Raw genomic sequence first — 52,600 nt, forward strand, 5'->3', positions numbered from 1 at the left:
AAACGCAATAATATCCGCATAATAGGGATACCAGAAGGAGAAGAAGAGGAGCAAGTGATAGAGAACCTCTTTGAAAAGTTAATGATGGCAAATTTCCTGAATTTGAGGAGAGAAAAGGTCTCATGGATTCAGGAAGCACAGAGGGCCACATTCAAGAGGGATCCAAGGAGATCCACTCCAAGACACATCATCATTAAAATGGCAGCTATCAAAGACAAAGAGAGAATCCTAAAGGCATCAAGGGAGAAACGGGGTAACATACAAGGGAGCCCCGATACGGCTCGGTGCTGACTTCTCAACAGAAACACTACAAGCCAGAAAGCAATGGCAACAAATATTCCAAGTAATGAAAAACGAGGGCCTACAACCAAGGCTGCTCTACCCAGCAAGGCTCTCAATGAAAAAGGAAGGTGAAATAAGGAGTTTCCCAGACAAAGAAAGGCTAAAAGAATACGTCTCCACCAAACCACCACTACAAGATATGCTAAAGGGACTGGCTTAACAAGAAAAAGAGTGAGAAGAAAAACACAGGTACAAAGAGAAGAAAAGAATAGCTTTCTATCAGTACGAATTCTCAATGTACATAGACTAAATGCCCCAATCAAAAGACACAGGATACCTGAATAGATAAGAAAACATGACCCACACATATGCTGCCTACAAGAGACCCACCTCAGAGCAAAAGACATACACAGATTGAAAGCAAAGGGATGGAAAAAAAAATTCCAAGCAAATGGGCAAGAGAAGAAAGGAGGGGTACCAATACTTATATAAGACAAAAATAGATTTCAAAACAAAGGCCATAAAAAGAGACCCAGAGGGACACTTTATAATACTTAAGGGAAGAATCTATCAATAAGACATAAAGTTGTAAACTTATAGGCACCCAACATGGGAGCACACAAACATATAAGGAAAATCTTGGATGACTTCAAAAAGATATAGACAGCAACACACTGATACTAGGAGATTTTAACACCCCATTGTAAAAATTGGACAGATCTTCCAAACAAAACATCAACAAGAATATTGTGGAGCTGAATGATGCACTGAATCAAATGGACTTAACTGGCATATATAGATCCTTACATCCCAAAGAGGCAAAACACATAGTTTTCAAATGCGCATGGAAATTTTTCAAAGATAGACCACATGATAGGACACAAAGCAAGCCTCAGCAAATTCAGGAAAATTTAAATAATACCAAGGTTTGTCTCAGAGCAGAAGGGCTTGAAGCTGGAAATCAACCGCAAAGAGAAAACTCAAAACTTGCAAACTCATGGAGACTGAACAGTACACTATTAAACAATGAATGGGTCAATATGAGATACAAGAGGAAATAAAAAAATGTCTGGAAACAAATGAAAATGAACATACAACAGTCCAAAACCTATGGGACACAGCAAAGGCGGTCCTGAGAGGGAACTTCATAGCAATACAGGCTTACCTAAAAAAGATAGAAACATTTCAAATAAAAGACCTAACACTACAACTTTGAGAACTGCAGAAACAACAAGAAATAAATCCCAGAGCAAGAAGAAGGAAGGAAATAATTAAGATCAGAGCATGACTGAATGACATAGAGACGAAAAGAGCAATTCAAAGGATCAACCAATCCAAGAACTGGTTCTTTAAAAAGACAAATAAAATCAACAAGCCTTTAAGCAGTCTCATCAAGAAAAAAAGGGAGAGGACCCAAATAAATAATATCAGAAATGAAAGAGGAGAAACAACTGATACCACAGAAATACAAAGTATGTAAGAAACTACTATGAACAATTATTTGCCAAGAAATTTCAAAACCTCGATGAAATGGACAAATTTCTAGAAAAGTATAATATTCCAGCACTGAAGGAGGAAGAAACAGAAAGCTTGAACAGACCAATAACAGCAGAGGAAATTGAAGCAGTCATCAAGAAACTCCCGGCACACAAAAGCCCTGGGCAGGTTGGTTTCACAGGAGAGTTTTACAAAACATTTAAGGAAGAGCTAACCCCTGTCCTTCTCAGACTATTCCAAAAAATTCAAGAGGAGGGAAGACTCCCAGACTCTTTTTAGGAGGCTAGCATTACCCTAATCCCAAAACCAGATAAAGACCCTACAAAGAAAGAAAACTACAGGCCAATTTCACTGATGAACATAGACGCTAAAATCCTCAACAAAATCCAGCACTACATTAAAGAGATTATCCACCATGATCAAGTGGGATTCATCCCAGGGATGCAGGGATGGTTCAGTAAACGCAAGTCAATAAATGTAATAAATCACATAAACAAAAGAAAAGACAAAGACCACATGATCATCTCGATAGACGCAGAAAAAGCATTCCATAAGGTACAGCACCCATTTATGATCAAAACACTCAGCAAAATGGGAATAAATGGGGCATTCCTCAACGTAAAAAAGGCCATATATGAAAAACCTACAGCCAACATCATACTCAACGGGCAAAAACTAAAAGCTTTCCCACTAAGATCAGAACACAACAAGGATGTCCGCTTTTACCACTTCTTTTCAACATGGTATTGGAAGTCCTAGCCACAGTGGTCAGACAAGGAAAAGAAATAAAAGGAATCCAAATTGAAAAGGAGGAAGTAAAACTATCACTGTGTGCAGATGACATGAGGGGGTACATAGAAAACCCTGTAGACTCTACCAAAAAACTACTCAGCCTAATATGTGAATTTGGGAAGACAGCAGGATACAAAGTCAATATTCAGAAATCAAAGGCATTTTTGTACACCAGCAATGAAATAGAAGAAGAAGAAATCAGAAAAAAAATACCATTGGATATAGAAACAAAGAAAAATAAAGTGTCTAGGAATAAACTTAACCAAGGAGGGAAAAGAATTGTATGCAGAAAACTATACAAGATTGAAGAAAGAAATTAAGGAAGACACAAATCAATGGAAGGATATACTGTGCTCATGGATTGGAAGAATTAATATCCTCAAAATGTCCATACTACCCAAAGCAATTTATAGATTCAACGCAATCCCTATTAAGATACCAATGACATATTTCACAGAAATAGAACAGACATTTCAAAAATTTATATGGAACCATAAACAACCACGAATAGCCGCAGCAATTGTGAGAAAGAAAAACAAAGTAGGAGGGACCACAATACTGGACATCAAAGTATATTACAAAGCCATTATACACAAAACAATATGGTACTGGCACAAAAACAGACCCATAGACCAATGGAACAGAAAAGAAAGCCCAGAAATAAGCCCAGGTTTATATGGGCACCTAATATTTGACAAAGGGGGCAGAAGCATAAAATGGAGTAACAATAGCCTCTTTAACCAGTAGTGTTGGGACAGCTGGACAGCTACAGGCAAAAAACTGAAATTGGATCATCAGCTGACTCCACACAGAAAAATAAAGTCAAGATGGATAAAAGACTTAAATATAAGTCGCAACACCATGAAAGTCCTAGAGGAGAACATTGGCAGGAAACTCTCAGATATCCCATGCAGCAATTTTTTCACCGATATGTCCCCTAAAGCAAGGGACATAAAGGAAAGAGTAAACAAGTGGGACCTTATCAAAATAAGAAGCTTCTGCTTGGCTAAAGAAAACATCAGCAAAATGAAAATGGAGCCAACCCTATGGTAAAATATATTTGCTAATGGTACATCAGATAGAGGTTTGATCTCCAAAATATATAAACTCACTCGACTTTACTCCAAGAAGACAATGATCCAATCATAAAAAGGACAAAGGACCTGGGCAGACACTTTTCCAAGGAAGAGATACAGAGAGACCAGAGAGATTTGGGAGGATGCTTGGCATCACTAGCCATCATAGAATAGCAGATGAAAACCACAATGAGATTCCATCTCACACTGGTCAGAATGGCCATCATAAACAGATCAACAAACAGCAGGTGGTGGTGAGGTTGTGGAGGAAAGGGAACCCTAGTACACTGTTGGTGGGAATGCAGACTGGTGCAGCCACTGTGGAAAGCAGTGTGGAATTTCCTTAAAAAGCTGAAAATGGAACTGCCTTTTGATCCAGTGATTCCCCTGCTGGGACTATACCCTAAGAATGCCAAAACGCCAATTCAAAAGTACCTATGCACCCCTATGTTCATAGCAGCTTAATTTACAATAGCCAAGTGTTGGAAGTAGCCTAAATGCCCATCAGTAGATGATTGGATCAAAAAATTAAGGTACATTTACACAATGGATTATTACACAGCAGAAAGAAAAAAGAATTACTAAACTTCACGACAGCAGGGATGGAACTCGAGAGCATTACGCTAAGCGAAGTAAGCCAGGCGGCGAAAGACAAATACCATATGATCTCACTTATATGTGGAACCTAACCAACAAAACAAAGATGCAAGGAAAATAAGACCAGCAATACTGAAAGGAAAAGAAAACAACAGAAACATGAGGGAAGGAGGGAGGGGTGGGTGGGGGAAAAGGAAGGGAAGGGGCAAGTCAAGGAACATATGGTAAGGACTCATGGACAAAACCAAAGTGGGGAAGGATTAAGGGAGGGAGAGGTCAGAGGGGGAAGGGGAAAGTGGTCGGGGGAAGGCAGAGAGAAATGTATTTTGAAAAATAAATAAATTAATTTAAAAAAAGAAAAGAAATATAATACCATAAAAGTCATCATTTTATGACCAACAGTTTATATTTAATATGATACATTCAGATTTTATTTTCCAAATACAAAATAAAGTACTGAAAATTTAAAAAAATATTAACCAAAAACACATTTTTTAATATTTAAAAAATGTGTAAATAACAATTTCTGATTTCCATGAAATTTATACATTATATTAATATTTCAGTTAAAATTTTAGTTGTCATAAACTTTAACCTACTAACAGTTCCAAAATTTAACAAATCTTTCCCTGTTTTTGCTACTATAAACAATGCTACTATGAAAGAACTTATACCTACATTCTATGTATTTGTTTGTATTTTTCCATGCAATAACTCCCATAAGTAGATAATTTTGATCAAAATATGAATATTTTCAATTTTAAAAAACTTTTATAAGTGGCAAATATATATATAGGGTGGGACAAAATTGATTTACAGTTATTCATATAGAAAAATAATATAATAAATAAATAATAATACAAAGTGTGTTTCACATCCTCACAACTGTACACCTGTGTGTGCCCCACTCTGTATATATATTTGCATGCTAATCAAGAGTGAATGAAGGAGTCTATTTCTTCATTAGTTTACAACAATTTACATAGTTCACATGCTGATAAAAAATTGTCCTTTTTGAATTTATTTTTGGAAAAACATTATCTCTAATGAATATATATGTTCATAAAATACAGTAGGATATAGTGGAATGGGGATACAGATCTATAGTCAGTGGAGTAACAAATACGAAAGTAGTTGCAGGTTGGAAGAATACTGATGACCTCAGAAGCAAGAGCGAACAGTCAAGCATGAGAGGATAAGGTGATAATGTGCACTGGCAATACAGTAAAGTGAAAAACATCTGAAGCACTGGATCTGTTCTGGCCAGACATGTCAACCTGGAATACTTCATGAAAAGCATATTATATGTGTTTTCCTTTTCCTGTTACATTGTTTTCTAAACATTAGAGAGAAGACACAGTGCAGAAGATAACAATAATTAGGACTATGCTTAAACTAAGCATTAGAAAATAAATTTGGAATTTTTCTTCCAGCAATGAGACTGGCCAAGTTGAACTAGCCAAACTTGCTACTGAGAACAGCCGGAAAAGTGTGAAAATTTAACACACTTCTCCAAGGAGGACATACAGAGGGCCCAGAGACATATGAAAGGATCCTCAGCATTACTAGCCATCAGAGAGATGCAAATTAAAACCACAATGAGATACCACTTCACACCAGTCAGAATGGCCATCATAAACAAATCAACACACAAGTGCTGGCAAGGATGTGGAGGAAAGGGAACCCTAGTCCACTGTTGGTGGAAATGCAGACTGGTGTAGCCACTGTGGAAAACAGTGTGGAACTTCCTCAAAAAACTAAAAACGGAACTGTCATTTGACCCAAAAATTCCACTGCTAGGATTATACCCTCAGAATCCCAAAACACCAATTCAAAAGAACCTATGCACCCCAATGTTCATAGCAGCTTTATTTACAATAGCGAAGTACTGGAATCAGCCTAAGTGCCCACCAGTAAATGGGTGGATCAAAAAAAATTGTGGTACATTTGCACAGTGGAATATTATGCAGCAGAAAGAAAGAAGGAACTCCTACCCTTGAACTCCTACCCTTAATGACAGCAAGGATGGAACTTGAGAGTATTATGCTAAATGAAATAAGTCAGGTGGTGAAAGAAGAGTACCATATGATCTCACCTATAAGTGGAGCCTAATCAACAAAGCAAGCGAGCGAACAAAATAGAACCAGAAACATGGAAATAAAGAACAAACTGACAGTGACCAGACGGGAGGGGAGAAGGGGGATAATGGAGGAAAGAAGGGAATGGCTCATGTCAAGGAACTTGTATAAAGGACCCATGGAGAAAGACAATGGGGGTGGGGAGAGGATTTAATGTGGACGGTGGAGGGTGGATAGGGCAGGGGAGAGTAATGGGGGGAAATGGGGACAACCATAATTGAACAACAATAAAAAATAAAATAAAATAAAAAATTGTTAAAGGCATCAAAGAGCTATCAATGCTAGAAGATGCTATGGAGCAAAGATCAGGGGATAAAGGAAACCCAAAAGGTAATCCCAATGTTTGGGGCTACTTTCTTTTTTTTAACAGCAGCAGTTGATGATTCCTAAGGAGGAATGCATGATACTGAAATGCTTCAAATTTGTCCCAAATTTTCTACAGGGTCATGGGGCTAAGTTCATAAAAACTGAAGTTGTACCTGTGATGGAAGAGAGCTATGTAAAGCAAATAAAGGTAAATTCAAAGTAGACCAGCCCAACAATAAAATGGCAAAAATGCATACCTATCAACAATTGAATCTAAAAAACAAACTAAGCAAACAAGGAGAAGAGAGACAGAATCATGGATACAGAGAGATACAGAAAGTGTTTTGATGGTTGCCAGATGGGAGAGTTGTGTGGGGGAACGGGTGAAGAAATGACGGGATTACGGAGTACAAATAGGGCCCTGGCTAGTGTGGGTCAGTGGATAGAGTGCCAGCCTGCAAATCAAAGGGTTGCCAGTTCGATTCCCAGTTTAGGGCACATGCCTTGGTGGTGGGCCATGTCTCCAGTATGGGGCATGCAAGAAGCAACCACACATTATTTCTCTCCCTCCCTTTCCCTCTCCAGAAATAAATAAATAAAATCTTAAGAAGTACAAATAGGTAGTTACAGAATAGCCATGGGGATGTAAAGTATAGTATAGGAAATGGAGTAGCCAAAGAACTTATATGCTTGACCCATGGACATGGACAATGGTGGAGGAATTGCCTGAGTGAGTGGGGGATGCTGGGTGGAGGGGGGTAAAATCAGGACAACTGTAATAGCATAATCAATAAAATATGATTAAAAAAACTAAAAAAATATACACCAGCCCTGAAAGACTGAAGTATAGATTAATCATTTCGATCACCAATAGTATTAAAGGGATTTGGGATTGTTGCTTTCTGTAAGGTTACTAGGCAAAAAAAAAAAAAAAAGAAAAAAGAAAAAAAAAGGAAATAAACATTTCTTAGAAGGAGTAACTTCATCTTAGGACTGAAGTAAATAAATTTACAATTTAGTATATATAGTTCTTTGAAATTTTTTAAAAAATAACTAGGTGAAAAAGGAAATAAGACAATGTGATTTAAAAACCAAGAAATCAAAGAAAAAGGCAGTTAAAACTATGCACATGAAATCAAGATAATGGCATTATTACATATAAACTTTACAATAACTATGCTTATAATTGTCAAGAAAATAAAAGATTGAAAACTTCACCTAAGAACTTAAAAATATAAAAATGAGCAGAACTTCTAGAACTCAAAAATGCAATACTTGGAATTAAGAACAGTTATATGAGATTAGCAGCATATTAGACACACTGAAGGGAGAATTAGAAAAATGAATGAAATACCTGAAGAAAATATTCAGAATGAAGTGTGAAGAAACAAGTTGATGAATGATACAGAAAGAGGTAGGGCAAAGTTAAAGGGGGTACAGTAAATAAGTCAAATATATGTTTAATAGGAGTCCTATAAAGAAGACAAGAGAATAGTGCAGAAATAGTATTTCAAGAGGTAATGTTTGTGAAGTAACAAAAGACATCATGTAACAGATGTAAGAAGCAGTATATAAGCCAAGCATAGTGGGGTATGAGAAAAACCAAACTCAGGCCTATCATAGAGAAGCTGCTGAAACCCAAATAACAAAACTACATAGACAACAGTGTGGTGATTGTAGGGGAGAAGGTGATATAAGAGGGTTAAATGGTAATGGAAAAAAATACAATAAAATTTTTTAGAAAACAGAGAAAAATATTATCTTCAAAGGAGTGAAAATAAGACTGACATGTAATTGGAAGCAGAAATAATGGTAGTTTGAAGAAAGTGAAATTATATCTTTATAGTGCTAAAGTAAAATAACTGCATACTCAGAATTTTGTGTCTACAACAAACTTGTCTAATAACTGGGTTGTACATCTGAAACTAATATAATGTATGTCAACTGTAATTGAAAAAAGTATTTAAAGTGAAAAAATAACTACTAAAAACATCTTTTGAATATGAAAGTTAAATAAACATATTAATGCAAACAAAAGTCAGGCAAATTTGTCACCATCTAACTCAAACTAAAGATTCATCCTCAGGCCAAAAATATGAGCTGAGATGCAGATATAGAGATACAAGAATGAAGAATATGCTATTGGAAAATATGGAGGAAACTTAAGTATACTCTCTTGAGGAAATGGACAGAGTGGTCCCTGACACACCATTCTGGTTTCACATGGAAACCCCCCCCTCTTGTGCACATGACAGAGCTGAGATGTCCCCCTTGATTGAGGGGAAACGTCTGAGTCATTTGTTCCTTTCTGGTCCTGGATTTGGTGAGTGAGGCGGGTTACTAGGGGAAGGGAGTATTGGAAATATAAGGAGTATAGTAATACTTTCTTTGACAAATATGTATATATAATTAAAATTCATGACAATAAATCATGGGGTGCATTAATGGAGTTAAGTGTTGGAAGGTACTTGTATTAACAAAGGAGATGTAAAAGAACTAATTAACATAAAGCTGTGATAAGGCAAAAATATATGTTGTAATTTGAAGGATGAATATGACAAAAACAGCAAAAGAATGTTTAACTACCAAATTAAATGAGGCAAAAAATTGAATAATTAAAAAAATGACATTAAACGTTACAAAAAAGAGGAAAAAAATTAGAATGGTAAGATAAATATAAGGTACACAGAATAATTTAAACCAAATTATATGTGGAATTACATTACATGCAAATCAACTGAGGATTTCCAATGAAAAAGCAAATATGATTAAGTCTAGATAAAAGCATTCATTCAATCAAATGCTCCTAAAAGGGGACATATATAAAGATATAGAAAATTTGAAAAATAAACAAAAGATAGAAAAAGCTATACCATTTAAACACTGACTGACTAACCATTCAAAGGAGAAAAATATATACACCTTAAATGAAAACATTACTAGAGAAAAAAGGAGATTTAATTATGACTAAAGGTTCAGTTCAACATGAAAATATTAGTAAAATAATTTTAAATTTGTATGCACCTTTTAATGCAGAACCAAAATATACACAGCAAAAAATGAGTGAAGTAAAAGAAATGAACAAATCTATAGACCCAGCAGGAAATTTTAATATAGCTCACTGAGTTACAGATAAAACAACTAAACAAAAAATGAGTTAGATGAAAATTTGAATAACATGAGTAACAAAATTTACTTAATATACATAGGACACTGCACATGACAACCCATGCAACATTGCAGAATAGATCATATGCTGGGCTATAAAGCAAGCCTAGAGTAATTTTTATGGGGATAATTCAATATATGTTGAATGGTTAGTTAAAAAATAAAAAATAATGCTGGGTTCTCTGCCCCTCCCCTACCTCTAGTATGCATCCAAAGAGTCTTAATTTCTAATACTCCCTTGCCCAAGTGATCCATCCCACTCACCAAATCCAGGACCAGAAAGGAACAAATGACTCAGACGTTTCCCCTCAATCAAGGGGGACATCTCAGCTCTGTCATGTGCACAAGAGGGTTTTCCATGTGAAACCAGAATGGTGTGTCAGGGACCACTCTGTCCATTTCCTCAAAAGAGTAGAAAATAGTGTGGGCGCTTGCCAACCCTTCCATATCTAAAGGAGGGTTGGCCGGATGTCACATGGGTTGGGATGAGGAGAAGACCCATAGGCCCTCCAGCCCAAAGAAGATCTGAGGCAAAGGCCTCATGCCGACTAACTCACCCGTGGTATGGCCTGAAGGCAGTGATCTGTCACCAATGTCCTCACAGGGTATTTGTGAGGAGAATATGTGGCGTCTGGAGCTGGGGAGTTGTGGCAGGTCTGAGGAGAGCCCTAAAGTTTAATGAAATCCACACAAGATAGAGTCTTTACAGGAAGTCCCTTCCCCAAGGTCATAGAGAAGAGAGTCTCGGCAGCCAGAGGATACTTTACTTCCTGTTCTCACTGCCCCCTAGGTTCGCTACTAGCCTAACATCTAGCAAATTGTTTCCAACCAAGCCACCTCCACATAGGCTTTAAGTAGATTTAAGAGGACTGGTTCCCAGGTACTAGTATGGTGGGCGGGGTCTCTGGAGCCCAGAGATTGGGTGGCCTCGGGTTTCACCCTTTGAATATCCTCCCTCTGAGCTGCTCTTTCTTCCCCAGTGGACCTGCACTCGGGTTATCCGGCATCTGCCAGGGGTGAGTCAAACAGTCTTGAGGGTGGTGCTCACACCCTGTAGGAGGTTGGGGCGGGCACTTCCTCTTATTTGCATGGCCGTGCGGGCTAAATTCGCTGGGGAGCTGGGCTCTAGTTTCCCGTAAAGCAGCCATATAGTCCAGCACATGCGCATGTGCCTCCCAGACAGACGCCTTCCCGGGAGACAGTCGTAAAACCCACCTCTCATGGCACACTGACACGTCTGTGCTACCTAACCAAACAGAAGGGGATCAAAAAAAATCAGGCCAGCTTAGCACTCCAATCTCTCGGTGTGCGGCCAGTGATAGCAGGGTTGAGCTAAAACTCCCAGCTCTGCCTGGGTTCTGAATGGACCAAATGCCCCCATGCTGTCTAACCAAGCAGGGCAGTGCCAAATTTCCAGCCAAGAGCAGTACCTCTTTGCCACAGAAGACGGCAGGATGAGGCCACCTGAGCAGGTGGGGGTAGGGATACGCCTGTTCTCTCTAGGTGGGCAAGACCAGTCCTCTTCCTCAAGCCACACAGTATAGACTTTGGCCAGCTCTCTGCCCAAAGTCCTTGAAGAGAATAGAGGGTCCCTCAAAGTCTTTGATGCACTGAGCAGACGTTTCTCTGGCTCTGAACTGCTGCATGGCCCCTCCGTCAGTCATCCATTGCAACAAACATCCTAAACTGGTGTTGTAACAATAGGGTCATTCCATCCCTGTGATGGTGCGCTCACAGTCTTCCAGGTGAGCCGAGTCCCCACTGATTCCCACTACCTGATGTTATGGGGGTTCCCCGTCCCATCACTGTTGCCTGAACTGGTGATTCCTGCATGGGGCTGAGATACCATGCTCCCAGGGGGAAGGAACTCCGCTACCCCAGTATCACTATGGCTTCCCAGTTTCTGTACCTGTGTGAGGGAGCTCACCCTCACCTTGTCTCCTCCCATCTTCCCCCATGATTCAGTTTATAAAATTTCAGATCAGTTATACTTCAACTAGTTTTTCAAGTTGATTGCTCTGCAGTTTAGCTGCAAGTCCAGTCTGGGGCTGAAAGCAAGAAGACTGAGCTTCCAGCTACTCTGTAACCATCTTGGAATCTCTAGCTCTTCAGCCTTTCATTATAAATATTGGATTTACTTCTTGCCATATATGGGGCTATACTGACTTATTTCTTTGTTAAATGACATAGTTTTCTAAAATTTATTTCATCAAAATTTATTTTTTTACGTTTGCTTAGTTTAACTCTGTTGGGAAACACCTTGTCTGGTTTCAAGGACTGTAGCCCTGCCAACAGGCAAAAAGACCCCAAGGCTGGAAATAATCAAGGAGGCCTTGGGAAAACAGGCCACTGAGGAGACGAAACCTGTCCCCCTGTGCCCATGCCTCTCTCACATCACACTGCTTGGCCATGTGATGGTTGGTTGTTGATGTTCGGTAAGTTCTCTTTCAAGGAGAGACAACATAAGACAGACATTGGCCAGTATGAGCAGCAGGACAAGGACTTGGGGGGACACAGAGAAAAGGCAGAAAGGCCCGCACCCCTCGGCTCGGCTCGGACATGGCCAGAGTCCTCATTCTATCAGAAAGAAATCTCCTTATCTCTTGGTGGCTTGGCACTGCCCGCCTGACTCAAGCTTGAAACAGTACTAAAGGCAGGTACAGCTGTAAACTGGATTGGGCAGTTCCTCGGGACAATCAGGCCTAAAAGTAAGTTCCTCTAAGCATGCTTTGTACTTCCCTCAAAAATGATAATAACCGGCTCACACTGGGAAGATTTACAATATTCATAGACCCTGACCTGAGGCAGATCTCTGTGTTCCTCCAATGGTTATCCATAATCTCTATTTGTTTTCTGTAAACATAGCCTTTGACATTGATTGATGAGCTATGCATCCATACTCCGGTGCATATGGTTCTCAATAAAAGCTTTTGGAAAAGAGGGTTTGGGGCCTTTTCCACTAGAGGGACGAGCCATGTCCCCTCTCCTGGAACAGAAGTGTTTTTGATGACTTGTGTTTATCCCCCCATCTGTGACAACCCCGAGATGGGCTCTGCGAGATTCAGAGCTCTGCTCCCTCCTCAGCTGGCTCTGGACAGTGACCCTCAGATCCAGAAGCGCCCACATCCCATGCTCCCCCATGCAGCACTCCCCCCGTGACATAACTCCTCCTGAATTTTTTTCCTTTTAGTTTTCTTTTTATATTTTGACAGTCTAAATATTCTCCAAATGTCTTTAGTCAATTTGAGGGCACAACCATTTCATTTTCTTAGTTCTAAAGAGCATTTAAAAGTTAACAGCATTCTCTATAGTATGCTAGCATGTTTCAAACTTCCTTGACATTTTCAACATCCTTTTAAAGTATCCTTTCCTATTTTACTCATATTCTAGATTGTTTTGGCCAACTTATGTAAGATAATTTCTGTGATGGTTAATTTTACATGCCAACTTGACTGGGCTAAGGGATGCCCATTCTTGATATATCTGTGAGGGTATTTCCAGAAGAGATTAGAATTTAAATCAGTAGACTGAGTGAAGAAGATCACTTTTACCAATGTGAGTGAGCATCACACAATCTGTTGAGGGCTCAGATGGAAAAAATGACAGACAAAGATCAAATTCACTCTGTATGCTTAAGCTGAGACGTTCTTCTCCTTCTGCCCTCAGTGTCAGTAAACTTGGTCTTCAGGCCCTTGGACTCAGACTGAGATATACACCATTAACACCCTGGTTCTCAGGCTTTCAGGGTTGAACTAGAACTACACTACCAGCTTTCCTGGGCTTCCAGTTTGCATATAGAAAGAAGTTTGTGAGACTTCTCAGCCTCCATAATCATGTGAGACAATCCCTCATAAGTCAATCTCTCTCTCTCTCTCTCTCTGTATGCCATCTATCATTTTATTGGTGAACTCTGATTACAGTTATCAACAATAAGACTATGTTTACATATGCAAATGTGGGTAGGTAAAGCAATGAGGTGGTAGGAGTCTGTGGAAGTTCTCTTCTGATGCCTACACTTTTGTACTAAAATAGTAAGCAAGAGAAAATTTGGGTGGGGAGGTGGTGTTGGTAGTTTGGGAAGAGAGAAGGTATGAAATAGTAACTTAGAAAAGTAAGAAAGTTAAGGGACAGGAGACCTCTGGAGCAATTGACTGGCAGAATTAAGGGCCTAATTGAGATTTATGGTCATGAATTTAAACTGAAATGAGTCATGTAATTGTGTATTTCCCTCTAGCCAAGTTTAGCTGTGTGGATTCAGGCTCCTTGTGGTGTATTTTGGTTTACCCTGAGTTATGATTTTGCCAGGGAAGCAACACAAAGTGAGAGAAGGGCAAGAGAGTGGGGGGTATATGTAAAGGAGTGATTATAAAGATTGAGCATGGAATTTGAGCTAGGAAAGGAGGAGAGAGAAGACAATAAGAGAGTGAGAGATGGTGAAATATGGTAAAATCAATGGATTAAAGATCCTGGTGAGGTTGAAAGAAGGTGGAATTTTGGTACGAAAAGGAGTGAGCTAAAAATAGACATGGTGATGGTCATAGAGAGGTATGTTTGAAATTGAGATTATGTAGGGTTTGCTATAATTGCAATGACAAGGACTAGAATATGGCTATGCCGGTGAGTAACTGAGTTGGGGGCAAGGACAATGTCATGGAGGAGAAATGTTCAAGGGACTGAAAGAGCTAGTGTGTCAGAATGATTATTCCTGAGTTTACCAGGAATTGAGAGAGGACCATTACTATTGAGAGTTACTGTGTTCAAAGAGCTAAAATATTTAAGAAATAACTGTATTTTCATGACTTTAACCTCCTTAAATTAATTAATCAGTTTTGTTCTTCATTAGAATATACTATTATCCTGGTCTTTGAAAAATGTTTCTATGTTCTTTTGAGGCATTAGTATATGTTACCTAAAACCAAAATGGAATCCACTTTCTCAGGAGAATTGAGTCTTTTTCTGCAAGTAAGTGGGAAAATAAAATAGATCTATGATCTCTAAAATTTACTTCAATTCAGTTCAATTCAATTTAACATGTAGCATCTTTTTATTTAGCAGGCACTGTGGCAGAAGCAGATATCCTACCTACAAAACTGGTGAAGTAGTGCCTGGTTTATATCACAGATTTTTTGTGAAGATAAAATGAGATCACAAAAGTACACAGAGCCTGGCACATAGTATATCTTCAAATGAATAGTAGTTTTATTATTATTAGGAAGAACCTGGACAGCCTTGCTTTAATATTAGTTTGAAATACAATGTTTTGAGGTTTTCAAACCCTCAATGTCATCAAAGTATTTTTAGGCAGTGCTACATGCAGGCAGTGTTGAGAGGCAGTGTGAGCTCCAATAGATCTGGATGTAAATGTTAACCTCTAGGCACTCCTTAAATGTCACCTCTACTGGTTTGTATATTCCAGGGCTGTTGTTTATCCTCTGAACACAACATACCCAGTAGATGGCGGGTCCTCATGAAAAGGTTAACTATAGCTGTGATTGTTATTACGTGTTATATTTACAAGATATCTTCTCTTGGGTACCCCAAAGTCAGATCCTGACATGAAGACTTAAGTGCAAATAGTTTATCTGAGAAATGATCCCAGGGAGTAGTGGTAAGGGACTGGGGAAGTAGAAAAATAAGAGACAACTAATGAGAGGTATTGAATTCATACCGTCAACCTGTCCAAACCAAGGGGGTAATGAAGTGCAATCCTGTTAGGGGCTAGGAACAGAGGAGAAATGGAAACACTTGGAAAGTAAAAAAAAAAAAAAAATGGACAGGGAATTCAAATACACATCCTCCAAAGAAGATATACAAGTATCCATCAAGCACACAAAACTATGCTCACCATCATTAGACATTAAGGAAATGCAAATCAAGCCACAGAGGATACCATTTTAAAACCACTTTGTAGCTCCAAATAAGTAGCCCAGGGCCAGTTACCTGTAATGCATAACATTGATGTCATTGGAGTTCCTCCCAAGTGGCCCCACAACCAACACATCCAATGGTTCAGAATAAATCAAAGCACGATGCAATTAACTCCATGAGTGACACCTATAAAAGGAGATTTCATCAGGCACCAGAACTTGCTACAGTGAATTTAGAATTGTGGAGTCAGCTCCTTCATAGAAGCTTATACATTGCAGTCAGGGTCAAACCTCATATCTAGCCAAAGAAGCAACCCCGCCCACAGATGGGCCAACAGCAGTAAAGACTCAACTACACTAAGAGGGCTCATATAACCCAAACAAGAAACATTTCTGGAGCACCTAGTTCAGGTGATCAAGAAGAGTACACCACTGAGCCCCAAAAGACACTTACCACATAAGGCCAGAACACCAAGACAGGGAGACATAGCAGATCTATTTAGTACACAGAGACAAATAGAGAGAGATAACCCAAATAGGGAGACAAAGAAACATGCCATAAATGAAAGAAAAGGAGAAATCCCCAGAAAAAGAGCTAAAAATGGCAGAGACAAGCAAGCTACCAAATACAGAGTACAAAACAATGGTTATAAGAATGCTCAAAGAACTTAGTGAGAACTTCAAGGAAAAGAGAGCAACCATAAAAAATATAGAAGCCATAAAAAAGAACCAGTGAGAGATGAACAATACAATGTCTGAAATGAAGAATACACTAGAAGGAATAAACAGTAGGTCGGATGATGCAGAAAATCAAATCAGTAACTTGGAAGACAAGGATGCAAAAACCACAAATCAGATCAGGAAAAAAAAAAGAAAAAAAAAAGAAAGGAATTAAAAAAACAATGATTTTCTCAGGGGCTGCAGGAACAACATGAAGCAAAACAACATCTCCATCATAGAAGTACTAAAAGGAGATGAAAGGAAGCAAGGGATTGATAACCTATTTGAAGAAATAATGACTGAAAACTTCCCTAACCTGGTAAAGGAAATAGACACATAAGTCCAGAAAGCACAGAGAGGCCCAAACAAGATGAACCCCAAGAGGCCCACACCAAGACACATCATAATTATAATGGCAAAGGTTAAAAACAGAAAGTCTTTTTAAAAATATATATATATTTTATTTCATTATGCTATTACAGTTTTCCCATTTTTTCCCTCCTCTTTATTTCTCTCCATTGCCCCACCCCCAGTACCGCGCCCCCCTCCCCCGCCTTAGTTCATGTCCATGGGTTGTACATAGAAGTTCTTTGGCTTCTCCATTTCCTATACTATTCTTAACCACTGCCTGCCTGATTTCTGCCTCCTATTTATGCTGCTTATTCCCTGTACCTTTTCCCCCATTCCTCCCCTTCCCCCTCCCCTCTGTTTTACTGTTCATAGTTTTTAATCTTCTTATTCTTAGATAAATCGCTTTAACATTTCATATAATAAAAGCTTGGTGATGATGAACTCCTTTAACTTGACCTTATCTGGGAAGCATTTTATCTGCCCTTTCATTCTAAATGATAGCTTTGCTGGATAGAGTAATCTTGGATGTACGTCCTTGCTTTTCATGATTTTGGCAAAACCACCATGAGGTACCACCTCACACCGGTCAGAATGGCCATCATAAACAGATCCACAAACAACAGGTGCTGGCGAGGCTGTGGAGAAAAGGGAACTCTAGTCCACTGTTGGTGGGAATGCAGACTGGTGCAGCCACTATGGAAAGCAGTGTGGAATTTCCTCAGAAAGCTGAAAATGGAACTGCCTTTTGATCCAGCGATTCCCCTGCTGGGACTATACCCTGAGAACACCAAAACGCCAATACAAAAGAACCTATGCACCCCAATGTTCATAGCAGCACAATTTACAATAGCCAAGTCTTGGAAGCAACCTAAATGCCCATCAGTAGATGATTGGATCAAAAAATGATGGTACATATACACAATGGAATACTACGCAGCAGAAAGAAAAAAAGAAGTACTAAACTTCGCAACAGCATGGATGGAACTGGAGAGCATCATGCTAAGCGAAATAAGCCAGGGGGCGAAAGACAAATACCATATGATCTCACCTATAAGTGGAACCTAACCAACAATGCAAAGAAGCAAGGCAAATATGACCAGCAACACTGAAAGGAAAAGAAATCAACAGAGACAAGAGGGAAGGGGGGGGGCAGGGAAAGGGAAGGGAAGGGGAAAGGCAAGGAACATATAGCAAGGACTCATGGACAAAACCAAAGGGGAAGAGCTGAGGGAGGGAAGGTGGGAGGGGGCAAGGGAAAGGGGGGGGAAGGCAGAGACAAATGTATTTAAAAAGTAAATAAATTAATAAAAAAAAAAAAAAAAGAAAGTCCCTTCTTGCCTGTAAGTTTTCTTTTGAGAAATCAGCTGATAGTCTGATGGGAACTCCTTTGTAGGTAACTCTCTCCTTTTCTTTTGCTGCTTTTAAGATTCTCTCCTTATCTTTAATCTTGGGTAATGGAATTATGATGTGCCTTGTTGTGTGTTTCCTTTGGTCCAACTCTTTAGGACTCTCTGAGCTTCCTGGATATTCTGGAAGTCTATTTCCTTGGCCAGATTGGGGAAGTTCTCCTTAATTATTTTTCCAAAAAAGTTTTCAATTTTTTCCTCTTCCCCTTCTCCTTCTGGCACCCCTATGATTTGGATGTTGGGACATTTAAAGTTGTCCCAGAGGTTCCTAAGCCTCTCCTCATTTTTCTCAATTCTTGTTTCTTCATTCTGTTCTGGTTGAATGTATTTTCCTTCTGCTCCAAATCATTGATTTGAGCCCAAGTTCCCTTCCCTTCACTGTTGGTTCCCTGTATATTTTTCTTTACTTCACTTTGCATAGCCTTCACTTTTTCCTCTCTTTTGCAACCATACTTAACCATTTCTGTAAGCATCCTGATTACCAGTGTTTTGAACTCTGTATCTGAAATGTGGGCTATCTATTCATTGCTTAGTTCTATTTTTGGAGTTTTTATCTGTTCTTTCATTTGGGCCTTGTGTTTTTTTGTTTGTTTGTTTGTTTTTTGCCTTGCACCTGTTATGTTGTAAGGGGCAAAGCATTACATATTAACCAAGGCAGGAAAACCCATCTAGCTGCATTGTGGTGCTATCAGTCTGAATGAATGTTTCTTCTTTAATTCCTTTGTTGTTAATTCCATATAGTTCTATTTTCTGGCAGTTCTAGTTATTTTTTATTTTTTAAGTTTGTTGTCCTTCTTTTGTTTGTGTGAGGAGGCAAAGTGATCTACATATGCCTCCATGTTGGCTGGAAGTCCTAGTAGGGGACTTTAATACCTCATTGACATCAATGAAGAGCTCTTCGACACAGAATATGAACAAGGAAACTCATCTTAAATGGAAAACTACATCAGAAGGATTAAATTGATATCTTCAGAGCATTTCACCCTGAAGAACCAGAATAAACATTCTTTTCAAGTGCACATGTAACATTTTCTAGGATAGACCACATATTAGGACATAAAGCAAGTTTCAACAGATAGAAGAAGATTGAAATATACCAAGCATCTCCTCTGACCATGATAGAATGAAACTAGATATCAATTATGAAAATGAAACTTAAAAACAAACACATGGATACTAAATAACAAGTTACTAAAATAAATGAATGGGTTAACAGTGAGATCAAGGGAGAAATCAAAAGCTACCTTGAGACACGTGAACACACACTTTAAAATGTATGGGACACAGTGAAGGCTGTTCTAAGAGAAAAGCTTATAGCAATACAGGCCTAGCCGAAGAAGCAAGGAAAATCTCAAATAAACAATCCCACCATACCCCTCAAGAACTAGAAAAAAGAACAACATATAGACTAAAAAATCAAAACAAATGATTAATGAAACAAAGAACTTATTCTTTGAAAAGAAAAACAAGATTCATAAACCTTTAATGATATTCACAAGGAAAAAAAAGAGAGAGGACCCAAATAAACAAAATCAGAAATGAAAGAGAAGTAACAACTGACACCACAGAAGTGAAAATGATTATAAGAAATTATTATGAATAACTATATGCTAAAAAACTGGACAATCTGGAAGAAATGGATAAAATTCTAGAAACATACAAATTCCCAAAATGAAATAGAAACCATAATAAGAAAATCTGTACAGGCTGATTACAACTAATAAAATTGAAACAGTGATCAACAAATTCACAGCAAACAAAAGTCCTGGGGAGGATGGCTTCACAGGGGAATTTTACCAAACATTCAAAGAACTAACATCTATCCTTCTCAAACTATGCCAACAAGTTCAAGACGAGTGAAGACTGACAAGCTCATTTTACAAGGTTAGCATTACCCTAATTCCAAAAACAGATGAAGACACTACAAAGAAAGAAAACTGTAGGTCAATATTCTTGATGAACATAGATGCTAAAATCCTCAACAAAATATTAGCAAACTGAATAAAGACTACATTATAAAGATGATATACCTAGATCAAGTGGATTTATTCCTGGGATGCCAGGTTGGCACAATATTCACAAATCAATTAACATGATACACCACAAAAATGGAAAGAAGGTCAATAGTTGCAGAAAAGCATTTGAAAAAAATCAAGCACCCATTTTTATTACATATAACTCAACACAATAAAGGCTATATATGACAAATCCACAGCCAACCTCACACTCAATGTGCAAAACCTAAAAAGAATTTTTCTTAAGATAAGGAACAAGAAAGGGATGTCCACTTTCACCACTCTTATTCAACATAGTACTAGAAGTTCTAGCCACAGCAATCAGAAAAGAAGAAATAAAAGGCATCCAAATTGGAAAGGAAGAAGTAAAACTGTCATTATTTGCAAATAACATGGTACTGTATATAGAGAACCCTAAAGATTCCACCAAAAAACTACTAGAACTGATAAATATTTAGTAAAGTAGCAGGAGATGAAGCTAATATTCAGAAATTAGTTGCATTTGTATACACCAATAATGAACTATTAAAAACTAAGAAAAGAGTCCCATTTACAATTGCATCAAAAAATAAAAATACCTAGGAATAAATTTAACCAAGGAGGTAGAAGACTTGTACAACAAAAAATAATAACACCATGAAGAAAAAAAATCAAGGAAGATATAAATAGATGGAAGCACATAACATGTTCATGGACAGGAAGAATTAACATTATAAATATGTCAATACTATCCAAAGCAATCTATAGACTAAACAAAATTCTCATCAAAATACCATGGTGTATTTTACAGAACTAAAGCAAATAATACAAAAAATTATGTTGAACTGCCTGGAGCAGTGTGACTCAGTTGGTTGTGTGCTGTTCCACAAAGTGAAAGGTCCCTTCCATTCTCAGTGGGACACATAGCTGGATTGTGAGTTTGGTCCTAGGTTGGGGCACTAAGAGAGGTAACCAATCAATGTATTGCTCTCACATTGATGTTTTTCTCCATTTCCTTCTCTCTAAAAATAAATGAATATTATATGGAACCACAAAAAACCTCCAAATTCCTCATAAATATTGAGAAAGAATAAAGTTAGAGGTATCACACTACCTTATATGAAACTATACTACAAGGCCATAGTAATGAAAACAGCATGGCACTGGCATAAAGACAGACGTATAGATCAATGGAACATAATAAAGAGTCCAGAAATAAACACACGCCTTTATGGCCCATTAATAGTTGACAAAGGAGGCAAGACCCTGCAATGAGGTAAAGATAGTCTATTCAATAAATGTTGTTGGGAAAATTGGACAGATTTGTGCAAAAAATGAAACTGACCACATTCTTACACCATACACATGTATAAACTCAAAAATAATTAAAGACTTAAATATTAGACTTGAAGCCATAAAAATCTTAGAAGAAAGCATTGGCAGTAAAATCTTGGGCATTTCTTGTAGCAATATTTTTTGATATATCTCTTAGGGTAAGGGAAAAAAGCAAACAAAAAAACCAATGGGACTACATTAAACTAAAGTTTTTGTACAGCAAATGAAACCATTAACAAAATGTAACAACAACCCATTGAATGGGAGAACATATTTGCCAATGATATATCTGATAAGAGGTTAATATCCAAAATTTGTAAAGAACATGTACAACTCAACATCAGAAAAACAAACAATCCAATTAAAAATGGGCAAAGGACCTGACTAGATACTTCTCTAAAGAGGACATATAGGTGGCCAATAGATGTATGAAAAGATGGTCAACATCACTAATCATCAGAGAAGTGCAAATTTAAGCCACAATAAGATATTACCTCACCTGTCAAAATGGCTATCATTAATAAATCAATAAACAGAAAGTGTTGGCAAGGATGTGGAAAAAAGGAAACCTTTGTGCACACTTGGTGAGAAACAGATTGTGCAGCCACTATTGAAAATATTATTGAGGTTCCTCAAAAAATTAAGAATGGAATTAGCTTATGACCCAGCAATTCCACTTCTGAGGTTTCATCCAAAGAAAACCAGAACAAAAATTTAAAAGAATATATGCACCCTTATACTCATTTTAGCATTATTTACAACAGTAAAGATGTGGAACCAAACCCAGTGCCCATCAATAGATGAATGGATAAAAAAGCAGTGGTACATATATACAATGGAATATTACTCAAGCATAAAAAATAATAAAATCTTACCTTGTGTGACAGCATGGATGGACCTAGAGGTTATTATACTATGGGAAATAAGTCAGTCAGAGAAAGACCAATATCATATAATTTCACTTACCCCGTATTTTCACGTGTATAATTTTTTGCCCAAATTTTTGAGGGAAAAATATAGATGTGCATTGTACATGGGTAGTACTAATGCCATATCTATATAAATGTTTTTAATTCTTTTATTGATGCTTATTCATTAAAAGTGTAACTCTAGAAAACAATAACAATATCCATATGCAAAATAATACCCTAGAATATGATAATTGGTTTTGTTTCTAAATATAAATAAATAATTGAATTAAAAAATTAAAATGAAATATATTTTCCCTGAAAGTTTGGGTAAAAAATGTGGGTGCTCATTATACACGGCAAAATACAGTATATGTGGAGTCTGAAAAACAAAATAAATGAGCAAACAAAATTGAAACACTCTTAGACACTGGAGGTTGTCAGAGGGGAGGGTGTTTGGGAGACTTGGTGAAAGTGGTGAAGGGACTAAGAAGTGCTAATTGGTAGTTAAAAATAGTCATGGTGATGTAAAGTACAGTATAGAAAATATAGTAAATAATATTGGGATAACAATGTATGGAGCCAGTTGCATACTGGAAATATTGGGGGAAACACTTTGTGAAGTATATGATTGTCTAGCCACTATTCTGTACACTTGAGACCAATACAAAATAATACTGAAAGTAAATTGTAACTGAAAAATGAAACTAAAAATTTTTTAAATGCTATAAAAATAAAATCAGTCATGCTTATGATTGTACTACTCTGTGTATATACTAAAAATCACTCAACTGTTTGAATAGGCAATTTATGTTATATAAATTATAACTCTATAAAGCTGGTAAAAAAATGAATGACTACATATTTTATAACCCCATAAAGGTCATGTTTGTCAGTACTGTGAATTAGGCTTTATGGTGCTTCCAAATAACAGAATCCATAGTGAAATTTAACTTTGCATTTTCATTTGCATTTATACTTTTAAAAGTCTTAATGTGAGATTTTAAAATGTAATTTAAAATATTTTATGTTTACTTTGTTAACCCCAACCTTAACTTCTGATGTGGTCATATTCCTTTTATGTCTACTAAAAATCATTAATGTCTCTCTCAATGAAAACACTTTCCTTAAAACTCTTGATTACCAATGTTAAATGATTGTTAATCTTTACTCCAGTTTGTTTCACTATAGTTTTTCTCCTGATTCCTTTCAGAAAGATTGAGAAAGTTGGCTTTATTGATGGGAACTTATACAGATTTTAGGAATACATAAAAAAGACTTACATAGGTCATTCTGTCTATCAAGAGCAGAATACACTTCGTTTTCAATTGCATGTGAAACCATCTCCAGCTCATATCAGATGTTATAACATAAAAATTCTTAGTAAGTTTGAATAGATTTAAATTAAATAAAATATATAATAAATTAAATAAAATGTATAACCACATTTTTATTATAATTATAAATCAACAACAGGGGGAAAGTTGAACATTTTACAATAGCTTCACTGATAAATTCTACCTGAATTTAAAAAGAAGTAACTCTGAGAGCATTTGATATCTTGTTTCCCAACATTGTTGTCAGTTTGGCTCAAATAAAGTCTTAAAAAATTCTCAAAAAATATAAAAAGGAGTAACTCTGATCTTTCAAATTATTTCTAAAAAATAGAAGAGAGAGAATTAGCTGGAGTAAGCAAGATGGTAGACTAGGAGGCTTTGGGCCATTGTTCCCCAACACAGATACTGAATAAGCAATGATATGAATATGTTTTGCACAGAATACCTTTGTTAGAACTTTAGAAACAAGTTGATAAGCTACAGCATCCAGGCCAATGCAATATCAAAAAAAGAATTCTATCAAAAGTGTACAATAGTTTGAGGCAATTTGAATGCCTGTGCTCCTTTCTCTACATGATGTAGTGTGTGGTGCAACTAGGAGGAAAACTCTCATATGGGGGCTCCTCTCTCAGGATGAAAATGAGTGGATTATTTATCCAGCGCTTGGGCTTATCTGGGAGCTATGGAGGGACTGGTGTTCCTCTTACCTGTCTCAGAGTACTGAGAAACCTGTCACATAGTTTGAAAACCACATAAATACAGGTGAGCCAAGTGGCACATTACAGCTGCAATTTCACAGGAATACATCAAGGGGATCAAGATATTATGACCTCCATAAACATGGGCAGATTGCTTGTGAAATTTGAAATAATTAAATGCAAACACACAAGCCTCTAAAAGACAGATTCTCAGAAAAGTTTTGAGAGTTCCTGAACCAATATTGAGGTTGATTGCTGAAGCTGTTCTCCTTCATGAATTCAGTCTAAGAAGATTGGGAGAGGTGGTGGTTTATTCAAATGGTCAAATCTCCTCAGAAGATCACAAAGCATACAAAGAAACAGGGACACATGATGAATCAAATGTACAAAATAAATCTCCAGAAACTGACACTAAAGGAATGCAGATCTGTTTGATAAAAATTTTTAAATACTGTCTGAAGAAGCTTGACAAGCTAAAGGAGAACATGGATAGGCAACTAAATGAAATTAGGAAAAAAATAAATGGATAAAAGAATCACACACTGTGACCAAATGTGATTTATGCTTGTAATGCAAGAATGATTCAACATATAAAATTAATCAATGTAATATATTTCAAAACAATGGACAAAAATTCCATGAGCATTTAAATGATGCAGAAAAAGCATTTGAAAATTCAACACACTTTCATGACAAATACACTCAATAAACTAAGAGCACAAATGAAGTACTTTAAAATACTAAAAAGGTCATTTAAAAAATCCCGGTTGACATCACACTTAGTGATAAAAGATTAAGGGCTTTTTCTCTAAGATCAAGAACAAGACAAGGATGCTTACTCTTGCCACTTCTATTCAACATAGTACTGGCAGTCTTAGCTTGCACAATTAGGCAATAAAAAGAAATAAAATGCATCCAAATTCAAAGGAAAGAAGTAAAGTTATCTGTTTGCAAATGACTTGATCCTATATGCAGAAAATCCTAAGGACTCCACAAAAATATGTTAGAACTAATAAACAAATTCAACAAGGTTGAAGGACACAAATTCAATGCTTCCAAATAAGTTGCATCTATATACAATAACAATGAATAATTTAAAAAAACTTTTAAACATTCCATTTAGAATAACATCAAAGATGAGAAAATTTTTAGGAATAAACTTAACCAAGGACATGAAGGACTTGAACACTGAAGACTGCATATTGAAGGATTGATACAGTGAAACTCCTACACTGAATATTATATAACATTGCTGAAAGAAATTAAAGAAGACACAAAGAAATGGAAACATATCCTGTATAGATTACAAGATAATATGTTAAGGTGTCCGTATTACCCAAAGTGATCTACATATTCAATGCAATCCCTATTAAACTCCCAATGGCATTTATTTCAGACACCGACATAGTCATCCCAAAATACATATGCAATATAAAGGGACCAAAAATAGCAAAAATAATTTTGAATCAGAAAAAACGTGGCAGAAGAACTCACATTGCCTGATTTCAAAACATGTTACAAAGCTAATATAACCAAAACGGTCTGTCACTAACACAAAGACATCAAGTGTTTTTGAAAATTTGTATAAATTTGAATCTTTGTGGAATGTTGGTGGGGAAATAAAACATTAATTGCTATTTTTTATAATAACTTTTCCATTTGGGAAATATTTTCACAAGCATGACCATTTTTATGTCTTTTAAAAATATTTATTCATGGTCTAAGACCATTATTTCATGAAAAATTAAACACTTATTTTAGAATCATGAACCACAATATTTTAGGAAGATACTTACCTTGAGTGAGATGCCATATTGGAATCACCAAAGTGATGACACTATTTTACAACCCATCAACAGTGCAAATGGGATTCAATTACTTTTTTTTTCCATTTTTTTGGTCATGCTTTCTTTTTACTTTATTTTTTAATTTATAAATCATGATTCTTCTATTACAATTGTCTCAGTTTTTCCCCTTTTACCCCCTGCACCCATCCCACCCCGACCCCCACTCTCACAGTCAATTCCCACTCTGTTATCCATGTCCATGGGTCATTCATACATGTTCTTTGTCTAGTCCCTTCCCCTTCTTTCCACCATGGTCCTCTTTCCCCCTTCCCTCTGGTCACTTTCAGTCTGCTCCATGTTACTGTGCCTGTGGTTTATTTTGTTCATTAGTTTATTTTGTTGAATAGAGTCCACTTATAGGTGAGATCATATGGTATTTGTCTTTCATCAACTGGTTTATTTCACTTAGTTTAATATTCTCCAGTTCCATCCATGTTGTCAGAAAAGGTAGCAGTTCCATCTCTCTCTCTTTCTTTCTTAAATGCAGATTGATTTTATTTATTTTTTTAATGTCAGAGTTAAATATATTAAAAAAATTTAAAACCTTTATAGAGTCTCAGAAATTAAACCAACATGACCCCAGCACAGAAATAATCAAGTAGATCAATGAAATATAATGAATATTCTAGAGACAAACATATATATCTGTCTAACAATATATGATTAAGTTGATATTTCAAGTCAATGGGTAAAACAAGGCTTATTCAACAAATAAGGTGCATGGAACACTATTACTTGAAATAAAACAAATATAGTGCCCTAGTTCACACATTATACAAGAAATATTCAGGTGAGTTAACAATCAATATGTAGAATCTAAGGAGTTTTTGGAGAAAATACAAACTAATATTTTTCATGACCTGAAGTAAAATATTCAACCCCAGAAACTATAAATATTGATAATATGACTATATTAAACATTTAACTATATAGTAATATACATATAAAAAGTTAAAGGACCAGGAATAGAATAGAAAAGTATTTGCAACACATCTAAAACTTGGTTAATAGCTTTGTTTTTTCTTTTGAAAAAAGTTCTACAAACCTTTAATCAATAAATGGATAAAGAATAGCAAAAAGTCATTTAAAGCTTTTTTAAAAAAATAATTGAAATAGGCAATAAATATACTAAAACAGGTTTAGTTCCAACAAATAATAAAGGAACAATTAAAATAACATCATTGTCACAATCAGATTAATGAGTATTAACAATTGAGTAATATCAAGTATCGGCAAATTTGAAAGGAACTGGGTATTCATAGAAACATTTTCTTCATGTTAAAGCAGTCCCTTTAGCATATTTTGCAGCGGTGGTTTGGTGGAGGTGTAGTCTTTTAGCCTTCTCTTGTCTGGGAAACTCCTTATTTCGCCTTACATTTTAATTGAGAGCCTTGTTGGGTAGAGCAGTCTTGGTTGCAGGCTTTTGCTTTTTATGACTTGGAATATTTCTTGCCACTCCCTGTTGGCTTGCAGTGTTTCTGTTGAGATGTCACCTGCTAGCCATATTGGGGCTCCCTTATATGTTACTACCTCTTTATCCCTTGCTGCCTTTAGGATTCTCTGTTTGTCTTTGATATTTGCCATTTTAATGATGATGTGTCTTGGAGTGGGCTTCATTGGGTTCCTCTTGAATAGGACCCTCTGTGCTTCCTGGACTTGTGTGCCTTTTTCTCTCCTCCAGTTGGGGAAGTTTTCCATCATTACTTTTTCAAACAGGTTCTCTTTCCCTTCCTTATCCTCTTCTTCTGGTATCCCTATTATGTGGATATTATTACATTTCAGGTTGTCCTGCATTTCCCTCAATGCCTCTTGATTATTTTTGAGTCTTTTTTAATTTTCTTGCTCTTTCTGGGAGCTTTTTTCTACCTTGTCCTCCAGCATGCTGATTCGATCCTCGGCTTCATCGAACCTGCTTTGGATTCCTTCTACTGTGTTCTTCAATTCAGAAGTTGTAGTCTTCATTTCCTCTTGTCTCTTATTGATAGTTTCTATTTCCTTTTTCATGCTGATATAGTTTGCAGTAAGTTCCTCATAGTTACCCTGAAGTTTTTGGTAATTCTCTCTGAGCTCATTGAGCTTCCTTATAACCATTGTTTGGAACTGAATATCTGATAGTTTACTTGCCTCTATTTCATTCATTTCTCTTTCTGGGGATTCCTCATTTCCCTTTGAGTGGAGTATATTTCTTTGTCTTCTGATTATTTGTGAGACTCTTCCTTTCTGCTTCTAAAATTTATTTGTCTTGATTTCCTGACTTTGTGGTGTGAACTTCTATGGTTGGAGACCACTGTTTTTACTTTCTGGATCTGCCTTTGATGATGTCAGATGTTGACTCTGTCCAACCGTAGGCAGTCTGTTTGAGACTTCCAGTAATCTACTGTTTGTGTCTGTCTCCTTCAGCTGTTAATCTATTCTCTCTGCACTCAGCAGGCCACCTTTGACAGCTCAGGGCGGGGCGGAGTCCCTCCTGGGGGCGGGGTTATTGGGTCCTTTCACGCTAGTGTCATATGGGGGAGGAGTCAGCACTGGGATCCCGCTGGCCACACTTTCTGTTCTCTCCCCTAAGCCTCTGTCCCCAGTCTATGTCAGGCGTCTCTAGCCCATTCTGCCCCCAACTTTTCTGGAGACCAGGGTCAGTGGTTGCAAATAAAAATTTTGCATTCGTCCTTTAAACGATTTGTGTCTCCAGCCGCCTGTCTCCAGGAGAGAGCAACCTTGCTGCTTTTTGCAGCTGGGTGTTTTCTGTGTACTTTTTGGTCTCTGGTGCTGTGGGCCAGAGATCCCTACTTATGGTTTAGACCCCACTCTTCTCAGGAGGATCCAATTGGCCGTTTCAGTTTCCTTCTGGTGCTTGTGCCCGAGGGCACTTTGCCTGCCTTCTCAGGTCTGTACCACACTCTTTACCGGTTAGATTGCGCTAAAGCTGATTCTTTTGTCTCCAAGGTTACAAGGATCCTCTCTCGCTATTGTTCAGTTTGTTCCAGGTAATTTCTCCACAATTTGATTGTAATTCCAGGTTGTTCCTGGGAGGAGGTCAGTGTGACTTCCACTCACTCCTCCGCCATCTTAATTCCCCCCTCAATTTCTTAATGTCTTTGTTAAAACTTGGTAACCACAGTTATTTGTTAGAACCCACAGTAATGCATATAGTAGAGGAAAATTAATACTTTCATATGCTCACATTTAAAAAGAGATAAAAATCAATGACTTAAGCTTCTACTTTACCAAACTAGAAAAAGAAAAATTATATGCAAAATAAGTGGAAGAAAGGAAATACTAAATTGTAAATATGAGAGCCAAAAATCAGTGACACAGTAGTTGAGCAAACAGTAAGGGGAAATCAATTATAAAGAAAGCCAGACTTTTGAATCTGTCAAAAAATTGATAAATCAAAAGCCAGGCTGTTTAAGAGAATGAGAAAGATAGAGAGAAGGCACAAATTACCAATATCAGGTATAAAAGAAAGACTTCACAAAAAAGTGACATTGTCACTTCAAAAAAGAAACAGTGGAATAGGGAGCACCAAGCAGTTCCTCCACTGAGGAGACTGATTAAGTTGGCAAAAACTGAGAGAATCAAAATTTTCAGAACTCTGGAATCTAATTAAAAATCTTACATCAACCATAGAATTGCATAATGCCGAGTGAAACTGCTAAATTTGGAAAGAATGCACTGTGGAGTTTTTGCTTATCTGCCTAAAATCAGCCATTCTCCAGATCAGTGTCAGCCATGAGACCAGCAGCTAAATTTATGGTGCTTCTTGCAGGTAACAGAGGTTGAAATATGGACCTTGTTCTCCAAAACTTGTGGTTGTATTTTATGGCCTCTCTGGAGGATCCCTGAGGGACTGGTACAGAGGATGACCTCTGTTTCCTACTCTCCCTTCCAGCATTGAGTGGCTATGTGGGTGGCACTTTTCAAAAGGATATAAAAACATGTACTACCCATAGCTGCCTGGGACAAGAAATGGCAGATAAGACAAGCAACAGAGAGCCCTAAAAGCCTGAGAATGACAAGGGTAAGGGGAAAAATTCTTGGGGGATACAGGTTTTGAAGGGCATAACAGAGTTCAGAGTGCAATGCATAAGCATAAGGCAGGCACAGGCTCAGAAAAGGCCTGAACGGAAGCCAGTCTTGTACATCTTGTTGACCTTTGGGCTCCACCAAAGCAGGAGGTGAAATCAAAAGCTGAGTTGGAGAAAGCCTGCTTAAGAATTGGTGGAGTGTCCCAGCCCAGAGCCAATCTGCAAAGACTGGAGGATATATGTGTATGTATATATGTATGTGTGTACACACACACACACGCACATACACATATACACACAAATATATTAAAAATTAATACATATACATGTATATATATATTAAAAAGTTATATAATGTATGCATATGTATGTATGTGCGTGTAAACTACTTTTTGGCTTTAGACATTTTAGGTAATCTTTATGACCTAACTATCTGGGGACTGATAAAATAAAAGGATGACTTCAGTAACTGCATATACAAGAAATTAGTGCTTTGCAAAACTATTTGCTCGACGCTGTCACTACTCAAATGGGTGACAGTAGCTCACCCCAATGTTCATAGCAGCACAATTTACAATAGCCAAGTGCTGGAAGCAACCTAAATGCCAATCATTACATGAGTGGATCAAAAAAGTGTGGTACATTTACACAATGGAATACTACGCAGCAGAAAGAAAGAAAGAGTTAGTACCCTTCACGACAGCATGGATGGAACTAGAGAGCATTATGCTAAGTGAAAAAAGCCAGGGGGTGAAAGACAAATACCATATGATCTCACCTGTAAGTGGAACCTAACCAACAAAACAAGCAAGGAAAATATAACTAGCACCATTGAAAGAAAAAGGAAACCAATAGAGTCAAGACAGAAGGGAGGGGGCAGGGAAAGCGAAGGGAAGGGTCAAGTCAAGGAACATGTATAAAGGACCCATGGGCAAAGCCAAAGTGGGGAAGGATTGAGGGAGGGAGGTAGGGAAGGGGGCAGGGGAAGTGGTGGCGGGAAGGTGGAGACAAATGTATTTGAACAAAAAATAAAAATTAAAAACAACAAACAACAACAAAGAGTACTCGGTTAGTGGGGAAAATCTGATTTCCAGAGTTGCCATACAGCAATATTCAGAATGTCCAGTTTTCAACAAAAAAATGGCAAGGCATACAGATAACATGGAAGTATGGCCCAAGAGCTGAAAATTTCAAATGATGAAATAAAAAAAAATTCACTAGGGTTGTTCAACAGCACATTTGAGCATGCAGAATAAAGGATTGGTGAACTTTAAGGTAGCACAGTAGAAATTATCCAGTCTGAAACAAATAAATAAATAATGAAGAAAAATGGACAGTCTAAGGGACTTGTGGGATACCATCAAGCACACCCACAAATGCATCATAAAAGTCCCAGAAGGAGAGACATGAGGGAAAGGTAAAGAGAATATTTGAAGTAATAATAACCAAAATGTTTCCAAAGTTGATGAAAATGTGAATGTATGCATCTAAAAATCTCAGTGAAGTCTAAGGAGGATAAACTTGAAAAGACAATACTGAGACACATTATAATAAACTGTCAATAACCAATGACAGATACTGAAAGCAGTAAGAGAGAAAAACAACTCATCACATGCACATGATACTCAGAGAACTATTACAACTGATGTGAATCAGAAACCATAGATGCCAGAGGCAATAGGATGTCATATTTAAACTGCTGAAATATAAATGGAAAAAAACTGCAAATCAAAAATTGGGTATCCAACAAACTATCTTTCAAAAATAAAGGAGAAATTATGATATTCCCAAGTAAACAATAGGTGATGGAGTTAAATGTTTGTGTCCTAGCACTACAAATAACACTAAAGGGAATCCTTCAGGCTGAAATAAAAAGACATTAGGGAGTAATTCAAAGCCAGATGAAGAAACAAAAAACTTTAGTAAATGTAATTATCTACAAAGGTAAATATAAAGTCACAGATAACTGAATTTTGGCTTAAAAAGCCCTGCTTTGTTTCCTACATTATTGATAAGAACTCCATAAATTGGTAATTATAAATATAAATATATGGGTCACACAAAGTACAAAGAAGTCAATTGTGGGAATAACAACATAAAATGGGTGGGGTGTGTAGCTGTACAGAAATGAGCTCTGGTATGACTGTGAAGTTAAGTTTGTGTCAATTCAAAAGAGATTGTTTAAAATTTAGGAAGGTTAATTGTAATGCTCATGGTGACCACTAAGTAAATGACACACAAATACATACACATATGACAAGGGAATAAAAAATGTAAATTAGAAAAAAAATTGATGAACTACAAAATAAGCCATTTTAGTAAGAATTGAGAAAATAAAAAAATATGAGAAATATAGAAAATATAGCAAAAATGCAGAATGAATATTTTTTGAAAAAGATTGCTATGTACTATCTACAAGAGATCCAAAGAATGAAATAGGTTGAGATTGAAAGAATGGAAAAATGTATTCCACATAAACAATAAGAAAAATATAGCTGAGGTGGCCATACCAAAACCAGACAAAATAGACGTTACATAAAAATTATTACAAGATACAATGAAGATCATTAGATATAGAGAATATAATAATTATAAACATATATGCACCAAACTAAAGAGACCCAACATATATGGAGTATACATCGACAGAACTGAAGGGGCAAATAGACAGTTTTTCAAAACTAGTTTATGAATTCAATATCCCCCTTTCAATAATGTATAAAACATCTAGACAAAAGGTCAGCAGGAAAATGGAGGATTTGAACAAAACCATAAATCCACCAGAACTAACAGACTTCTATAGAACACTTCAGTCAACCACACTGAAATACACATTCTTCTCAAGCGTACATGGAACCGTGTGCAGAAAAACCATATGTTAGGCCGCAAATGTAGTTCTCAATAAATTTCAAAAGATTGAAATCATACAAAGTTTCTCCTCTGACTGCAGTGGAATGAAGCTGGAAATTCATAACTGAAGGAAATGTGGAAGATGCACCAATATATGGAAACTGAACAGTGTACAGTTAAACTACCTATTGGTCAAAGAATAAATCATGAGGGAAAAATTTAAATACCTTCTGGCAATTGAAAATGGAAATACAGCATACCAAAATTTATGAGATGCAGCAAAAGCAAAGCTCAGAGGAAAATTGATTACTCATTAGGTAAATGTAAATCAAACCATAATGGGAATGTAAAATGATTCTGCTGCAATATAGAACAGTTTGATGGTTTCTCACAAAATTAAAGAAATACCATATGACTCAGCTATTCCACTCCTATTCTGTATATGTAAGATAATTTTAAAAAGATGCTAAAACAGGTTCTTGTACACCAATGCCCACAACTGCATTATATTCAAAAGGCTGAAATAATCGATATATCCATTGGAGGATGAGTAGATAAACAAATTGTGGTATATACATACACTGGAATATTATTAACCCAGAAAAAATGAAGTATTGATATATGCTTCATTGTGGATGAACTTCAAAAACATTATCCTAAGCCAGACACAAAAACTCACATATTGTATGATTCCATTTATGTGGAATATCCAGAAGAATAAATACAGATTGCCAGAGTCTAGGGTAGAGGGAAAATGGGAGTAACTGCTTAAAGTGTATGGGTTTTCTAGGTGAAAAGGCTGAGATTTCTTTGAGGCTTTGATCACTGGGACACTACATGGAATAACATGGAATTGTTCTTTATGTAATGGTAATTATCTCCTTTGTTTATATTTTTAAGAAATTCACATGCATATATAGAGACTCAGGTGTAAATATACATAAAGAACTGAACAGTAGCAAGTGGTAGGAAATAACTTATTTAAGAAGTGGAAATAGAGGCACAATTTGTAAACTGATGCTACCTCACTTGTATCATCATTTATAGGATTGAAACTTGAATTTGGTTTGGCATCACTATTATTTTAGTTTCAAAAATTATGCCTGCTTCTTGTCTAAAGTGCCAATAATACAAAAGTGTGGAGAATAAATTGTGTTAGTGCCCCTTTCAACTCTTACCTGCAACTCTGCTAATTGCCAGTCAACAAGAAATGTCCCACTGAAATGACAATAATTGGAGATTCTATGCTATTGTTTGTTTGGAAGGAAAAATAAATGGCTTAACCCCTTCAGGAACATGGACAAAGGGAACCATGTGTCAGCAATCTGAGAAATGCACTGGGGAGACACGCTGACTCCCCCTCACTCTCAGGGGCTGAAATGAGATCCCATAAACAGTACACCTTCAAAAAGAGGGAGGAGGCTGTACCTTGAGTGGATGAGAAGCCAAATGCAAGCATTGTGAGAGGTGTGAAAAGGCCCATTTCCCATTCACCTGTGTGCAAATTGTAAACTTGTTTACTACAGTATGGTTTTTCAAAATACTTAAATGACCAGGAAGAAATAAAATATGAGACTCCTCTTGCTTCCTTCCACACCCTGCACTATGCAGTATGCATCCCCGGGAAAGCTCTTTGTGCCAGAATCCATGTCTGCTTCTGCAGGCTTCTAGGTAGAGCATCTGACTGAGTCACACTGTTTTCAAAGGCCAACCCTGGAAACAGCATGTGTCCCTTGTTATCAGAATTTATTGGCAAACCACCTATAGAGTCAAGCCTGACATAACTGCTAGGGAATGCCAAGGTGAATGGCAGAGCTGGGGGTGGAGAAGGAAGGACCTTCGAGTCCTGGACCCATTGGCTCATGGTAGGGCGGGGGAAGAGTAATCCAACACATGCAACATACAATGTGTAACATCACTTTTTATTATGGGAAACAAAACAGCAATCATGAATGGGAAATAGAACAAATGACCCTTCAGGTGGTTATGTTACTCTAGAAGGTAATTTCAGCTTCCTGGTCAGCCGGGCCTCCAGCCCCAATCATGGGTATGGCCTTAGGCTGGAGAAAAGAGAAAACAGAGTGGAGAAAAGAGAAAACAGAGCGATGGGGATGAAGACAAAGATGACATCCAAGGGCTCTTTTTAAGGGATTTGTTTGAAGGCCTCCTCCGGGATCGTGCCCTTCATCTGCAGGGGAGGAATCGGGATGTCAGAAGAACCAGTTCCCTGAGTTTCATTCGAGGGCACCAGGCTCCACTTTCTTGGCCTTCCCAAAGGCCCGGAAACATCCATCTTTAACCCACTTGGTACCCAGACCTCACCTTGAGCATAGTGAAGACCTGAGCAGCTCTGGTGTAGTTCCACTCGTTGTCCTGAAGGCACCTGGAGCGGGAGAAGAACAGGTGATCTCCCGTAGTACCACAGTGCAGACACGCTGAGCATGCAATGCCACCACTAAGTCTATGTGGCTAAATCGATGCTGGGGCAGATGTACAGAAAGAGCACTATGTGTAATGAGGAAGAAAGACCGGGTGAAAACCAAAACCTCTGTCACTAGCATTCAAAACAGAAAAATAGAGCTCTTCAGAGGACCACGGGAGCTTAATAATGTTGACAAAGAAAGATATTCAAGAAAACAACAAATGGAAACCTAAAAATGCAAGTTTCCAATTATACGTTATTGATCTATAGTGCACTTACCATAGCACTTGCCATTTTAAAGTGTACAATTCAGTGCTTTTTAGTATATTACAAGAATGTGCAACCATTGCCAAGTATCTAATTCCAAAATATTTTCCTCACCTCAGGAAGAAACTTCTTAAGTATAAGAGATCACTCCCTCTTCCTTCCCTTTCCCTAGACCCTGGCAATTACAAATTTGTGTTCAGTACCTGTGGATTTGCCTATGCTGGACATTTCGTGTAGATGAAGTCATACAATATGTGAGCTTTTGACTCTGGCTTCTTTTACTTAGTGTAATGGTTTCAAGGTTCATCTATGTCATGACGTAGGTAAGAACTGTGTTCTATTTGTGAATTTAAAATATTCTGCTATATGAATGTACCATATTTTTTTTTATCCACTCATCAGCTAAAAGGCATTTGGGTTGTTTCCGAGTAGAATAATACTGCTATGAGTCTTCCTGTATAAGCGCTTGCTTGAACATATGTTTTCGTATCCCTTGTTACATACTTAGGAGTGGGATTACTGACTCATATAGTAACTACATGTTTAACATTTTGTGAAACTTCCAAAAAGATTTCCACAGCGAATGCTCCATTTTGCATTTGTACCAGTAATATATGAAAGTTCTAATATCCCCACATCCTCATTTACACTTACTTTCTATTTCACTCAAAAACCATCTTAGTGTGTATGACATGGTATCTCTTTGTTTTGATTTGCATTTCCCCAATGAGTAATGATGTTGAGTATAGTTTCATGTGCTTCTTGGTCTTCTGCATATCAGCTTTCGAGAAATGTCTATTCATATCATTTTCTCATTTTCAAATTGGGTTGTTTGTCTGTATTGTTGAGTTGAAAGTGTCCTTCAGACATTCTGGAAAGCATACCTTGTCAGATATGAGATTTGTAAACATTTTCTCGCATTCTGCGGGTTGTCTTTTCACTTTGTTGTTAGTGTCCTTTGATGCAAAAAATTTTAAATTTTGATGAAGTCTAACTGATTTATTTTTTCTTTGTGCTTTTGGCATATGTCAGAAACTGTTGCTCAATTCAAGGTCACAAGTAATTTACTCCAATATTTTCTTCTAAGATTTTTATAGTGTTAGTTATAACTTGATTTATGTTTTTATATGGTGTGAGATAGAGGTACAAATTAATTCTTTTGTGAGCGGGTATCCAGTTGTCCCTGAATCAGTTGTTGAAAAGACTGATCTTTACTCTTTGGATACTTTCAGTACCCTGGTTGAATAGCAATTGTCCATAAAGGTGAGGTGAGTGTGTGTGCACACAAGTGTGTAGTCTCTAATTCTATTTAATTGATCTATATGTCTAACCTCAAGCCAGTACCATATAGGATTGATTATTGTGTCTTTGTACTGAGTTTTGAAATGGGGAAGTGTGAGTTCTCTAACTTTGTTCTTTTTGAAGATTATTTTGTCTGTTCTTGGTCCACTGCATTTTCCTATAAATTTTAGGGTTAACTTGTGAGTTTGTACAAAGAAACCAGCTGGAATTTTGATATAATGACATTGAATCTATATATAAATTTGGGGTGTATTGCTATATTAACAATATTAATTCTTCTGATCCAGAAACATGGGATATCTTCCTCCTTATTTAGGTCCTTTAAAATTTACTCCAACAATGTTTGGAGGTTTCAGAGTATACATTTTGCATTTTTTGTTAAATTTATTCCTCAGCACGTTATTTTTGATGTTATTATAAATGAAATTGTTTTTGTAATTTCATTTTCTGATTGTTCATATTAGTAGTGTATAGAAATACAATTGATTTTTGTATATTGATCTTGTATCCTGCAATCGTGCTGAACTAATTCATTAATTCTAACATTTTTAGTGGTTTCCTTAGGGTTTTATACATGCAAGCCCATATCATCTGAACAATATATTGTTTAAAATTATTTACATATATCAGAATAAAATTAATATACGTATTTCATGAGCTCACTTTTTTGGAAGCACATCCAAATGGTTATTTTTGCGAATTAAATGCAAATTCCCCCTGATCCACTCCCTTGCCCTCCCAGCTCCTTCCTATCCCCACAGATCCCCAGCACTCACTTCTGAGACCACTGGAGGCTTGTCCCGGACTGGGTGGAGAAAACCTGCACCATTTCCTGCTGCTCTGCAGAGAGGGTGGGCAGGGAGCTGAAGGTGGGTGTAGGCACTGGAATGGAGAACTCACTCTGGGTTTCTTTTGCCACCACGGTCAATATATCATTCACGATGCACAGACTGGAAGAAAGATGAGCCCTCAGTTTCCCCAAAACAATCCTGCTCCCACTGTCACTCAGAAACCAGTTTCTTTCCATACCCCAACTGTGCCTGGCCTCCCCCTCCCCGGATTCCTTGGCTGGTACCTCTGTCCCTCGCTCTGAGCTCACCTTTCAAGAAGTTGTCTACCAGCTTCACTCAATTTTTGGATTTAATCTTAATGCATTTACCCTTTACAGCAGCTAAATTATCAGAAGGGGATAATGAGTCACTAAGGTCTTCTAAGTTCACCAAAGTCAATTAGCTATCTAGTGAGTGTTGATGTCAGGAAAAGAATCTGGTATTCTGACTCCAGAGCCCACAGTGTTAACCACTAACTTGGACCTCTCCTTGGGTCTATGTGTTGGCTTTCCACAGTATTGAGAAAACCTCCAGGCTGCACCACCACACTCTTACACCAGTGGAATTAGGCTGGGATGGGTGTTCATTCTCACGTTATGCCCACAGCACTTACCTGGAATTGCTTCCAGAAGACAAGATGAAGGTCCTGGTGAAGGCATGGACAGACCCTTGAGACTTTCCTTCCACTTCAAAGACAACAAGGAGCAACCCCGCCTTAGAGTTGTACATACATTTCACTCAAGCAGCATTCCCTAGTCAGGGTTTTAACCTGATACTCTTGCAACACCATGATGGCAGCCAGACAAGGACAATTTTTCACTGGGACTCGGGAAAGGATTTCAAGGACTGAGAGTGCAGCAGTAGGTATAATCAACTCTCAGTAACAGGACCCCTAACATGTGTCGGCTCCTCTAATACATATTCACTTGATTCATTTTTTTTAAAGCAGCCCCAGAAGAAGGTATTACCAGCCTATTTTGCAAATAAAGAAATGGAAAGGTTAGATGGGCCCAAGGTCACAGAGTAAGGAACTAAGGTGAAAACTTCACAGGCTGTGTCTCTAACACATGAGCTGTGTTAGGGTGTATGGATGAGGGTGTAAAGGCATGGATGTATGTCAGAACACAGTATTTTGGGGGCAAAGCAGCACTAGGAGAAAGGGAAGGGAAGAGAAGGGAAGGGGAGAGGGAAAAGGAAGGGGAGGGGAGGGGAGGGGAGAGGAGATGAAAAAAGAAAAGAAAGCAATCTGGGAAGCTGGGAAAGTTTGGGAGGAAGTCAAGTTAGGGAAAGGAAGTAGTTGGGGATATGGAGGGGGGAACTCTACACACACTCACCTTCCTTGAAAACTCCACTGACAGAAAAACAGAGCATCACTTCCTGAAAGGGAACGGTTATTAAAGCTTTCAGCATCCTTCTAAACATCATACCTCTTTCTTTCTGATGGAGAGAGGATACAGATGCTTACTGTCTGGACGCAGAGGTCTACCACATAGGAGATGACGTCATGCTGAGTTTTGGGCAACAAACAGAGGGGGCACACAATATCATGCTTTGTATGTTTCAGCAGCTGAACCCGCAGGTCTGTGGGGGAAGGAAAAGGTAAGGTTGGGCTCTTGGCCACTATGATTGCCAGATCTCTTTTCCCATGCTGATCTCACATCACACGATTACCAGGATCCTTGACTTTCTTCATATTCCTGTTATTCTTGAAGTACTCAAACAAACTGCTTCTAAGAGAAAAAGAGGAGCAGGAGGTGGTGGTCTGGCCAGTGTGGGTGTTCCCATGAGCTGGCCTGTGCCTGCTGGGGAGCCACACAACCCAGGAGGAGAGTCTGAGCTGTGATACTCACGGAGCTGGGTCTTTGGAGTTGAAGTGAACGGTCAGGGAGAAGCAGGCCTCATCATGATAAGCACTGAGGAGACTCTGTCGGTTTCCAGAATCATACATCAAGTAATATCTGTGGGAAAAAAATGGTGAACTGGTTATCTCTCTGATTTGGGCCCCCAAGGGCCTTGAAAGCTTCCTTCAACCCATGAGCAGACCTGAGCTTGTATAGCCTCTCCTGTCCCAGTCCCCCTCTACTACCTGATCCGAAGGGTACTTACTGAAGCAAGAATTGAAAGACTATATTCTTCAGTGTCTCAGATCCTTTATAGCTTTCCTGGAATCAAAAGACACCTTCAAACTATGTAGTAGACAAAGCATCCCTTGCAACACTCCAAATATTTCTCGGTCTATACTCACCTTACAGGGTTTTATCATGTCCACGTGTACAATGTCAACCATAGTTGGTGGGGGTAAATCCTGGCCATCCTGGGGAAGGGAAGAGGAAGTCAGGAGTGGAGACAAGGGAGGTGGTCCTGGATGATTACAGGGAAGGATGGGTCCAGGAGACAGTGAGGGGCAGGTGTTAGGTATGAAAGGGCCCTGGAAATTTCAATGGGCAAGATTACAGTGGGAGACTGCATCATGAGGTCCTGGAAGTCTCTGCAGTTACTGGAAACACGTGTGTGTGTGTCTCTGTGTGTGTGTGTGTGTGTGTGTGTGTGTGTGTGTGCGTGCGCGCGCGCGCCTACCTGCCTGCCTCTCTCTGTTCCTCCCCACCTCCTTCCCTCCCTGCCTCTCTCCCTGTCTCGCTCTCTCTGTGTGTACATTTCCACAGAGATCATATTCATGTCTTTTTCAGAAGTCCATGTCCCCCAAAATGGATAAGGGTCTGAAGCAAACGCGTAGTTTAAGCAAGACTCAAACAAAGTGCTTGAGGGCAGGTGTGGAGGTCGTCAGCGTGAGTAGAGGCGATGGTGAACGAAGGCACTTACCAAGCGTAACAACTTGGGGAAACATTTCCTGATGGCACTGTCCAAATTGAAAAACAGAAAGACGTGGTTGATAGTTTGGGTTGCAGTGCTTCCATTTAGTTAAAACACTGATGGCATTGATGGCATGAACAGAGACAGGTGTTCTGCCCACCCAGCAGCCCCTCCCCTCCTCAGCCTCTGATTTCTAGGGCTCTGGGCCCACTTCCCTGCTGAGCACTGACCCTCTGCCATACGGAGTCTCAGAAACACACAGTCTCCTCATCTCGCTCCACACCTTCACATTCACATCGCTTCCCTTCCTCCCTCCCTCCGTCACCTTTTCCCTCCTGCCCTCCCTCTCCCTCAATCCCTCTCCATCCTGCTCGTTAGCTCCCATCCAGAGGGCCCTCACTCCCTTCTCCAGGGCCACAAGACACAGCACTTGGGTCTCAGACTCCAGGGCTTCTTCCCTTCCCCTGCCTCCCTTTCTTCCTCCTGGTCCCCAGTGAAGGCTCCAGAGAAGTGGGAAGGGGGGTGGAGCCTAGGGCTCTGCTACCTCACTGGGGGTCCAGCATCCTGCCAGGACCAGGGCCCACCCCATGCATGGCTCAGGATGCTGGAGCAGGGAGGGGAGTGAGGGAGGGATCCGGAGGCAGGGAGGGAAAGGGAGGGGGAAGAAGAAAGAAGGGGGCTGAAGATAGGAGAGGAGGCTGGGAAGACATAGGGGAGTGGAGACGAGCGAAAAGGGGAAAAAGAGCGAAGGGAAAGATGCTCTGCTCTGGTGGTGGGGGATGGCGTCAGATAAGGAGAAAGAAGGAAGGGAACACGGTTCCCCTACAGCAGCCCTTTCCTTCAACTGTCCCTGGATGGCCCTGGGTCTCCAGCGAGGGATGGAAATCATGCACTTGTTGGCCGAAGGGCCCCTGGATGCTGACTGAGCCTTTGTCAACTGCGGGGGCTCAGTCTGAACTCAGAGTCGGAGACGCAGCAGCCACGGGCCCAGGAGACCTTTCGCAGGAGGGGTAAAGGTCGGGCCCCAGCTCAGCATGGGGTTGGGGGTCTGTGGCCCCCTCTTATGATCACCGCCTTCTCTCCTCATGGCTCCTGTGCACCTGTGCCGGTCTTAGTTGGTTCCTTGCCTGAGGAATCCTTCCCATGGCTGACGTCCCAGGGCTCCTCTGAAGGACCAGGCAGGTGATGGGATGTGTGGAGGGGCAGTGCCCCTAATAGGACTGCCCCTCCCTCTCCTCAACCCCCTCTGCACTCTGCCTTCCACTGCTACCTCGGGAGGCCCTCTGCTCACTGGCGCTGGCTCACTTCTGGCCTCTTGACTCAGGGAACTCTGGATTCTCCCAAGGGTGCCCCATCCCCTGGCATTGCACTAAAAGAACGGATGTCGTGATGACAGCCACAGGGCGCGGGGAAGGTCCCCATGCCAACCTGGCATTCGAGGGGAGACCGTTCTGACGCATGGGAAAGAAGGTTCCTCCCGCAATAGGATAGGGGTACTCTGTGTCACCTCAGAAGCAGGAAGGCCTGTCTCAGCCTGACTCTGGGGTGGAGGACGTTCCGCAGTATCTGCCTCCTCCTAGTCCTGGTGAGGAGGGGAGGCCCTGCACCCTGGAGCACGCTGTTGGGTGGCATGCTAGAGCAAACTAGAGGCAGAGTCACAAAGCGGGCCCCTAGAGGAAACTGGGTGCAGAGTCAGGAGCCAGACCCCAGACCAGGAGAGCAGCTAAGCAGGTCAGAGGAGGGAGAGGAGACCTCTACGCATAGGTGACGGGCACAGAAAAGAGAAGGTGGGGCTTGTGGTCCTCTCAGAGGAGGCACCGGGGATGCCACCTTCTGTGGCGGGGCTCCCAGGGATCAAAGGTCCCCAGGAAGGGTGACAGGGCTTCGCACTGACCTTACGTAGGTAGATTGGTCTGGGAAGGTGTCACACAAGGGGTTCCCTTCCAGCCACAGCTCTTCGAGCTTCAGGCCTTTGATCTTCCCCAACTCCCAGGTGGAGTTAAGCTGAAAAATGTGGGGAGGAAGTCCAAAAAGAGTCCCAGGGAAAGAGGGACATCCAAGCCCCTGAACCCACAGCCCCCTCCTTTACCCACAGGTGCCTGTGCCTGCCCGCCATCATCGCTCTGATAACCACTGCCCACCACCCTCAACCAAACTCTGATCTGTCCCTCTCTCACCTCATTTTTGGACAGGTTCAGGATCCTGACTGTGGGGACCATCTGTGTAATATCAGACAGGCCATCCAGCTGAAAGAGTCTGTTGCTGTGCAAGTCCAAGGACAACAGCTTTGGGAAAGAAGAGTTAGAGTGACGGTTCCTATCTGGGACCTCGGAGACAAAACTGCTCTCCGTCCCATCTGTTCCACCCCCAGCCATAACACCAGAACTGGACCTAAGGCCTCACCTCCGGGAAATTCATTTTGATGATCTGCAGGGCGGCGGTCATGCAGTTTCTGCGATTCAGGATTATGTCAATGCCGTGGCCCACCAAGTCTTCAGGAAGTCAAGGGCAGGGAATGAGAAGGCTGATAGGGGTCCAGGACCAGAAGCAAACCTTCCCTGGTTACCATCCCTAAGTCTCCCTCCCAAGCAGTGACCTCTGCCCTCACCTGCCCCAGAATTACTGCTGTCAGCCGTACCTGGGTCATAGCGTAGGCTCTGGAGATCAAGAGCTTTCCGGGAGACCTCATATCGTTTGCTCATGGTCAGCTGCAGAGGGAGATGGAGACTGAGCTCTGAGGCTGTGGTGGTGACTGGGAAATCGGGGACTAGAGGAGGAACAGGTGGGTCTGAGGCAAACATGTACCCTTGAGACTGCGTTACCTTTAGCTGCTCCATTTTTTCTGGCGCCAACTTATCCCGCACAGAGTAAGGTACAGCAGAAGTATTGACAAAGATAGGTATCTGCAGGAAGAAGAGGAGGGATAAGCACCGGGAACTCTAGCTGCAAAGAAGCTGACCAGCTCTGCCTGTCCTCCTTCCTCAGGACTGAGTAGAGATAATGCCCTCCACACACACCTTTTTGTTCTCCTCATCGCAAATCTTGTAGCTGACATCCATCAGTGCAGAAGCAGCGCTAGCATCCTGGACAAAGAACCGAGCCCTGTGTTGCACATAATGAAACTACAGGGATCGAAGCAACAACAACAGTGTCAGAGGCCCATGGCCCCAGCTGAGCCAGGTCTCTCCCCCTTCCCTGTGCCCCCTCATCTGGCTTCACCGTCCTCTCTTACGTCCACTGGAGTGAAGGGGACACTGCAATGGCTCTGGAGTGAATTCATTAGCCAGGTCTTGTCATACTTTTTTCCAAAGGGAATCTAAAGGTCAAAAGAAAAGCATAGAGGCAGGAGGAACCACATGGAATAAGGCTGAAGAACAGGCCTCACACAGTATTTTCCCAAACTCCTACTCAGCTTTAAGGGACGTTTAAAGAAGGGATCACTGGCATGATTTCTTACGTTTGTGCCAAATACGGGGTGCTTAAATCCGTTATCTCGCCATGCAAAGCTCTCCGCCCCATAATCAACTTAAAAGGTTAGACGTTTTCCTCCTTTTGTAAAGCTCCAGGAGATCCTATCTAGGATACTGCTCGACCCTCTGACAAGCTTTCCAGACGCTCGACCCCCCGCCCCCATCTCCCACACTCAGCTTGAGCCACACTGAGACATCCAGGGTGAAGTTGCTCCATTTCCTTGGCAGTGGTGGTAGTTCCACCTTTGCCTTTAGACAGCCTCCCCCGTTTTCCATACAGTCAGCCTGTTTCCTTATATTGCTTCTCTGAAAGCACCCTTAGATGAGTAAGAATGTTAACTCCTAGTAATAAAAAGGACAGATTGTAAACTGTCCCCAGCAAACTACTGAGTGTCTCTACGTGAGACCAGCAGGAGTGCACCTGACCTTTCTCTCCCGCACACCCATACATTATTTCAGGACACTCACTGTGATCTTGAACCAACTGGACTGGGTTCCATCTCTTGTGTCCTCCCCCATCTCTCTCGTGAGATGTTTCCTGTTACTCCACAGAGTAACACGGATTTGGCCTTCACTATGCCATTTCACTCTCCTCTTGTCATGTCCCATAGTATAGGGAGTGCTGTGGAGAAGAAGAAGGGTGGCCATAAATGCTAAGAAAGTCTTCTATACTCTCTTGCTTCTCTGACATCAGGACTACAGTTGCCGAACCATGATTTCACTTCTAGCACTCTTCAGTTTTCCAGTGAGAGAAGAACAAAAATAAAACCACAGAGAGTGAAAGGGTTGCATCGTCCCATGGACTGCTACATGCAAACCAGGATGCCCGGTCACTTACTGTCTGACTTGGTACTTCAGGACACCCCTCATCTCCACGTCTCCATCATCCCTCTGGAGGTGTGAAGGCTGAAGCTCATATCCACCGTGCTGATAATGAGGGCTCCTCTTGCCCAAATTACCTCGAAAAGAACCCCAACCTTTCTTTCTTCCTTGAGGTGAGCTACCAGCATCATTGTCCTCTGAAACAAGGGAGGGGGGGGAATGGAAGTTTGGAGATGCGTCTGTGCCCGCTTGCCAGGTACCATCTCTCAGGCTATCACCATGGCAGGGCAAGCAAAGCGCCACCCTGCCCTAAGGGACCAGTCCCTCAAACCCCAGAAAGGAAACTCCTCTGCCTGTCCGGATAGGAGAGCCTTATCTGACAGATGATGCTAGCCGGGGACAAATCGTGCAGGGTGAAGAAGGAGGAGCGGGATGAAGAGGAGGAAGGGAGAGGGGGAGAGGAGGAGGAAACTGTGTGGAAACTCTTTAAAAATGGAGCAGGATGTATAAAGAACAGAGGTGTATGCATCCGTGGGTTAGACTGGACGCCGGCCACACATCAGGAAGGCATGTGAATCTTGCCTCTCTCAGGGCTCTCTAACTACCTCACCGATACATGGGAAGCAATCTCCCTCATGCTTCCCAGACCCAATCAGCCACCAATCTGGTTCCACTAACACTCAGCAAGCTGTGTTTCCTTTGTTGGTGCAGTACAAGCTTTAATGTCAGGTGAAACAGAGGTAACAGCCTCCTAAACTGTTCCTCTCCCTCCAGCCTTGCTCCAAAAAATGCTCTATTTGAAATATCCAGACATAGGTTTCTCTTTGCTCTGTCTGAAAAAGCTTTTGAGTCCAGAAGACAACTCCTTCTAACCTCAGCTCTTCTTTAGCATGGGTGTGAACAACACATTGGAATGGTGTTTCAACTACCATTTCGCAATTTACTACAGCATTCTTCCTTTCTCTTTACTGTTATCGATTTCATAACTAAATGATCCCTTTATGGTCAGAGGACATGCTTTGTATTATTTCAATTATTTTTAAACTTGGGGAGCTTTGCTTAGTGGCCCAGGAGGTGGCCTGTCTTGATGAATGTTACATAGACAGGTGAAAAAGATTGTATTCTGCTGCCATTGGGTGGAGTGTTCTATTTATTAGGTAGATCTTGTTAGTTTACTGCATTATTCAAATCTCTTCTATCCCTCTAGTAATGTGCTGATTTTCCCTCTAGTAATTCTGTCAATTTCCAGGGACATTGGTGTTGAAGACCCAAACTCTAATTTTCGACTTTCCTATTTCTCCTTTCAGCACCATCAGTTTTTGTTTTGTGTACTTTTTGGCTGTGTTGTTAGTTGCATACACCCTTTGAATCATTATGTCTCCCTGGTGAAGTCATTCTTTTATCATTACATAATGCCTCTCATTTCTTAAATTTTTTTGCTCTGACATCTACCCTATTGGAGATTGTAACCACAGATACGCTCATAAAGTGCCTTGGTAATATTGCACTCTGTATGCTCTCCTGGGATTTGTGTTGCTGTCCACCCCTTCCTTCACAAACACTCCCACCAACATATGTCAATTCTCCATGTGGAAGGATTTGACATTTTTTTTGGGGGGGAGGGTACATCTACAGAAACAAGGTAGTCTTGATTCTCTCTCCCATATGTGGACTCAGTAAGGATATTTTATCTTTACTACATTTGACTGAAACAGTGCACCAGCAGACAACACCACTAGTGGTTTGAGTGAGCAGGAAGATTATGGAAATTAGACTATTAGAAACCATCTTCCTTTGGGGTCTCATATTCTCTAGGTTTGTGTGTTGTATATTTTGTACATTAATTAGCCCGTGTTGCCTCAGGGCCACCACTCATGAGCAAAATTCTGATCATGGCTGATTATTCAGCGATGAATTGATGACAACTGGGCTTCAGATTAACGCCTCTGGGGAGTTATTGCTGTCACTGTATGGCTCACTGTCAGGACAATCCTATAACTCACAGCCTTTGACACCTTCCATGCGTGTGGCACTGAAAGTGAAATTGAATATGGGTAGAGCATTTTACCCATAAATACCACTTGCTCAGTCCCCACAACTTGGAGGGCACTGCAGTGCTCTTTCCCTGACACGCCACATCCCAGTGATCAGGGTGTCTTCTAGGCCTCTCTCCTAAAGTATACCCAGAATCTAATCACTTCTCACTACCTCCATTACTATGCGCTCTGGCCAAGATACCAACCTCTATATCCCAGATTTTGCTGCCTTCCATCTAGTTCTCTGGTTTCATCCCTGCCCCCTCATCATCAGTTTTCAACCCAGCAGGAGAATGTAGGTCTAATCATTTCACTGTGCTCAAACCTATATGACAATGATTTAAAGCCCATGAACATGTTAAAAAGCCATGCATTCATAATGCTAGTAAACAACAATAACAACAGCAAAGAGTGACCTCATTGTTAATGTTAGAAGAATGTCTGGCAAATAACTCGTTTTCATGAAAATTTATTAGTGAATGGAAAATATGAAATATTAAAGGGAGGCATAAGGGCACAGTGCCAACATATGCTGTATAAGAATTGTCAGAGTAATGTTTGAGGATTGACGTTACTTCACAAATAGCATCCATGAGGGAAAAGTGTAAAAGTGATCTGGCTATAGCTACAGAAATTCCTAGACTAACCAGCTAAGCAAGCAAACAGGTGCATAAACAGGGCCAGAGCCCTCCCTCATCAAAGTGATTCAGACACAAGTGACCATAGGCATGGTCTTGTTTTGGGAATTTCTCAGGAGAGTGAGCATGTGATAAAAGCCACAGATGAACACCACACACACACACACACACATGCACGCTCACATACACACACACACGCATGTACATACATCCACTTAAGAACATTTGCATCTCAGCACAATCCCTGACTCACAGTCTTGCCATCACAATCAAAGGTGATAACAAGGGTAATATAAAGTAGTTAGTACCTCCTACCCTGTGTTCCTGGCTTCCCTCTAAGGCTCCACCAGGTATTAGCTGATCCTCCCACAAAGAAATAGTTGTGAGTATCCTCTTAGACATCACGTGGGTACATATGGCTACTTCTTGTGTCATTTGCCTACATCCTCACTATGACTCTGCATACATGGCACGGCATCCCTTCTATATTGCAGGGAAGGAATGGTGTAAGAAGTAAACCACATTTGCCCAGCAGCAGCTAACATTTGAGAAGCGTTGGGTTCACTCACTAGATTTCTTTGACCTCGCCACAGAAGCCCCATGGAAGTATATTCACGGTCCCTTTTCAGATCATGAATATTAGTCTCACAGGTGTTAATTACAACTTTTAGGGTTTCTTAGCCAAGTAAATGGCAGAACAGAAATTTTGTCCTTGCCTATTGGTCTGTCTTTATGTCCTAAGTTATTCTCCAGCTACTGCATTTATTATTCTTCAGTGGTAAACTTTCAAGCCCCAAGGATAAATTAGTGAGAAAAACAGAGATAATGTTTTGTGGCCAGTAGCCACTCACTCCTGCTCAGGTGTGCCCAAGTGTCTTGGGCCAAGTAGAAATGTATGTCTTGGAGTAGACTGGGAAATATGCATATACTCGGATTATACATTTCAGATTAAGAGTCAGTTTGGGCTATCAATGTCTGGCAAGTAATAGAAACCCAATTAATATTTATTAAATTAATGTGTGTAGTATAGATTTGGGAAACTATTTTAGAGCGTATATTCATCTCATACATTTCTACCTATCTTTATTTATTACACACAAATTTGGGCTGCAGAATTATTTCATAACATGCTTTGTAAAACTACTGTGAATTGCAAAATTAATATTGTTCATTAGTGTATAGTTAGAAAGAGAGTGAAGTCCCTCTTGTGGACTAATATAAAAGTACAGCTTTTCTAATCTCAGGAAGGGAGGCTTTTATAAATGGTGGTAACCGAAATGAGAAGAGGCTTTTCTGGAATCCAACAGACATGTCTGATGTCTGCGAGTGCTCAACTTTACGATAAAAGAGTATGTACAGTCTGTGTCTCAGAGGAAAGGAAGACTGTGTGTGTATATGGATGTATGTTATTACTTTTGGTTATATGTTTTAATAATTAGGTTGTACAGATACATATATTCCAAATCATGTTGGTAAATGCATTGCCACACAAATTGGATTGTACTGCACATTGTTTTCATGTATTATGTATACCTATGACCTAATTTTCATCCCCTTTCTTATATGTCCTTTAATTATTTTTTACATTTTGGTCTTTTAATATTTTAATTTTGTTTAAATTCAAGCAATAGAATTTTCAGTAAATAGTGTTTCCAGTGGTGGAAGCCAAATCACCCAATGGAGCCTGGCTTTGGGTTTCTGAGCAGTTTCAGGATTTATATCCTTGCTCTAAAGCTTTCCAGAAGAAGCACATGAATATTTTATTTTGTTGTTATGTTTTTATTGAAGGAACATTGGTTAATAACTTTACATAGGTTTCAAGTACACACTATTGTATTTCAAAGCCTGCATTCACTGTAGCTTGCTACTGAAAGTCGTTTCTAAGGGGAACACTTTTGCATTGCTGGTGAGAATGCAGACTGGTGTGGCCACTGTAGAAAGCAATATGGAAGATACTTCAAAAAATTAAAAATGGCCCTGGATGGTGTGGCTCAGTGGATTGACCGCCAGCCTGTGAACCAAAGGGCTGCTGGTTCTATTCCCAGTCAGGGCACATGCCTGGGTTGCAGGCCAGATCCCCAGTTGGGAGCATGAGAGGTAACCACACATTGATGTTTCTTTCCCTCTCTTTCTTGCACTTTCCCCACTCTCTAAAAATAAATAAATAAAATCTTTAAAAAATAAATTAATTAAGAATTGATCCAGAGAAGATGGCAGAGCAGTGAATGGGAGTCACGTTGACCTCCTCCCAAGACTAAACTGGAATTGCGACTAAATAGTACAATAGTCACCTGGAAAACAATGGAACGATAGTGGGAGAGGAGCCTTGGAGCCACGGACAGTGGATTCCACTCTCACACATCCCAATGGGTGAGAAGTGCGGTGGAGGCTCAAGAGGGAGGGCTGAGTGCCCACAGGCACTAGCACCACAGGGACATTGAAACGTCCAGTTAGCTTCCCCTGAGAAGAACAGGGTCTGAATCAAAACAGGAACCCCAAAACTACAGCAGCTAAATCCAAGAAAATAAAGACCAAACGCAACCCCGAAAAGCTTAGGGGCGCTCTCTGCCAGAGAAAGGTGGCTGGGGATGCAAAGAGACATTTAAAGGGCCAACGCAAAAGTTGCAGTGGCAGCCACACTCCTTGATCTCTGGGTAGAGGCGGCAGCAGGGTGGGCTGGTGCCTGGGAAAAGACTGGTGAGGAAAACTTTGTGAAGAGAACTGACACGGCGGGCCGGTGGAGCCCTGGTGATGGCACGTCTCCCACTCTGCAACTACCATCTCGCTCAGGCATAAGGGAATCAATTAACCTGCCTTTTGTGTGCTCTGCACATAGCTTGTATGCGTGTGAGCTGCGGGGCTGAGTGCAGACTGGCTGGGAGAGCCTTGAGACGGAGGCGTTGGGGAAAGAACGGGAGGAGGAACTGGGGAGCTCTGACTCCCTCCCCTTTCCGTAGTCTCCATTGTGGGCTGGAAAGGAGCGACCCCAAAGAGGAAGAAGAGGGGCGCGCAGGAACCAGACTGTCTGTGATTGAAATGCAGGCCACACAGGCGGTGGATCCTTGGCCGAAGGGGTCACAGAACTGCCCAGAGACCCCTGAGGAGAGACTAGAAACAGAGGCGTTGGGGGAAAGAACGGGAGGAGGAACCGGGGAGTCCTGACTCCTTCTCCTTGCCATAGTCTCCATGGCGCGGGAAGAGGCCACACCCTCAAAGAGCCAAAAGCCGAAAAGCACACATAGAACCCCCAAAACACACAGTGCAGGCGCGCACACTTGGGCCAAGTGACCGGCGAGGGTTGGCGAGCGTGTGTGTAACCCGCGGAATGACGAATGGTTGCACCGACCGGTAAGGCCTCCCACAGATTGGCACCAATACAGCCTGCGAGTGAGTGCACAGAGCAGCAAGGGCAGGCATAAATTGATCCGCCCGCCCGCGATTGCAGAGCAGCCCACAAAAGTAGTAGAGCTTCCCAGAGTCCTTGGAGGAGAGTCCAGAGACAGGATTAACCAGAGATCAAGGAACTGACTTCTTCCCATTTCCATAGTCCCCATTTGGCGAGGGCAAGCAACGCACCCAAAGAGCCAAAAGCTGGGAAAATACACAATAGAAGACCCTAAACTGACCAGTGCCACGAAGCTCCCCGGCCAGGGAGCCAGATGAGTACGGGAAGTCGCGCATAAGCCCCCTGGTCTGGGGTAAGCACATGCGAGCCCTGGCAGTAGGGGGATCCTGCCGCGCTGGGAGCGCACTCAAGGAGCCTGCATGAGAGTGCAGAGAGATCCCAAAAAATAGCCCAGCCCTGACTGAAGGGGTCACAGAGCTGCTGCAAGCAGGAGTCAGACACAGACAGTAGACTCCTGGAAGGCTCAAACACACAACCCAAGGTCCGATAGGGTCAACAACTGACATCATCAGAGGCAGGCCCAGAATGAAAAGTAACGGACAAAAATACTTAACAGACTCTCACAAAAATGGGAGGAAAAAGAAGTTCCCCCCAAAAGCAGTGGAAAAGGGGACTCCCCACATAGAGAGCTAAATGAAATAGAGGCAAGGGAACTATCAGGTACTGAATTCAAAACAATGGTTCTAAGGAAGCTCAATGAACTCAGCCAGCCCAAAGACAACTATGAGAAAGTGCAGAGAAACTATCAGGATCTTACAGCAAATGATATCAGCCTGGAAAAGGACATGGAAACTATCAAGAAGACACAAGAGGATATGAAGAATACCATCTCTGAATTGAAGAACACAGTAGAAGGAATCCAGACCAGGCTGGATGAAGCTAAGGATCGAATCAGTGAGATGGAGGACAAGGTAGAAAGAAGCTCCCAGAAAGAACAAGAAATGGAGAAATGGCTCAAAAAGAATGAAGAGACATTTAGGGAAATGCAGGACAACCTGAAATGAAATAATATCCGTATACTAGGGGTACCAGAAGGAGAAGACGAGGAGCAAGGGATAGAGAACCGCCTCGAAAAAGTAATGATGGAAAATTTCCCTAATTCCAGGAGGCACAGAGGACCCCACTCAAGAGGGACTCAAAGAGGTCCACTCCAAGACACATAATCATTAAAATGGCAACTGTCAAAGACAAAGAGAGAATTCTCAAGGCAGCAAGGGAGAAGGAGAAAGTAACATACAAGGGGGCCCCGATACGCCTAGGAGCTGACTTCTCAACAGAAACACTGCAAGCCAGAAGGGAATGGCAACAAATATTCCAAGCCATGAAAAGCAAGGGCCTACAGCCAAGGCTGCTCTACCCAGCTAGGCTCTCCATTAAAATAGAAGGGGAAATACGGAGTTTC

At 40.2% G+C, this 52,600-nt stretch overlaps 1 protein-coding gene across 1 annotated transcript; it reads right to left on the bottom strand.

The window, feature by feature from the left end:
* Positions 1 to 35,235: 35,235 nt before the first annotated feature.
* On the bottom strand, positions 35,236 to 45,231 carry LOC129061212 (nuclear RNA export factor 2-like). The gene is made up of 20 exons (XM_054561875.1): positions 45,135 to 45,231; positions 44,765 to 44,918; positions 44,059 to 44,142; positions 43,844 to 43,948; positions 43,649 to 43,729; positions 43,465 to 43,534; positions 43,230 to 43,318; positions 43,004 to 43,111; positions 42,721 to 42,830; positions 40,836 to 40,872; positions 40,261 to 40,329; positions 40,122 to 40,177; positions 39,866 to 39,973; positions 39,687 to 39,745; positions 39,481 to 39,596; positions 39,350 to 39,392; positions 38,629 to 38,701; positions 37,962 to 38,135; positions 35,517 to 35,577; positions 35,236 to 35,382 (listed from the first exon to the last, which is right to left on the bottom strand). Exons 1-20 carry the CDS (start codon positions 45,164 to 45,166, stop codon positions 35,338 to 35,340), a joined length of 1,674 nt encoding a protein of 557 aa, XP_054417850.1. The 5' UTR covers positions 45,167 to 45,231; the 3' UTR covers positions 35,236 to 35,337.
* Positions 45,232 to 52,600: the final 7,369 nt, after the last annotated feature.

The sequence above is a fragment of the Pteronotus mesoamericanus genome, unplaced genomic scaffold (genome assembly GCF_021234165.1).
Source record: "Pteronotus mesoamericanus isolate MK-2021 breed Mesoamerican mustached bat unplaced genomic scaffold, CSHL_Meso_final scaffold_550, whole genome shotgun sequence".
NCBI lineage: Eukaryota > Metazoa > Chordata > Mammalia > Chiroptera > Mormoopidae > Pteronotus > Pteronotus mesoamericanus.

Bases quoted from the DNA above. Each gene is read 5' to 3' on its own strand.
- LOC129061212 (XM_054561875.1), bottom strand. From the start codon at position 45,166: ATGAGGGGTGTCCTGAAGTACCAAGTCAGACA. The intron at 43,535-43,648 runs GTAACGCAGTCT...CTCCCTCTGCAG, and splicing joins AAAAAATGGAGCAGCTAAAG to CTGACCATGAGCAAACGATA. The intron at 39,974-40,121 runs GTAAGTACCCTT...TTTTTCCCACAG, and splicing joins GTCTTTCAATTCTTGCTTCA to ATATTACTTGATGTATGATT.